Genomic DNA, 70,998 nt, shown 5'->3' on the forward strand with positions numbered 1-70,998 from the left:
GAGTTGATAATTCAGTGCTTTACAGCGTAGTTTTCTTGCCTGTGTTTTGGACTCCGGTAGTGTACCTGCCGCAAGGTATTTTATTATTGGTGTCATCCACGTTTCCGTGCCTGTTTGGATGACACAAATTTCCTTGTGCGGGACCGAGGGTGTCTCGAGGAGTTCAATGCGGATATCCTTTCCAGGTGGGTGAAGGCTAATGATGCAAGCTTGCTTAACGCATCCGCAGATTTGTTTTCACTTCGCTTGACGTGTATGACTTTGCAGTCATTGAAATCGCGCATAAGGGATTTTGCTTGTGCGAGGTACAGGGCCATTGTGTCGTTCACGGCCGTGTACGTCCCGTTGATTTGATTGGCTACCAACATGGAATCCACGTGGGCTTCCAAGTTTTTCACCCCCATCTTACGCGCAATTCTCAGCCCAGCCAAGAATGCCTCATATTCGGCTTCGTTATTCGTACTTGGAAAATCCAGTCGAATAGCGTAAGTGTATTCTTGGCCTGCTGGGTTGGTTAGCTTTAGCCCTGCGCCTGAACCCTCGTTACTGGCTGCTCCATCAGTGTAGAGTCGCCAGACATCATTGATGTCTTGTGCTGGAGAGGGTTGAGCCTCTTCCTGGCACTCTTTTTCCCGCGATGCGGGCACTTCTGCAATAAAGTCGGCCAGAACCTGGCCTTTTATGGCTGGTCTTGGCTTATACTTTATCGCGTATTCCCCCAACTCAATTGCCCATTTGGCTAGGCGTCCCGATAACTCGGGTTTGCCTAGAACGTTTGCAAGTTTGAAGTTGGAGAGAATGGTGATTGGGTGACCCTGGAAATATCGTCTTAGCCTGCGTGAAGCGTGTATCAGTGCTAAGACTAATTTTTCTAGGGTAGAGTACCGGGTTTCTACGTCTGTTAGGACACGGCTAACATAGTAGATTGGCATTTGGATGCCTTTTCGTTCTACTAGCAGGACTGCCCCGGTTGCTCTATCAGTTGCGGAAAGGTATAGGATTAATTCCTCTCCCGCTTTTGGTGCTGTCAGCGTTGGGAGTTCGATCAAGCGTGACCGAATCTCCTGAAAAGCTGCTTCCGCTTCTGGTGTCCAGCGGAAGTGCGTTTTCTTTAAACAGTTTCTCAATGTTGACACGAATGGAAACGACTTATCCGCGTGGTTTGCCAGAAAGCGATTAAGTGCCACTAGTCGTCCATTCAGTGTCTGAGCCTGTTTGATGGTAGTAGGTGATTCCATTTTGATAATGGCTTCGACCTTTTCAGGGTTCGCTCTGAAGCCATCTTTAGTGACGATGACCCCCAAGAACTTCCCTTCTTCCATTCCAAAGGCACACTTGCTCGGGTTGAGCTTCATGTTTATCTTCCTGAGCGTGTTGAAAGTTTCTTCGATGTCTTTCAACATCGCTTCTGGGTCAGGGCTTTTGATGACCAAGTCATCCATGTAGACTTCCAAGTTCCTCCCAATTTGGGAATGAAACTCTTTGTCCATCAGGCGTTGGTATGTGGACCCGGCATTCTTAAGTCCGAATGGCATCATTTGATAACAAAATGTGCCGTCGGGCGTCCGAAAAGCGGTTTTGTCCTGATCATCAACGGCCATGTGGATTTGATGGTACCCCTTATACGCGTCCAGGAAGCATTTAAGGCGGAATGGTGCCAACGAATCCACCTTAAGATCAATTTCAGGTAACGGATAACAATCTTTGGGGCATGCTTTGTTCAAATCCTTGAAATCTATGCACATGCGCCATTGTTTGTCATTCTTCGGTACCATAACGGGATTTGCAACCCAAGTTTGATATCTACTAACGCGTACGATGCCTGCGTCAAGGAGTTCCTTGACTTGGGTTCTACACGCGTTAGTTTGTTCTGGCCCCATTACTCTGCGCTTTTGTACGATCGGCGTGACAGCCGGATCGCATTTGAGCTTATGCTCTGCCTTACTCCGGGGTACACCAGTCATGTCAGCTGGTGTCCACGCGAAGATGTCGGCGTTCCTCTGTAATAAGCGCTTAAGTAAGGTGCGTGTGGGATCAACAATTGTTGGGCCAATGGTGACGGCCTGGTCCGGGTACTTGCCGTTGAAGGCCCATCTTTCTGGTTCGGTGATGGTTGGTTTAGCCATCTTTGGTTTGGGTTTAGATGAGACAGATGCGATGCATACCTGGGGAATGCCGGTGATCATCGCTACACCCTCAGCTGTTGGCCATCCCATCATGCCGTGGACTGAGGATACCACGGCGTTGAATCTTGCCATCCCGTCTCTCCCGAAGAGAATGTCGTATGTGTGGTGTGGCTTCCTCATCACGACAAAGTCCACATCTTCTGTGCGGGAGTGTTTCCCATCCGTAAGAGTGACGGGGAAAGATAGGATGCCCAGGGGGGTGTTTGTGCTGCCATCAAACCCTTCCATCGATGCGCAGATCGTTTCCAGGCGCTCATTGTCTTCGTCATCTAGCTTGTCGAAGAACTGCCTGTACATCACCGTTGACGAGGCGCCGTTGTCAGCAAGAGTGCGGGAGGTGATGTAGTGCCCCAGCTGGCTTTTGATGATGATAGGGCCTTCTTTGCTGGGTCCTCCTGGCACTCGCGGGAAGCGCACCTCAGCTTCCTTCCACGCACATGGTTCTATCGTTCGCCTTTTTCTTCCTCTAATATTACCATGAACCATGTTGATGCTGATGTCAACGGGCTTTCGTCCGTTGCCTCGGTACCGGTTGTCGTTCCGTCCTCCTTTCTTGATTGATGCCACCAGGTGTGCCAGTCTTCCATCCTTGACGAATGCTTCAACAATATCCTTCAAGGATGTACACTCTTCCGTACCATGACCTTTTGTCCCGTGGAAGTCACATGATTTGCTCTGATCCGCATTAGGTCTTTGCCGGATCATTGGAGCTTTTGGCCATGGTAGCTTTTCAGTAGCAAATATCTCCGTGACGCTTTTAGTGAGTGGCGTCCATCGGTGCTTTTGGCTTGAAGGGTGTGTGTGATTTCTTCCGCCAACAAGAGGGTGAGAGCTGGATGAGGTGTCAAAGTTTACCCTTGACTGCCAGATACCTAGCTTCCTCTTTTTGTTTTGCCGGGCGATCCGAACATTGTTCTCTCTTGTCCTCTACGTGTAGAGGTGTGTACTCTGGGGAAGATCCCTTCCCAGTTGCTTTTCCGTCTCCGCAAAGCGCTTTGCCGCCGTCATGATGGCATCCCATGTTGATGGCATGCCATCCTTACCCGTCAATGTGCGGATAAGCTCTGGGTATTCGGCGCCTTGGATGAAAGCGGCGCGAACCAGATCTTCACTTATGTTGCCGAGACTTAGCTTTTTGGAGTTGAAGCGGGTGATGAAGTCTAGTAAAGATTCATCCTCCTCTCTAACGCAGTTGAGGATCGTCCACTGTTCTTCAGTGTATTTCCTCTGTTGGCTGAAGTGCTGGCTGAACTTATTCTGAAAGTCCGCCCAGTCATATATGTGGTGGACCGGTAAACGATCGAACCATGCCCTGGCCGCTCCGACCAGAGTCATCTGGAACATGTAACACCACGTGGGTTCCGTCCAGTTGCTGACGGTAGCCCCCGCAATGAACCTGTTCAAATGGTCGTCTGGGTCGGATAGACCATCGTAAGTGCCAATGTTTGACATTTGTTTGGCACTTCTCGGGGCGATTGCTTCCGCAATGTCCCTTGCGAATTTTGACTTTCCTGCATTTGTAGCAGTTGGTCTAAAGGTTTTGGAGAAGTCACGCGGGTTTCTCTCCGCATTTGTTAGTTTAAAAGCTTCCCCAAAATTCCTTTTTGGTTGGAAGTCCGTTTCCTTACGCTTCCCTTTCGCCTTATGGCGAGGGTTTGCGTCGGTATCGGATTCCTCCCTCTCGTCGTCTGAGTACTCGCACTCACTGTTCATATTGAGGTGTTGGCGAGTACTGCCGAATTCGTCAGCCTGTTGAACTGAACGCAAGCGTTCATCCAATTCAGCTTGGAACTCTCTTTGACGTGCTTCGGCCCACGCCTTCACTTGATCTAGTGTTTGGCGAGGGACCCTTGTTCGTCTTTCCAACTGGGCATCAGTGAACCCCAGTGGAATATTTACTGCACTTGCCCCGGCTTGGGTAGTCGGGGTAGTGTTCGTAAGATTTGTATAACCGCCGGTGTTCCCCCCAGTTGCTGGGGTTGTAGTTACCGGGGTTTCTTGGTCGGTTACTGGCCTTGGGACCGGAGTAACGTTAACCATTTCTTCAGAAATTTTGAAAAACTAAATTAGTTCTAGCTTTTATGCACGGATGGCGCCAATGAAGAAACACTAAGTGAACCCTGGACAGATTATAGATAATCTGGGGGTTAAGTAATGTTTCCCACGGGGATGAGGTCCAGCTGAGAAGGTTGTTCTTCTAGAGACCTGCAAAACAGACACCGTAAGCTCGTCACTGAGAAGGGGGGGTTCCTCCTTGTGACCACCCTCCGGCGTGAGAATCAGACTATATTGCTCTGAATATAAGTGTATATTAAGAGATTGCTAGATAAGATTGAGATATCGGATGATGTCCTTACCATTCCAAGGTGTTGAGTATTTATAGCCGAAGGTAGGTTTCCAAGCAGGTACAGCCGGCTGAATAGTATTCCTGTTCTACCAACAGTGGACTATGCACAGGCCGTGCTGGTTGGTGGATAGGTTACGGCCAACAGTAATAAGGTCGGCTGTATACTGTTCCTTTACTGCCGGCTACGCACTGTTCCACCAACTGTAGGCTGCGCACGTTCCATCGTAAGGGTTGGTGAGTAGGCAGCGGCTAATAGTGACAAACAGTACTAGAGGGTGCTCCTCCTCGTATTGTTGTCGGTGAGCTGTCACCCTGTGATTAGTTCATGGGCTGCTCTGGTCAAACTGTCTGTTCCGCCCATACCTTAGTAGGTATAGTACGAAAGACCTTCCAGAAGCATACGGACTGGCTCATTTAGGCGGGAGTGTTCCCGCCTTGCTCATTCCTTCATGTGACTACTGAAGTAACGAATACCTTGTGCGTGTAGCCTTGCTGTTAGTGCGGGTAGCCTTCCCTGATGGCTTGTATCCGCAGCTGCGGGAACAGGCGGGGTACTTCACCATTGGGAGGCTTTCCCTGCGGGTACAGCTGGCGTACTGCGTGTAAGGTTCTTTGAGCATGGTGGGTCCTGCTGGAGCAGTTGGTCATTGCGCAGACGTCCCTGTTCAAGGTTAGTCTTGCGGGTCCAACTGGGCTCTGCTGGGACCTACCTCTTCATAGTGAATGAAAGAAGATCTCCATCATTAAGTATGCTCAGGTAAGAGTAGTTATAGAATAAGTGAGCCAGTTAAAACCATTGAGAAACAGAAATTTTAGTGATGGTAAGAGACGTCAAATGTTAGGCTCAGTTTTATAATATACACTTTTGACAAATATTAAATATTTAAACTATACATAGAGTTAGTTTGATATAATAATTGCCTGTATATTTGTGAATAACGCATAGATGTTGAGGAAGTATAAATTACGCTCAAAGTTAAGCTATAGGAGTAGTGAACATTTCTAGAGACAAGGGTTCAATTAGTCTCTATGAAGGGTATATGGATGTCTCTATAAGACTAAATACCTTCACTATAATTACAATGGGGCAAAAGATGATGATGACGATATACAAATCACGCTCGAAGGCCAAGTGATTTCGCGCTCAACCAGGTTCAAGTATTTAGAATCGTTTGTACAAAGTGATAGCGTAATACATCGCGTCCAGGCATGATGGTGTAGGTAGAGAGCAGTCATAGGGGTATTGTGCTAAAAAAAGGTTTCATTCTACATTAACAGGGAAAATTTATAGGGTTACAGTTTGACCAACTATGTTATCTTAACAGATTGTTGGGTCATTAAGCAGATACAAACATGTAAGCTAGAGATAACAAAGATTAGGATGATTATATGGATGTAGGCATACATGATTGGATCAGATAAGAAATCAGAGTACGAGATATATTATGGGTCACTGGTATTGCAGATAAAATTAGAGATGAGAAATTGAGATGGTTTAGACATATGAAGAGGAGACAGATGACAACACCGTTTAGATGCATGGAGCCCCTCATTGTGGAGGGGAAGATGGATAGAGGCCGACCCAACCTAACTTGGGACGAACATATTAGCCATGATTTGCTAGTCTTTAACTTTTTTCAGGACATGGTAAGGGATAGGGCTTCGTTAAGATGTAAGATTAGAGTTAAGAATCTCTAGGAGGGTGAGTATAAAGTTATTTTAGTTTTCTGACTTAACTTTTCTCAAAGTGCTGGTGATTGTTACATGTTAGCTTTTTGGTGTCGTCATCTTCCTTTGATGTTTTGTCTATTACTATTATTCTTTATTACCTTGTTTAGATTATTGGTAGTTTGCTAATGGTATATTGTTATACATTAATAATGGTATGACAATGCTTCTACAGTTTGAAACTATCACTAGCAAATCAGCAGTATATATTTTCATGCCATACCTTTTATGCATGTCTTTTAGAGCTGGGGTTTTTTTTTAAAGCAATCTCTTTATAGCGGTGGATAAAACCTATACACCATCCCAAGGACATTTTAGGGCGCTCTATGGGTAAACGTACTTTTACAAGAAGACGGATAATAATTTGACGAAAAATATCATTTACAGTGCATTAACCGTTGCTTTGAAAGCTGTTGTGAAATCTAACAAGCATTTTTCAAAGACAACACCATTTCTATAAAGAGAGACTGGAATACAAGAAGTAGAAAGATTCAAAACAGTATTGTATACGTATGCGTGACCATATGTATTTTTTTATTTTATATATAATGTTTTGTCAGGCAAGTGCTGCCAGCATAGTAGCAACAGACTCTCTCTGTCATATATACACAGTTACTGCTGCTGCTGCTGCTGCTGCATCTGCATAAAATCAATCTGAAACATTAACCATTAGTTTCCCTTCCCTTCACTTACTTTATTATTATTATTATTATTCATCCATTTCTCCATATCTTCAATGGAAATCATGAGTTCATCTTCTCGGTTTCCATTCACATCAACCCAATGGCAAGAGCTGGAACACCAAGCTCTTGTCTACAAGTACATGATCTCAGGCATGCCCATTCCCCCTGATCTCCTCTTCTCCATCCAGAGAAGCTTGGACTCTTCCACTAGACTCATCATGCACCACCACTCTCCTCATCTCCCAAGTAAGCTGCTCTATTATCCTTCAATCTTAACACGCACACCAAGTGTTTGATGCAACTCCTCTGAGAAAAAAAAAATCAAATCTTTTCAGCTAAATTCAAACCATTTTGCAGAAAAACTAAAAGGGTGTGTTTAAGTTTTAATTTTTAATAGTTACATGAAATCTGCAGTTGGAAGAGACTATTTCCAGATGGGATTTGGCAGAAAGATAGACCCAGAACCAGGAAGGTGCAGAAGAACAGATGGTAAAAAATGGAGGTGTTCAAAAGAAGTGTACCCTGATTCAAAATACTGTGAAAGGCACATGCACAGAGGCAGGAATCGTTCAAGAAAGCCTGTGGAAGCTAACAGCTTGTCTACAGCTTCAACACCACCATTATCATCAATAAAATCTCAAACTTATCCTTCACCTTTTGGTTATCCTCAGCTATCTTCTTCATCTAGATCTCCTGGTATTAATGTTTTGTCTTCTCAAGATCGGTTTCTGTTGGAATCTAGCCCCTACTCTCATTCAGAAAAAGATCACAGGTTTGTTCGTGTTAATAATAATAATAATAATAATAATAATAATAATAAGAATAATAAGAATAATATTTTAGCTTTAATCTTTTGTCATGATTGTACACATGCAGATGCAGACACCACATGCTAATGTCTAGTGTCGTATAAATGATTCTTTCTCTGAGCATATATCAACTTAGACTGTAGAATATTTTAAAACCTGTAACACATTGTGTGGTATTATTAACTATTTATAGTAGGATAGATAAGAATAATTACAAAAAGAAATTAAAAAACAATAAAATCATATCTTTTAACTATGAATATTGTTTGAATAAACCTTAACTAAGTTATGTAGTTTAATACTGACAACTTGTACTTTTCCATGCTAACTAGTTACTTAATATATCAAGATGCAAAAATTAACCTTGACTCTTGACATTATATATTAGGATGGTTTTGCACCATTTTTTAGTGAGAATATCATGAAAGTAGTATTTTTTTTTCTTTTATGTTATATGCCTGAGTTACACAACACCATTTTTACATATCTATTCGTGACTCATGTATCATATTTTCACGCGAGTTGACTCTCGCGGTGGATATTTAAGACGGGGAGACGTTTTGTTGCGAGAACACAAAGAAAAAAATAAATCATTTTTTCAATTTTGAAAGATTAAATACAAGAAAATGGTTGAAATGCTATATATCTCTTTTAACATTCTAAAAAATATATAAACAAAATTCGTTTATATATAGAACCTACATATGTGTAAGTCATGCATAGTTTTATTTTCCAAAGTATAACCTACACACGCGTAGGTAAACATTTGAAAATGAAATAAATATATGAACAAATAAATTTAATGGCTTTTTACGTACGCATTTGTATGTAAAAAGTAAAAGTTACAAAAAATATGAACTGCTGATAGAAAAATTTTAACGATTTAGTTTTGTTTTTTGTTCTCGCAATATTTTAGCCTTCTATAATGAACAATATCCCTATAATTTAAGTAAGATGTACCTCATTGCATAAATTCAAATAATAATTTAATATAAAACTCATTGGTACATATTTTATTTAAAGTTGATTTTCCTCAATTTTTGGTAGCTTTGTGATGAAAGAGGATGTAGATGAACATCGATATTTGTCAGAAAGTGGCACCATCTCTGCTTCAATGAGTGATTCTTGGCACTTGGAACCACTGGCTATGAAAAGCTCTCCACTGGCCCAATCACAGTCCAAGCAGCTGTCTTTCTCAGATTATCAAAATGAAAGTTACTCATATCAGAACACCTCAGCACTAAAACAGGATCAGGGAGGCTGTTATGACCAGTTAGCCCTCAAAGTTGAAATTAAAGATGAACCCCAAAAGGTAATGCACCATTTCTTTGATGAAGCACCACATGATGGAGATAAAGATTCTTCCACAACTCAACTATCAATCTCCGTCCCTGACTGTGCTCGTGACTTCTTTCTTGCCCGTAACGGTAATTTCACTATTTTGGTTTTATCTATCTTTATTTTGATTTTGAAGAAATAGTTTCTTAGTTGCTTGTATTCGTTCTTGTTGTTGCAGATAATTGAGGTTTTGATTTACTGGTGTAGTGATGATTGTGTGACCGTGGAGGGCTGGTATGTTTTTATGGACTTAGGTTATATATGTGTTTATTCTGTAGCGGTATGTTTTCACGAGGTTTCTCGTATCTTTGTCTTGGAACTTATGTTGATTAAGTAGCTTCAAATGTTACTTTTCAGTCCGTTTTGTTTTCATAATGCAATCGTATAAATGTTTGAAAATGATTAGATGTTACGCCATATGTTCTGTAATCGAACCTTGGAAAGCCCACAACATAATATTATCATAGAAACTAAAGCTAATGTGGTACAACTCAAATGCTTGGTTGAGGATGGTTCGGTGCGGTTATGGGTTAGTGCCGACCTATAATTGACGTTTTGGTTTTTAGAGTTGTAAATGGTTGGTTAATTTGTTTATTGAAAAACATGGCTTGGTATGCTCGGTTAACCGTGACTTTGAATGTAGACGAATTTAAGCTCATTTTAATTAGTAAATCTAGTTCTCTCTTGGATCAGATAAAGTTTTAGCAGTTCTTTTAATTTATAAACGCAAATTAAGCGACAACAAAATGTGTTTTTTTATAAAATTATTACCAGTTTTAACCTATTTAGATAAAAGTTGGTTTCAGTGTCAGATCGATTCAGTTAATTCCGTTATTTATACACAAATCTAACCACATATAAAGTCTCTTATAAAAAAAATCCTGACTGAACATGTGTTTTAAATAATTTAATAATTTAAGTGAAAACACTTTACTTCAAAAACAGAGTGATATTATATTTATCCACCTCGTGCTTGGGCTCGTATATAACTTGGATCGTGGGCCTATAAACAAAAGCCCATTAGAGGCTAGAGTTGACTAAACAGTCCAAAATCTAAATTTCCCCTAGCCCAACTCGCTGAGTCATCTTTTGAGAATTCTAGTATCATGTTTGGGATTGACTTTGAAAAATATTTATTGGCTTATTGATATTTTTAAAAAGTCAATAAGTTAAAACGTGTTTGACAATCACAAAATTTTTTTTTATTTTAGCTTTTTGAAAGGGTTAAAAAATAGTTTTCCAAAGCCCCAAATCCTGGCTTTTCAAAATATCTTTTCGAAAAAAGCCAATAAGCCAATAAGCATTTTTCAAACTCAATCCCAAACCTCTACTATGATGTTCCAATTTCGAATAAGCCAAAAACACACTCCTCTAGAACTTATGTTTGGTTTTGGGTAACTTAAAACAGTCTCTGTCGCATTGACAGAAGTCAACAATAGATTAGCATTCGGGTAAGCAAAACAAATTCATGAAATTCTGGTGACAAAACTGACAATATTGGTTGGTACGAGAGTCTTATAGTATCTAAATTGGTCGCGCTGGAATTTGAATATGGATTGAGCTGATAACTGGTAATCAAATATGTGAGTTGAAGATAGTTTAATAAAACAAGATGAAAGTTCATAACCAATATACCAACCAACTCTCCACTTGAACACAACATTTTCTCATCCTCCTTCCACCATAAATAGAAATGTTTTGTTCCTACATTAATTTCTATCAAAAATATTTAGACTAAAAAATATCAAATTACAGCAGAAAGACAAGTAAATGAGCTAAAAGCTGCACCAGCAACAACATTTCCTCATCCTCCTTCCACAATAAATAGAAATATTTGTCGCTCAAAAAAATTGCTTATGAATCCTTGCTCGGTTTTCTTCCCACCATAGTCTCGCATGCACCTCCCCGAATTTCTCTTTGCTGCACGCCAATTAAAAACATCAGTTAGCCACTACATAAACATGTAACGAATACTTTTATTATTGAATCCGAATGATTTATGTGAACCTGAATCTAACACGTTTAAGTTCCCTTGACCCGCCCGGAAGTGCTTTGATAGTAATGTAGACTCCTGGCTCAACTTGTTCCACCCACTCATTCTCCACATCACTTACATAGCTCATTGATAGCTCTCCTGATCGCTCAGCCTCGCGTGATGAGCTGGTCCTTCTAGTAGCATCCATGGATGATGTTTCTGTTTTTGCTACATTAATACTTGACACTTTTGGAGTAACAGTGAGACCTGACATGTCCCAGTTGGACCGAACCATTGTCGAGCTTTGGTGGTCAAGTGAATCTGTTGGGCGGCTTATGGTTTGCGGTAGTCTTTCTTTACTCAAAGCTGGTGTTATTGGACTGTCCTCAATACATTCAAATTTAGAATTACTCTGTTACACAATTACCTTAATTAACCTCAAATGAATGTAACTAATAATAAGATTTCCATTAAAACACATAATAATATTTTCCCACCTCATCTTCGGATCTTGGAGGCGTTGGAAGGGGAAATGCATGTCGGTTTAATCTTTCGACATTGTAAAGTTCTGTCAGCTTGTCGTAGTTCTCTTGCCACCATTTTTGAGCTTGCCACTTATTAAACGTCTCTCGGCTAACGAAGTTACGAAAAACAAAAATTGTAAGTCTAGCTATTTTCTGGGATAACAAAATAATGGTTTTTATTTTTGAGTAAAATATGGGTAAAAGTGAGTTGTAAAGTTGTGTGTGTGTTGGTACAAAAGGACTAAGTGGTCTGCATGACTACACTACCATAAAGGGTACCTTCAAGAGTAAGGCTAAATTAGGCCACAGGTCACTATCTTTATGGATTGTATTAAAATCCAAAGCATAATAGGGTTGTTGTTTAGGCCATATTATATGTGGAATTGTGGATCATGTATTCCACTTAAATAGAAAAATAAGATCCTAACCACTATTGTTTATCTAGAGGGATATGGCTTCTTTTTCTTTTTGCAGTGCAGAATTGAATATGTATAGATTTGGATCTAGGAGATCTGATATCTTTACTCTTCACACACACATGGGAAGGTTTTTACACATAACACAGTTTTTGTGAGAAAAGAAAGAACAAAATAAATTGTTCATTTTTCAATTTTAAAAATACAAGAAAGTGGTTAAAATGAAATGTGTATTCATGTTTTTTGACATTCTATGCAAATTAGTTAAAATTAAGCATGTCAATGCAAACTTTTAAAATTAAACAAAAACAATGAATAAATTAGTGCGATAGTTTTTTTTTAGTGCATAAAACATAGACATTTGTATGTAAAAAGTAATTTAAGAAAGAATGAATCATTGATAAAAAAAAATAAAGATATAGGTTTGTTTTTTTTGTTCTCATATAATGGTTTAAAACAGCAACAAAAAAGAGTAAGGTTGGTGAGAAAAATGATACTAGTAAAGTAATGCAAATCTATTGAGTGTGTTAAGAAAAGCAAGAAAAAATCCATCATCTAATGATGAAAAAGGAAATTGTTGGTCAAAGTTTTACCCATGACCCAAGTGAATTCTAAGACAAAAGCACAAGTGAATATGTAGTTTTTAAACCATCAATCATGCCCATTAAAAAAAGTTCATATCCACCCTTAACACACACACACTACAAACTGCAGTTTACAGTATAAAACTAAACTGCAGTTTATCTTTGTATGAACGTAAAACAAACTCTATTAAATATATAAATTAGTAAACTGCAATTACTAAATGAGTAAACTACCGTTTACAAAGGAAATATTTTGTCAACTGCAATATGCCATTTTATTGTAAACTGCAGCTTGCAGTTTGCCAGGAAGTATAATGGCTAGCTAGTTATATGTGCATGAAACTTAGACCCCTTAAATAATGATCAACCCAGTCCGGGCAAGCAAGTTCGACATCCAAATTGCATAACATAAAGTGATCTCTTGATAGATTATTTCATATTTGTGTACGTTCCCGGCAAAACTTATGAAACCATGTGTATGGTTAAGCAGGACCATGTTTGGTTTGCTGTTATGAGAATGGTACTATGTTATTAAACTTAAAATCAAAGAGAGGTTTTTTTCCATATATCTCGTTAAACTTAAAATTAGATCACTATTTCTGGTTTAAAAGTGGCAAAGCATGTTGTTCATTCTTGTCAACCTGTCCATCACTAAAAAACAAACTAGATACACGTAGCTAGCTTTAGAACAGACCATTTCTCCGACAAGGTGACAGCAATTTGAAGAAAAGAGCATACCTAAAGAAAACATAAATTTTAACAGCCTCCCCTAAAGTACTGCAATAAATAACAACTTTTTTCAAACTTTTTGACATTTTATCTAGGGGGGCTTCCTCATCACGATGCTTGCCGTACGATCACAACAATTTTTAAGGATATAATCCTACTTTGTGTAGAAATCATAATCAAAGAGAGGTTATTTTCCATACATAAGAGGCCCGGCCTTGTATCTTTATGTGCTAGACTAAACAAGTTTTCATAATTTAAATATTCTATGAAACAATATATTCTACTATGCTTTTATGTCTTGGATATGGTTAATTTGGAGCCGGAGATTCTTTGGAAGTAGCATTCATATCAATAACTTTGCTATGGGTGAGATTTTAATGACATAATTCTCATTGTTGTATAAAATAAAATAGTATAATCAGTGCCATACCAGTGAAATAAGGAATTTTAGTTGGTACTTACAAAATCTATTACGCTAATGGGTATCCACACATAATATATTTTGCAACGCCAACTTGAGTTTAGAAGTTTTTCTTTGAATAGAATAGAGAAAAATACTTTGATGACTTTCTCAGACAATTCAATATATAACCAACTTTACGTAATAAACAACACCACACATATTCATGTGTACGCAGTGTATGGAAAATAATAATTAAGTAGAGAGATTAACACATAATCGTTTTCTGTATCACATTTTATAGCTTTTGTGATTGTCATGTTTCTATAGCAAGTTATCCGATTTTAGAATTTGCCGATCAATCAATATTCAATATGTTAGTTGGTCATTAAACTATTTCACTAACGTTGTTTAAGTTTGCAATTTTTTTTTAATAATTGTGTTCAAAATTAACACGTGTAGAAACTTGTATGTGTAAAAAGTTAGTGAGGGATTTTTGTGAGAAAACACATAAAGTATATTAGTTTTTTTTTAATGTATTTACACTATAAAATAGTGATATTGATGATTGTGTCACCTACCAAAGAAACGTTCACTTGTGCATGTAGAATAACAATTCCAAAAGAAAAGAAACAAATAGCGACTGACATTAAGAATTTGGAATTCAAGGCTCTTGAATCTCAAGTCTTTTCATAACAGAAAGTAACAAAACCATGGTAATGCCAACGAACGGCATCTCCTTAAAGACCGACCGTGACAAACTAAATAGTTTATAGGAGTTAAAAACTATATGCTGGTAATTTATACGTATGCATGCATGTGTATATGCATAAAACTTATTGTTGTTTTATTCAATACAAATTGTTCAATATAAGTTTCGTAATATATTTCTTCTAACAAACCCTTTCCGGTTAACAAACTAGTCAATCCATTTAATTTTACTTATATGGCATTGCATATCTTAATCTTAACCTAAATCTTATTAAATATATATAAACGAAACATTTAAAAGTTCTCTGGTTGCTTCCTATATTCTCTTAAGCTACTAGATTGTTTTATTGTAAATGAGAATTTATCATACATTTGACCTGAATTCACGGGTATGGGTCTTTCCAAATCCAGATAACCCTTAAACGGGTTATAACATCTCATTATATTATAAATTAATCTCACCAAATATTTGATATGGTAATCCTATAAAATAGGGATGTACTAAAAATTAATATCCAAATTTTATAAAAAAAATATTATTTATAATTAAGAAACAATTTTATAGTAAAAAAAATGGGTCATGGGTCTCACCAAACCCAGATAGCTTTTAAACGGGTTATTACATCTTATTTATTTGTAAAACCTTTTCATCATCAAACTCAAATATACTGTTATTAAATCTCTTACAATATATAAAATTAAAAGAATATATATATATATATATATAAATATACGAAGCGAAAAATGAAACAACCCCCATAATACGGGAGATAAAACCTAGTTTTTATATATATTTTTATGTTTGTTGAGGGAACATCTAAACATAACTTTGAAGCCAGCATGGCCTGGTTAAGACAACATAGTATGGCTAGAGTGAGCGGTTCTCTACATTTGGGGAGTGTGGTGGCCTTACACACAAGAAATTCATTGTAAAAAAAATCCTAGTTGGTTATGACAATAAACATAAGAACTATATATGCTTCATTCGGGAGGCCGCCAGTTCGAATCCGAGCCAAAACGGCGGGTTTTTATCCTACCTGCGTGACGCCAGAGGGTTTCGACTCTTGTGGCGCCATAATTGATGTCAAGTGGCATCAGGGGAGAAGGTTCATACGGGTAGGTCTGTAAACGAACCGAACGTTCGATGAATTGTTTTGCAGGAAGTTCGTTTTTTAATAAACAAACGAACATAAACAAAAAATTTGTGTTTGTTTAATTAAACGAATGAACATGAACATATGTTTCATTCGTTTATTTATGTCTGTTTATTTATGTTCGCTTATGTATTAATAGAAAATAATGAAATATTATTTGGATGGGTCATCTACTTAAATGCTTTATTATTGTTAATTTGTGTTCATTTAAGTATTTTCATTTATGTTTGTTTGTGTTAATTTACATTTGTTCATATATGTTCATTTACCTTTGTTCAATTATGTTCGTTTATATTTTAATAAACAAACATAAATGAAAGCAATTGTTAATTCTTAAATAAACGAACATGAACATAAATATTTGTTCGATTAAGTGTTTGTGTTCGTTTAAAGTTAAATGAACAAGCACGAACATGCCTTTGTTCATGTTCGTTTGATTCGTTTACAGATTTTCATTATTCACATTGATGAATGTATCGGTCTCAATCTTTAGGCTCTACCGATTTTATTTGTGTTCGTTTGTGTTCGTGAATACATTCATTTCCTTAATGAACGAGCACGAACATAAAATCTTGTTCGTGAACACATTATTCCTTAACAAAAGAACATGAACAAGGCCTTGTTCATGTTCGTTTACAGCCTACCTCTAAGGATGCGAGGAGGACGCGAGAACCAGGGGTTTTGTCCTTGGGGAGAAACTCTCAGGAGGTTCTTACCAGGGGTCAGCAGCGGCCTTGTTCATGTTCGTTTACAGCCTACCTCTAAGGATGCGAGGAGGACGCGAGAACCAGGGTTTTGTCCTTCGGGAGAAACTCTCAGGAGGTTCCTACCAGGGGTCAGCAGCAAGCCGATTTACAACCACTCAATCATATCATAGATTGTCATCGTTTAAAAAAATACAAATTAGTTGGGCAGGAAATGAAATAGTCTTGACAAGGAAGACTCAAGACTCATTGAAGCCTACAATATCTCCCTTATATATATTCTAATAACTAGCTTTTATCACTCATATTACGGGGTTGCTTTACATTTATTCGTTTATAATATTTATATATTTTTGTGGGTTTTAATTTTATTTATTGTAATGAAGTTAATAATATACTTAGAATTTGATGATTAAAGGGTTTCACAAATAAATGAGATGTTATAACATGGTTTAAAAGCTATCTGAGTTTCGTGAGACCAATGATCCGATCATTGTTTTACTATAAATTTGTTTCTCAATTATAAATAATATTTTTTTAATATAAAAATCAGATATTAATTTTTTGTAAATCTCTATTTTATAGGATTTTCATATCAGATATTTGGTGAAATTGATTTTTATTTTAATGAGATGTTATAACCCGTTTAAGAGCTATCTATGAGATCCATACATGTGAATTCAGATCAAATGCATGGGAAGCATCCATTTACAAATAAAACAATCTGGTAATTTAAGAAAATATAAGAAGCAACCCGAGAGCTTTTAAAAGTTTCGCTTATATATATTTAAGATAAAATTCTAAAGATACTTAATTTATCATAAGGTAGCTTAACCTCACAAGCAACCATAAAAAAAGTATTTAGTTAAACTAAACAGTTATATAATAATTATTATATGCATACCAAAGGGACCCCATGAAGAAACCTATAACTAATAACTAAAACAATATATATAAAAAAAAACGAAGAGTATGAGTATGACAAATTACCTGAACCGGATTCGTTTAAGATCGTTACCGCCACGTGGCAAGGATACAAAAGTAATAAGCACGCCCGGTTCCACCTGAGCAACCCACTCTTTCGGTTCCTTCTCCTCCTCCAACGCCACCACCACCGGCTCAGTCCTCCGGCTACTGCCTACGTCACCACTCTGACTCCCCACCGATATTCCTTTCAGCCTCGCCTCCATCTCCTTCCCCCACACCCTACCACTACCTGACCTCGATCCTTTGCTCCCGTTCCGCCGGTACGACCACCGGAATCTCTCCGACTGAAACTGCTGCTGCGGAGACACCGATCGTGAACACGGATTGCAATTCACCGCCATATCCTTGATCTGTAACGGATTCAGTTAGCATCTAACCGATTGGACACGTCACACGTAAAATGCTGTTACAATTTGGAAACCTAGCTCGATCGCTACGTACCTGAGAAGTCAGCGTTTTGACCGAGTGTTTATTATTGCCGCTTGATTCGTCTGGTTGCTTTGAACGAGTGATGCATGGTAGCATTTTGGATTGATCAATTGATTCACAGAATTCGGGTGTTCATGAAGATGAAGATGAAGATGAAGATGAAGGACGGGTTTGATAATGATAATTATGAGAATGAGAATGAAAATGATAATCATGTGTTTTGTTGATGGACTTTTATTACGCCTCTTATTTTAGAGATTCCTTGTCTATTTAAGTTTGATTTAGTGATTAAAGGATATTTAATACAAAATATATTATGACTATTATTATTTGCTTTGCTTATTTGGGTTTTGTAATTAACTTCAACTTTCTAAGAATACAACTAATTTACAACTAAAGCTAGTTGTGACTTACTATAGGGTTAATGACTTACTATGTGAATTTGTTTTCTTACCTTCATTAAATACACTCCAATGTATGTTTGGTTTACATTTTTATAATTCAAACGATCGACCATCGACAACATTCCGACATTGACATGGTCTTATGTATCATCGCTTTGGACAAGGTTGTTAATCATTTGTTTTTCGATTGCTCGTTCTCGGCTTATCAGCAATTCGGCATTCTCTATTGTCAATTACGGACGAAGACATGAAACAAGTTATACATGTCACTAATTTACTCTAGGGTTTCACATATTTGGAAACAGCTGATGAAATCACGCTTATTTCGTTAATCAAATTCGTTATAGAGCTAAATTATACAACAATTATTGAAATAAAGCAATCGTATATTTTATATCGTTCTAAATCTATCAACACAAGGACTTACTTCTCTTAAAACACAGAAACTTATTTTTTCTGATTTTACAAATTTTAGCGATTAGATTATCACCAACTAGTTAGAGTGTCAGCTATAAAATAGCTGACCTTTTATACTCATAACCATCGCAATCAAATTCTTATAGGACACTCCATGTATCTGCTTTAAGTAAAGTCATAATAGACTTTGGATGTAGTCGGTATCAATCGATACCAATAGCTACACCACTCCACTGATAATATATATGCCAAAAACTCATCTTTAGCTGGTTGGTAAACCTGAGCTCCTGAAGGCAATTTAACCCCATTTGTTATATTATTACTGTTACTTCTATTATTATTATATATTATAGTATTGTTATTATTAAATAATTTACTATATTTCTATACTATTACTATTATATATTATTATTATTATTATTTGACGCTATATTATTTTGTTTAATTTGATTTTTCTTTGATAAAGTTGTGCTCGTTAACTTAAAAAAGAATATCTAAATGCACCATTTTGTTTATCTTTTTCTTTTTTTTGTCAATATTTCGTTATAAAGCCTTAGAGCATTCTCAATCCGTTCCCCATCTCTATCCCTATAATTACACTAAAAAACACTACATTTCTCTCTCATGCTTAATTAAATAGTATTTTTTATACATTTATCATTACAGTTTTCTCTCTCCTCTACTCACAACCAATCCAACAAATATTAAAAAATAAATAGGGAAAACAATGTTTCCCTAAATGTTTCCCCAAATTTACAAAAAATCACTACATTTCTCTCTCCACCCTATAATTTACACTCACAACCACTCATCACCCCACCCTATAATTTACAAACTTCCCTCACATATTTATAGAGAATAGGATGAGAATGCTCTTAATGAAAACCAAAGCGTATTCAAAATAAAGTATTTTTAATTGGAATGTAAGCGACTTTCGCTCGAATTTAATTAGTGAAATGTTATTTTTATTTGCAATTACGTTAATAAAACATCATCTTATTTTTAAAAAGGATTTTAATTTAATTTTCACTTATTTGAATTAATTACCTCACAGCCTTTGGGTAGTGGTAAAGGTACGTGTTGGAGTTAAAATGTGAAAATGGAGGTAAGAGGTTAGAATCACTTTTGAGTTATATGCAACTAGTTAATTTATCCGGTGCGTTGCGCCGGGCAAGTCGAGTAACGCATTAAGTATGTCGAATATGTTTATGTCGCGTTGCAGTTGTGCATTACCGTGGGTCCGGTTGATTAACATGTAAAAAAATTAAAATATAAAAAAAGACATTAGTTCGATCGGTAAAACCTGAGCATTGTCGATATCAGGGGCCGCAACAATGAGTCGGTAAAACTCGGGTGTTGATAAACCTAAGTGTTCTCGGACATTGTGACGGTGAGTTGGCTCAAATTCGGTTTGTTTCGGTTACGTTTGTTATGATACAGGAAGTAAACAAAAAGGTCGGTAAAACTCCGACGTCAGTAAAAACCTAAAGTGGTCCATCCTGGGCGTTTCATCAGTGAGTTGGAGACGAATAACCGTCTAATTATCAAACTTAAAAAAAAACAAAATTATGTGGACCACTTTGGTGCCGCTACTCGTTTGATACCAAGTACCTTAAAAAAACAAAAGATTTAGCAGTACCAAAGTTACAAATTATATATATGTATAATATTTGGCTGTTAAAAAAAATCATTTGAATTAATTAATTAATTAGAAAATGTTTTAGTGATGAAAAAAGATGAACACCAGCATAAAAAAAATACAAACTGGTTAGGAATGAAACGTGAAAACTGATGTTGCACTGAGTCTTAAATGATTGTCTAAATTCGAGCACATCAATAAATTTCTTGTCTTCATTCATTAAATACTATAATTGATCTTTAAACTTCTAAATGTTTATTAAACATTTAAACTTCAATACATACATAAACCCAACATACCTTTTAAAATTTCTCGTATAAAAATTCATTTTTTATGTCTAACCTAAAACTTAGAATTTCCTAAAATATACATATTTTTAATCAAATAGTTATTTACGTATAATAAAAGTTAAAACTTAAAATTTCATAAAATATACATATTTTTAATCAAATAGTTATTTACGTATAATAAAAGTTGCAATTTGATGAAATAAAACAATTCTTATTCAAATTTATGTGTAGAACCTTAAAACATAATAAAATTGTATTTCTCTTCAAAATAACATTTCTAAAACTCATGGTTTAATATTTATATATATGATTACTTAAATTCCTATTTCTTTTAAACTAATTACAGGTAAATGGTTTGGGTTTAGTATAAAAAGTTCACCTTAGTTCCAGGCTTAACCCGCATATATGCTACATGGATTAAAGACCGGCCTTCTTTTTTTAATATACTAAGGGGCATTTTATCTTTATGTCAAAACTTTAAAATGATCGGGCGTTTTACACAAAAGTTCAGAAGTTTAAAGTGTGGGGTTTTTTTTTTGTTTAATACTTTAATCCTAATTGTTTTATAGAAATTTGTGTATTAGGTGTAAATTTGTAAGTTAAAAGTAACCAACCAACCGAGCCCAAATGAAGAATAACCGACCATGCACGGGTCCAATTTTGCTTACGAGTTTTTTCATATTATATAGTGGAGATACGAAATTTGTCATGGTTTTTGGGACGGCGAGTGGAAGTTGCATTGTTTTTGGTGATCCCGTCATCTGAAATAACGGAATAGGCTGTGACTTGGCATGCTGATCCTACTTAACAAAAGTAAAGCTAAATGATGTACCCGGTTCCACCATCTCAAAAGCAGATCTCACCTAAGCTTGTCACGTGTCCACGCAGGTCCGGTTTAACTATTTAAGCCCATGCACAGCCCCCACTAGGCTATGGGTTCAAGTCTAAATATTATTTATTAATCGAGCAACAAATGATATGAAAATGGTTAACGAAGTGTACGGATGTAATAAAGTTGGTTATGCAACCAAGCTTAGAATACACCACGAGCCATACAACTTGAGGATTAACATTCATGTACAAATTTTAATATTACAGATTTTTAGATCCCTATTGTCTGCATATTTGTAAATTATTTTATATAATCTCCCATCGATTTCCTTTTGTTTTGTGCATCTAATCTATCACCAAATACAAAATCAGGCTGCATGCGTTACAAATTTGTGAATGTGTTAGGACGGACGAGAACATGTCGATCACGGAAGAGGCTGAAGAAAATTCAGATGACGGACGTCGGTTTTCAAGGGTGAAGCAGAGGCTAAAAGATCGATCTAAGGTTTGGATTCATTTATTTTATATAAGCACGTTGCATTGATTTAACACGTTCTTTTTACATAGAAAGTGGCTCAGACGAAAGAAAAAACAAAGGAAATATTGTCCAAACAAGCGGTATTGATCGCCAAACATGCTGAAGAACATGAAAGCTTCCTCACCAAGGTATTTAAAGGCACACTCATTACAAAACCAATTGTAGGTGATCATGTGAAACAAAAACTTAATGGTGGTATTGGTATGTTTTATATATTGGTGACTCATTTCTTAGGTGTCTTCGCGTACGGGGCATTTTGTTTTATCTTGGGTGCAAGTGAGCATATCAATATTATTTCATGTTAAGAATGATTTTTAATCACACCGCTAACCTCTTGCCTTGTCGGTTTCAGGGCCGCAAGATGTCCGATACATATATGTTTTGTTCTATATCACCTTCGTACCACTTCGATGGATTTATTATCGATATAAGAAGTGGCATTATTACCTTTTTGTATGCTCATCTGATCATCTCTATATTCATCTTATTTATTATATATATACATAAACATATATGTAATTATTAACTTGTTGTATGCTGCATGCAGGATTTCTGCTACTATGCCAATACCATCTTCTTGATCATGCTTTTGTTTTTCCCTAGAAATCAGAAGCTTTTCATGGTTACCTTCTCATTTGCAGAGGCAAGCAACTATGCATCAACACATCTTCTTCACAGAAGCAGTAAACTTATAAGCTACTTTTGCAGGGACCGTTAGCATGGGCATTGATCGTTTGGCGTTGTAGCTTAGTGTTCAGTTCAGTTGACAAACTAGTAAGTGTCCTTATACATGTTTTACCAGGTGACTCAGATTCTTACTCTCCATTTCACCATATTATATGTAGAGAACTGATAAACAAAGATGTGAAAATGGTTTCTTTCAGGTGTTGTCTTCTTCACAATTTGCTGGCGGGACCCAGCCTTCTTTGAAGCCATGCATCCAGAAGGAGCACCGAGAGGCTTTTCATGGCGGGACATAGAAAACCGATCGTTCCTGTGCACGTGGCTGTTCACGGTTCCTTTGATCGCGTATGTCCTTTGGCAGGTTCTTTATTTTCTCATAGTGAACGTCCTTCGTGGACAAAGACTGTTAAAGGATCCCGAAGTCATGACCTCGTACAGGTTAATACTTATACACACAACACAAATTTTAGCTTCAAAGTTTGTGTTATTATGTCTGATACATTAATGGTGGTTATATACAGAGGATTGTCAAAAAAGGCGCAAAAGGCTAATAATGTATGGTGGCGATTAAGTGGCTGTCTTGGAGATCAAAACCGGATGTTGATGTATATTCTGCTACAAGCAGTTTTCACAGTTGCAACAATGGCATTAATGGTCCCGATATTTATGTCGTATGAGTTGCACCTTGTTTTCCAGATATTGAAAGTGTCTGCTGCTGTGTGGAATGGAGGACAGTTTTTGGTTGAAGTGATGCCGCGCCAAGTGGTTCTCAAGCAGAAGAAGAAACTGGAGTTGCCACCTGCAGTTATTAGTGTAGACAGCGGTCCTTGTCTTCTTAGTTGAGTGTTTTGTCTGTTTGAAGCTAGAACACATAATAAAAGTTACAACATCATCATTCTTTTAACAATTTCTTAAATATATGCAAGTATCAATTTTTCTTTATATATGTTGGAATGTATGATATTATTCTATTTTGTATATTCAAGCTTATGAAAGATGGTCAACATACCATGTCAAATTACAGGCTGCAAATATACATTAATGAAGGTATGAATCATGATGACTTACCTGCAATTACAGCAACACTGAATCCACGGTTCTCTTTCCCAGAAGTCTTCCATATCTGATGATGGATATAAACTCGAGGGCGTAGAAAATAAACATACTCATGAATATATATATAGACGTGCACACACATACAAACACACTCGGTAGACATATGAATGAACTGATTTTATTGAGAACATAATTCGTATGTACAAGGGGTATTGTCCCCTGATCTTTAAATGCTACAACGATAAATCTTGTTTCCTAAAATATAGTAAGTAGGACAAACTAGCTTATAAGTAGAAAACAGAAAAAGATTTTTACAAACTAAGTCACTATATATTAAATATCACCAAAATCCATACCATTGAAAACCGTCCACACACGTATCGATCTGTAGGCCAATCACAGGCTGGGATTATTCTTGACACCAGCAGTTATGTTTGATCTGTAAGTGGTATAACAAGCGTGCCTATACAACATAACATGACCAACTTCCAAGTTTAAACCATCATGTTCAAATCTGATAAATCATCCATTGGAATCTCAAGTCCCATAAAGTCATCGTCTTGCAATACGTCATCATCAATGTTCAACCATGAGCCGATATCCTCACCTTGCACATCAAGAACATCCATTTCAGGTAGTTGCAGGTGGGAAAAGTCAAGCGGTTCCTCGCTGTTCTCCAGTTGCATGTAGTCAATGTTCTCGTTGACCGTATTGACTGAAGAAAATGTTCTATTTTGATCTTCAATGTTTTCCACCGGGCCATTGAATGAAGCGGACAACTGAGTCGTTTTCTGTTTCGGTTTCGTTTTATTCTTTCTTTCACCTTTAACGTTAACGGAAGCGGGTCGCCCAACTTTCGGGCCTCCGTTTTTGGATAAACTGTTTACTTTACCGTCCCGGTCCCGGTCCCGCTCACTTCTCTTTCCTTTTGCACTGTTTATAATTTTTGTTCCAATCCCGGAAGAAGTACCAGCAACAACATCATCAAGATATAATTCTCTGTTTTTGGCCCGGCTTGACCATACACTATCGTTTTTGCTAATAGTTTGCTCAGAGAAGTTGAATGAACCTGACGGATATATTTCATGGTTATTCAACGAAGGACTTGGTTGTGTACCTACTTTATTATAAAACAGAATCAAAATCATCGTTCGCATGAATAAAAAAATGCATGTTGCAAATATTGTGTATAACATTTTACCAAATTCATTATCAGTTGTGGCTTCGAGTTGTGTGTCCGTTAAGTGAGATGAACCAGAACAAAGCATTTCTTTGTATAAAGGCTCGTTAAAGCAGCTTTTGCCTGTTGCTTCAAATTCATGGTAGCGGTCTAGAACTCGTCTCACAAAACCTAAAGCGGCTTGTTTGGCTACTTTGCTACCGACACTTTTAGGTGCATGAGGACCCCAACAACTCTGATGAACATATAAAAAAATAATATCATTATCATGATATGCACATTTTTATAGAATTTTTAGTACAAAGATAGATGACCTTACCATGTACTTCTGATAAGCCATTGCAGTGAGCTTGTCAATACAAAGTTGTTCAAATTCCCTACAAACACACAATCGATCATATGAGAAAGATCAAAGTCACTTGGTGATATTAAAAAAAATCCTTACTTCTCTTGCAGTTCTCTTGCTTCATTAGTGGACTCCAAAAGATTCTCAAGCAGATTTTTCCTCCTGGAAACCTGTTAATCAAGATCATGAGATGCGGCTTTTATATTTTATGTGTAAAACCAGTACTATTCTAATTACTAAACTGTGCATTAAGTATTTGAAATGTAGCCATTGATCAAGCAATCAGAAAATAAGTTAACAAAATTTCCAGATTTTAAGTTGCAGTAGATTGCTACCTGTTCATGGTGTTTTCGTTCAAGTCGTTGTATTTCTCCATCAATGCTATCATTCTCATTACGTGGTGAACCAGGCTGGCCAAATAGAAACTTGAATTAAAAATTAATTTTTTAGAGGTAAAAAAACACATGAGAGTGAGGACATACCACAAGTTCTGGACAGAGTCCAATGCTCTGAATCTCTACAAGAAGTCTTTCATTTATTGACATGCTATTATACTGATAATCTGAAAAGGCCGTTAATTCTGACATGGGCATCATATGACGATCTGGCGGGCTATGGATGGACTCACTACTAGATCTTAGTAAAGTACCACGCCCGCCAAGTTCATAGTTATGCAAGGACTGAGGATTGACTGCGTTTGACTCCGCATGTGTTTCAAACTCAAATGAAGATCCATAAGCGTTGATATTGCGGTCATTATTCCCACTAGAAAGAAGCTCTTCGTTTCCTTCTTCTGAAATCAGGGCAGCAAGTAGTCTCTGACAAAGGGGAATACCCTCCAGACTCGCAGCTCCTGTTGCAAAACTTTTGAGATTTGACTCAATGCTTCTGTTTTCTGTTCCATTAGGAAGTGTACCAGAACTATCATTGTCTTGTTGACCAGGGTTTAACGTCTTCATAATGGACTGAGTGCTACCCTGTATAAGAGTAAAATAAGCAAATTAAAAGTTTCAACTTACAACATCTAGTGTTGTCTTTTCAAACCAAAGAAGAATGATCACCTGTTGCTTTAAATAGGACAAGTCCACGTCAGATACGAAACCAAAAAGCGGTTCCATCTGCCTCCAAAACGGATTGGACAAAGCATGAGCTGAAACGACCAACCCAGTAATCAGATTTACCAAAGTATTCACACAAGAAAATATAAAAGATGGTGATTTAGAATAGTACTTAGATTAAGAACCGCTTTAGCCACAGCCCTAAGCTCTTCTTGTCCATCATCAGAACCAACTAACATAATTAAAGAGCATATTTCAGAATTCTATGATTCTTTTAATAAAGAACAAATTTGAAAAGTCAACATTTCATATACCGGGAAAATCCGCAGCAGCATTAAATGGGGTTTGTTTTTGACGCGTGTAAGCTTTGCGGTCCGAGAGTTTCCTAGTGGGAGGCCTACCTGGTTTGCTGTCAAATTACCAAACCATACAAATTTCAATAACAAACAGAAGATAGCTACTTAAAACGATTGATTTTATAATAAAATAGATATTCTATAACCTTTCAGACTTATCATTACTAAGTCTAGCAGTTCTAAGTTGCTTAGCAGTCCCCACACCGCTAATCTTCTCTACTGCGGGTGCATAACCACGCGCAGAACCAAAACCTAGCCCCGTTCTCCCCGCTCTGTGGACTCCATCACCAACAGCTTCCCCGTTCACCGCCTTATTCTTTCTTACTGGCGGGAATAAAGTTGACATCTTTTGACCATTCTGTTGACTTTTCTCTTCCACTTCATCAGATTTCTTTCCCTTATCTCTGAATCTGATTTCAGCAGCCCCCGATTCCTCACTTTCAGATAAAGTAGATGATGGAAAATGATCACCTTTTGACTTAAACCGCTGAGGAGAATTTGCAAACCTTTTGGTCAACCCGGGCCCACTTTCACTGCCTGTGACATCACTGGTGTTATCAAAACCAGGGACTTCATCACTGGTAGATAAAATAGGGGCAAGGTTGGTTCTCCTTGCGGTGCGTGAGATCTTCTGGGGCCTACGGTCGGCCCATTGGGCTACCGGTGGAGATGGGGACCGCGTTGACGGTGTGCGTTTACGGTTAGTGGACCCAAACGATCCAGGGTTCTTATTTGTACCATGAACCACATCCCAATCACTTGAAACAGTTGCCCGTTGACCCACTGTTGATAGCTTAGGCACCGCATTTGACCCTGATCTTGGACCTCGAACGGGCCCGGTCCCATTCAGTTTTGTGCTGGATGTCGGACTACCAGATATGAACTCTTCTCGTGCATTCGACCTGGTTGCGATGATAAGAATACTATTAAGTAAATGATAACAAAAATGAGTATTTAAACAAGAATATAAACAACATGATTTTATACTTGTTAACTGATCTGAGATTTGTCCTTTCCTTTTCAGAACTAATACTTCTATCTCTCTCCTGCTCAGGCCTCGGGATGGAAGACCGCATGCCCGGACCTGCCTGCTGAGCTGGACCATTTAACCGTGGCATGGCATCAGGAGCATGCCTTGGATGCACTCCTTGCTTGGATTCTCTATATCCATCATTAGCTTTTGTTGACATTAAGCTAGGGCTTGAAGCAGTATCGGGTTTTATAACAGTACGTTTCTTTTTCATTTTCGCCTTTTCCCAACCTTCCGCTACAATCGGTAACGATCGGTCCTCACTTTGAGAAGCACTATTATTTGGAAGTCTTAACGTTTCTTTTTCCCTATCTATATTCCCAGATGATCTAGCAGGAGTGTTTGGGCGTGCATCAACCATTGAAGTTCTGGTTCGTTTATTAGGAATGACATTTTTACCCCTTTCTTCAACCTTCTGCTGGTCAAAGTCAAAAGCATTTGTAAAGGAATGACTTTGAGTACCCATCTTACCAACACCTGTCCCCATATGCACATGATTCACGAGTAAACCACTAGCACGATCACTAGGTACAACATCCAGTCTTGATCTCTTCCTTGAAGGAATACTTGGAAAACACTTGTTTACCACTGATAAAGTCTCACTGAAAACCTTGACCCGTTCCCTGCATACATTATTAATATATATTACATCACATGGACATATTTGACACCACAAAGAGAGAGAAATAAAAATAAACCTGGCTTTAATGGTGGATTCACGCAGACCAGCTTTAAACCGCTTGAGATCATCCGGGGAGAAATTATGCAACTTTCCTTTAAGCGAACCAGATGGTGACTCATCCGGTGAACCAAGAACCGCAGTCGCAAGTCGTTTAAAATCCCCATGTCGGTTAAACTTATGTTCAGCCGCCATCGACTTTGGGTCAAACCGCAAGCACTGAAAAAAGTTGGTCACATCTACTTGTGTAACAGCTGATGTACTTCTTGACATACTTGGAAGAGATGATAAGATTGGATTCTCCATGTTGTCATGGAAACTGGACGATCTGTCCAACGAAGCAGCTGCGTAGGATCCACGTACAGAGCTGTACAACGGCCTATCCGAGCTAACAGACGACAGATCGAATTTACCAGACGATGCCATTGCATCAGTTCACAAACAGTCTCTGTGTTACAAAACTCGTAAACACTGTTGCGCATGACAAGATCGTCGTCTCACAGTACATGGAAGAACAAAACCTAACAAAATTGATAAATTTGCCAGTGCGATCAGTTAGAAAATTATATCGGTGTAAATGACACGGCGACCACTATTGAACATAACTAATATAAATCCAAAAGGTAAGCTTTATATAAGGATACATTTCCTATATCTATAATCTCATTTATGTAAAACGATGAATTCATTTCCAGTATATAATTATATAAACACACTGATAAAAGAATTAATTGCATAATTGGATACAAACAAAAAGAGGTAGTCGGTACATGCACATCCAATCAGATTACAACACAAAGTTACAAACTTTAAATCTTGAATTAACTCACAATTTAAACACATGCATAATAATAATAAATTAACAGTTGGGTAACCCTAATTACTCGCAATTGAAACCCTAGAAGTCCAATTAAGCAGAATCTAAGAACACCCAGAAGCTAAATCGTAAAAACAAACATACTGAAACAAAATCCAGATCGAATTCGAAAAAATAAATACCTTGAGGTGTACGTGCGAATCGCGTGTGAAATTGGGGGTTTATAGGAAGCTGATCGAGTATTGGGGAATTGAAGGTTAGGTTATTTATATGCAAAATTGGGATTAAACTTCGTGTATATGAAAGATTTTATTATTAATAATAATTATAATGATGATGATGATGATAATAATAATTAGAATAATAAGATGGGTTTGGGTGTTAAGGTAATTGAAGGTTGAACCGAAGCCATGGCAGCGCCTCCTCCCCCAGTGTTATGATGATCGGAGATGCGTTGGCTTATCACGAAATGACCCTTTTACCCCTGGGTTGTGTCGCACGAGGGGGGTGCAACATGGCTTTACATCATGGGTCTTCTTGGAATAACCACATTTTCAAGTCGGCTTCAACAGCTCAAGCCTGTTGTTAATATTTTTTTTTTCTTTTAAGTTATTTTCTTATTTAGGTCTTTAAACATGACGTTAGAGCGAAAGTGAAGATTTGGACGGAAGGTTGCAGGATTTTAAGTTAGAATCCGACTCTAACGGGAGATGGTTGGCTTGGACTACTCAGTGATTTCTACGGTTACGAGCATATGAGGTCGTCTTATTGTTATTGCTCATTGGATTACCCTGGATAGTCGAGCTTTCTATGATCACGAGCGTATGGGGTCGTCTTTTGTCATTGCCATTGGGTTACCCTGGATAGTTGGGTTTTATTCTTGGTCATTCATGGGGAAAAAAATATAGACTTCTTGGTACAATGTAACAGAGAATAAGTTTTTAGAAGTTTAAAAGTTATAAAATGACAAAAATTGTATTAATCTGGTTAAAGATTAGTTTTAGATAGATTTTTAGAACATATTTAAGTAGACTCGATAAAAAAGATTTGATAACAAAAATAACACTTAAGAATTGATATATACCAAATCAATTTGATATTAAGGGATTGTGATTTTTTCAATATTTATATAGTTTAGTATAAATTTTTAAATACTTTGTGGCATGTAAATATATTTTCCTATGTAAAATATTTATGGTTTATGGAAATGAGTAAATGACTATATCGCGAACCGCCTTAGGTTGCATCTTCGCATATCGCGAAGATGTACAACTTCGGCTATAAATAGGGCAGCTACGAATTCAGTCGTTTTCATCTCATTTTCACCCTAGTTTTCACATAGTTAACATCGGGAAACGTGCTAGGAAGTTCCGGGGTTCCGAGGGCTGTTCTCGCGAAGGAACGAGGTGTTGTTACGTTGTTAAACGAGCTGCTAATCTTATAAACGAAGCACAAGCCGAAGTGCAGCTGTTTTCTTAGTCTTTGACTCCGACTAGCCGATTAAGGTAGGATTAACGTTACGTTAATTTACTAGTTACTTTAAATACATAGTTATGACTTAGTTAAGGATATAGTCGTTAAACTGTTAATGTTTTCCAAGTAATGTTTTATAAAGTAAAGATGTTACTTCCATGTGAAGTAATGTTATCAAAACTATTATTTTGACGGGCACGTAGTAACTGGAAGGGGGCATCATTAGTTGACTCTTTTTGTCTAAGGAAAGCAATTCGTATACATCCCAATCTACCGCGGGACCCGTTTGCTTACCTGGAGAAGTTTGCCAACGTGATATCCTTTATTAGCCCAAAGCGTGCTATTCCAAGCGTCATATATAAATTCAAAGTATTTTCATAAAACGACTATAACTATACTAAGGTTAGGACAGACCTAAGAGTCTGCTGATCAGACCTCAAGTCTGTTGAACTGAAACAGAATTAAAGTCTGCTGAATATTACCAACTAGGTACTTATGCTAACCTATTATGATATATAAGTTAATAGCATACTGAAGCCAAGGAGTTTGATATTTCCAATTGATAATATAAGGTGAACACGTTAACCTTTTACTTTCTAAACTGATTTTACTCTTGTAATAGATTGGTTGTTTATTATAAAGAGTCTGTTAAATGTTTGTATGAGATTATTGTCTCTAAAATCGTTATAATACAAAATAGATAATAAAAAGCAACTCAGACCGAATACACGTGTCTGGATCCAAACATAACTGATAATTGGCAGACAAAACCAAGTCAGTCATAACCGGTTCTCCAACAGGGTTACATAGCCTAGGGGAAAGTTGTCTCCGAACAGGGGCTATGTACTCAGAGAAACTTTAAATTGTGTGTGTAGGGCAGTGGTACAAATCCCGGGAACGACAGTCGTTCCTGCTGAGATTGTGAACAGAAAACTATATTTGTATTCAACGACTGTTATAAACTGTTTTATCGAGTCAACGTTTCACCAGCACATAGCTCACGTGTTTTTCCCACCCTTGCAGGTAATTAGATAACAATAGATGGTATACAAGGATGGAAGTCATAGAAGATCGCTCGAGATGGCTCGTTTTTGAATACTAGCAAAAGTGCCCACGCGATGCTACGGGTTTGCACAAGTCATCTTCTCTTATTGGTTTGTAGTGTTTTGTGAGGTGTGTAATGGGTTATCAGTGCGAGCGCACTACCGCATGTGCGTATGGTTTGTTTTTTGTGCCAATATTCGTATTCGATTAAAAATTGAACTATTCGATTCGTATTTGTATTATATGCCAAATTCGAAATTCGCTTCAAATTCATATTTGAAACTCGAATTCGAATAAGTTCGATTTTAATTCGAATGATACTATGTAATTCAAGTTTACCTATGCCAAAAATTCGAAAACTACAATCTTAATTACAAGACAGGCGTATAAATTTAAAGTAACCACAATACCACATGATAATAAATTCAAAACTAAAGTACAAATAGTCTAATTAAGGAGAAGTAAATAACACCCATATTAGTATGCGCTAAGAAACAATAACATAGCCTATTCGGTTTAATTAATTTGTAATGGACATTTATTGTTTATGAATTTGACACAAATAAAAAAATAGTTATATATATACATATAAGTAATATAATTTAATTCGAATTTCGAATCGAATTGAATAATAAATCATAATTTTGTATTCAATTAATATACTCAAATACGAATCGAATTCGAATTTTTTAAAACCGAATTCGAATCTTAATAATCGAATTCAAATCAAATTTCGAATGTTTCGAATGCGAATCGAAATATAAACACCCCTAACTTTGTTGGATGTTGTTTTATCTGGTGTTGGGGGAATGGGATGCATACTAAAATATTAACCTATGCATATATATTGTATACATCATGGTTTGTGAAATATTTATTAATAAAGTATGTTTATAGGTTTTGTTAATTTTAATTAACATAAAGGATTGAAAGTGTGTTAATTGGTGAGTAATTAAAGTTGAAATTTCAGAAGATGAAAAGAAATGCTCAAATTAAAGCCAGTAAGTTGTCGGTCAATGAATTGTAAAAAGGGTAAAGGGGTGGGCATTTGTGATTTGATTGTGCACATGTATACTGGCGTATGCATATATATTAGATCAATGGTGTTATAAAGTAACCGGTACTTAACTTACAGAAACAAGAAGTTTTTATTTGGAACGCAATGGGGATGGTATGCGTTCAATTTGTGGTGCGGGGCTGATGGATTCAGTTAGCGCGTTGTGGCAAGAGGGTGAAGGGCATTTGATCGGGCTTGATTAAACTCATGGGCCATGTAAATGAATAAATGATTAATATAGTTGAATAACAAAACGAAACTATTGTGATTAGAATTTTTGATCGAGTGTCGCATCTGATGTTAGATTAAATTTGGTTGTATATTATCAGCCAAGCCATTGTTGGTTTTAAACATTATCCAAAATAGACATAGAAGTTTAATTATATGGCGCACATAGGTGTATGTGAAATACGTTAATTCCATCCATTATTGCCCCTTATGTTGACTCTATATGATTTAGTCGGTAGCATAACTGAACAAAAAAATGCACACGGCAAGTAATAATAGAACGCTATCATAAAGACATGTTTTTTTTGCATTGTGAAATTCACCTGAGCAGAGATGTAATGGTTGACTCGTACCAACAACATGAAAGATGAATGTCAACTATAGTGATAGCAACAAGTATCGCGCGAGGACATTTTAGTTCCAGTATTGTCCGCTTTAGGCATGCTAGGATCAAATGAGACCGTGGTAAATTGTGTAGACCTCAAAATGTTTACTGCATAATAAGACATATTAAATTATAAAATTAAATATTTTTGGAGAATTTATTTTCAATTGAAGTGACATGTAAATACGTAAGATGTAGATATGCATAGGAATATAGGCCTACTTTGTTTAAGCTGAACCAACTTCAAGTGAGATGTGTAAATGACTCGTTTTTGTAGCATTGTCGTAAATGTGTTGGCCCTTATGTTATTAAATTCTTAGTGTGAGTATCAAAAGCTAACAACAAAACACATCGGTGTGGATATGTGCGTTTGACAATCAAATGCATGACTCCTTTATTGAACGTTCCGCTTGCCCATGCATGGTCCTTCATTCCCAGTGGATATTCATTTAGGGTTCCAACTATTTTCCATACCCTCGGTTTTGGTGAGCACTTGTATATTTTTGTTTTCCCATGGTCGTGCTTTACAGGTAGGAGGGTCTATTCATTTGAATGTTGTAAGTATAATCCAACAGCTTCAGATGATATGCTGAAAATGCCTCTAGTTGTCACACCCCAACCAAAGGCGGAAATGTCGGGCCATGATCCGATTGCTCACAGCTCGAAGATACTATCAAAGTTAAAGGTGTCAATATCTAATTAATTATTTTATTACAATTATACACACAACAACCAAATACAATAAACAATTTAAACATACAAATCTAAACTCAAATAAATGTTAACTTGATTATATCCTAAAGTCTCGTCTACGGGTCCAAACTTCGATCTTCAATACAATCAACTTGCATATGCGTATAAAATGGAGTTTTTGTCAACATAAAGTTGAGTGAGAATATCACCAGTTTTGACACAATACAATAAATAAGCATAACGTGATAAGTGCAGTAAATATAATCAAAACACAAATAAGTATGTAGACCGTTGCCAAGCGAATTGGGCATTGGTCACCAGCAGGAACACCCGCTATATGATTGATTGAATAGTAATCCCAATATACGATTGATTGAATGGTAACACAAGTAAGCAAGTAGCACGTATGTTAGATTAAATCACTCACAATAACACGTATGCATTTGTTTGAATATATATATATAGTATGAAATACGGATACATACGCATATGTCCCCAAAATATTTAGAAAATTGAGTAAAATAGGGGAATGATAAACTCACCTGATCGATTAAGCCAAACGGGAAATGTTTACGACAAGAATGATAATCACACTCCTCGATAAGAATCCTAATTAAATAATATAATATTATGAACGAATGATGTAATACGTTTAACGAATTTAAGATTTTGATTTGATTTGAGTTACAATTATGATTGAGATATTATGGATTGAACGATTGATCTCTACTAATTATTGTTATCATTTAATTATAAAAGTCGTTGTTTGTTATAAAAATCGGGTTTGCGAATAATTAGTTTAAATAAGTATGAGTTGTGACCTACTATAATAATAAACGTTTAAATATATAATTATCATAAAATTTATATTTTTAGAATCCTTAACGAAATTCGATGGTAAAAATATAATTAACACTTTTAATACATTAATATATTTATTATAGTTTGGTTTTAAAAATATACATACACACACACACATTTTTATATGTTCATAATAAACATGAGCAAATTAATAAAAACATTTAAACAACGATAAGTCCCAAATATTAGTGTCGGTTTTTAATAAAATAATAATAATTTATTATTAATAATAAGATATAAATATATATGTATATATAACTTTAGGATGTCGGTTAAATAAAATATTGTTTATTTAGTATTTAATATTATTTATAATATATTATAAATCATGAAAATAATTGAAAAACAATGAAAACAAAAATATACTAAAAATATGGACTGGGTGAGGTTTGAACCCGGGTGGACGGTCTGACCAGATGATTAACACACACACCCTAGCTAACTGGGCTAGGGTGGCGGTTAGTTAAAGTCTGAAAACAGTTTAATATATACAGAAGTTAAGCAAACCAAATTTTAATTAAGAACCCTAATTATGCAATCGATCAATCTGTTAATCATTGGTTTAAATTGATATATGGCTTATGATTATTGATGATAAATGACCAGAATGCATGTTTTAATTACCGTTAATGACGACGAAACCAAGGAGAACAACGAACCGGTTGCCGACGGCGAGAATAGGATCAGACAGAAGGGTAGCGGCTAAAACTAATGCAATTAAACTTAGGAGTTTTGATGTTTGAGTTATATAGAGGGTGCAGATGTAAGCAATTGAATTATAATTCATCCTAGGTTATATAATTGATTTAAGTTAAGACGGTTATTAGATTATATCAATTACGTATCATGTTTGATCGTGTTTCCTAATTAATGATGATGGTTCGGTCGTTTATGGCAAAAGAAATCAAAACCATGATTCAATTTCAAGATTAGGACGACAATTGTGGCTCAAGTAAGCTATACGAGTCACGGATTTGGGTATACGGGTCATGGATTACGGGTTACGGGTTTGGGTGATGGTTTATAAAAGAAATATGTGAAAATTGCACTTTAGTCCCTGAAGTATTTAGATGGAAACAAGTAAGGATTAAAGTATACTTTTGGGTTAAAAATGAACATTTTTCCAAAGTTATTTATATATTAAGTAAATATGATAAATAAATATAAATTGTATATAAATTCCTTGATAAGCGTGATACTTTTTATTGTTAAAATTTCCCAAATCATAAAACGAGTCGGGTAAACGATATAAATTCGTTCGTTGGAAAATCCGAGTTGTTACACTAGTGGATGTGGTTGGTAGAGTTGTGTATGCACTTGTTAGGGGTTCTAAATGACCAAGATTCTAGTATTGCGAAAGCCTAAACATACGAGGCCATTAAGAGTTGTGAGAATGGTGACTTCACAAGGATCTGCCTCGTATGGTAGTGGAACGACAGTATTTGATGTAGGATTTGGGTATGCTGAAGTAAGCAGATAGACTGTAGTGTGTCACGGTCTTAGCACTGTGATTTTTTGGTTGTAAATTCTTTGAAAGTAGCGACAATGTGTTGCAGGAATTTTTTTGTTGAAAGTAATGAGAGCCATTATTTGCGTATTCTTTTATATCAGCCTACACACTTAGGTGGGGCCTTACTAATATGTGGGACATAAGTATAACCGTATGGACATCTTGAATCGAAGTGGTACAGGGTTCATACGTAGCTTTAGTATATTTTTTTGGCATTTTTAGACATGCCTTCCACGTATAATTTGTATCTACATCACAAGGTGTTATACGCGAGTCATATAGATAAATATTAGTTTAAAAAAAGAGTGTGAAAGCATCATTTGATCGATGTTTTTTGTACGATGCGATCATATTATTAGGCAAATGCTACTTATAAAATATGATAGAAGTGGCGTGTGTTAAGGAGGGTCTTGGACGACATACAAAAATATATAGTTATTATTCTGACTATTAGTGTATGTGTTTGATGTAATCGACACCTTTTTATACGAGATTATTAAAAGAAACAACATGCGACGTAAGAGTAACTACGTTTGTTTTTATTTGTGTAATTGTCATGTGAACGTAAAGTTGACACGTTGTGAAGATCGTGATTAGTAGGGGATAGGGTTGGTGTTGGTGTTTATTAAAAAGGGAAGCAGACTGCATAAGATTAAAAACTATTTGTTGGTTTAACGGCGAACTCTAACCAAAAAAAATATAGAAAATAAAATTAAATTTTAATTTTTAAGGTAACGATATAGTAACATTCCAAGAATCAACCACTTAAGCAAACATATAAATAATCAACAAATTAGTTTAAGCTTTACTAAAAATGAGGTAGAAAGGGTGAAACGTAAAAAATGGTACTTTACATAATTGCGTATATTAAACATGAAAAGCAAGTGACATCATATAGCTGGTGCGACAACGGAGTCCAAGTAGATAACACCTACACTGCAGTAAAAAGAGTTTACGTTGTGGAAATATCGAAGGGGACTCATATCGGTAGCGATTTCATGAAGCGTATGTGAGTTACTCATGACAAACCATTTCCCATCTGTCATGTAGTGTGTAATAGAGCACCATTACATATGTTATTGGGCTCCTACGTCACCTGTATATGATTTAGTCGGTATGAATGTGGTCGTTTCATTATAAATGCACATGAATTACATATATGAAAAGAAATAAAATATCTATAAATGACAAAAAGCGTAATTGTAATAAGATGTTAATCATGCCTAACTGCTAAAAAAATGTGTAATATAACTGATTATCTTATCGTAAAGACATGTTTTGCATTGTATAATAAAAAAAACAAATAGAAAACAAAAATGGCACAAGTTTTTACACACACATGAATGCTGACAAATTTATTTAACATACATTATCAGTTATATTACACATTTTTTATATATTATAAAATTGGTATAATATATAAAAATGGTCACACGTAAATGCTGACAAATTTATTTTAACATGTATTATATATAAACCCACAAAATAGCAACTCAATAGATTCAATCAAATATTGCCGGAGAGTATTTCCCATAAGTAGTCAACTTTGTTATGTTTCCACAATCCAGGTTGGCGTTTGCTTTCAACACCAACACCAGTTTTTGTAGAGAAAGAATCTTGTAAATCAAAGATAAACTGAAAATCCCAAAGTACCTCAACCAACCCAATAAAAAATCTCTCATTTTTCTCATAGAGAATAAAAATGAGATGTAAGTAACATGTATGCATTATACACTAATATAATATTAATCCAAATACATAATTTATCATGCATACAAAGTTACTTAGGGAAAATTTTCAATTTGCACCTATGACTTGAGAAACAAACGTTGCAATTTCTTGAATAACACATTGTTTTGAGTGATTCCCGCGAACAAAGTTACGTCTTCTTATTAATCGAGTGATCACTAATTTCAACAATATGCAATTGACTCAAAACTTTCATTTTCTTTCTAAAGAATTCTAAGGACTTCAATGAACACAACACATCTTTTGCACCCTTCATTAACCAAAACAAGAATAGCCCCAGTTAGCCGAAGATCGGTTTTATGTTTATACTACTTGAGGTGAATAATAAGAAGTGTCCGTCCTTGTTACCTGAACAAACATGGTACGAACTGTAAGTTGTAAATGGGATTCATCTCTAATGGTTCCTTTTGATCCCTGAAAATGACGTAAATATTCATGATATCCAATCTCCAAACATTAGTTAGTCACGAGAATAGTGCAACTAATCACACATTATGAGGAACCTTTGGTTATAAGGCTTATATGAAAGTAAACAAAAAAATAAAGTGAGATGGAGCTAATACAAAAGTTGGCCTGTTCATATTTGGAGTAACCGGATGCAGACATATTTAAAGTAGGCTAGCGAATACATACGAGCCAGTTACTTATATAATATTTATTTAATATTTTTAATATATATGTACATAATAATAATTATTGTTATTACTAAAACTATGATAAAAAAAATAAGTTAATCATATCATATATGATATATAAATTTATACGTGTGAATATACGTAGCAAATAATTACAGATGCATGAAATCAAATAAATATAGATTATAAATTAGCCAAGAACGAGCTTTAAAAATTACTCGCGAGCCAACCTTGAGCTGAGCTCGCTTATGTTAACAAGCTGAGATCTCGCTCTCGTAAGTTAAAGGAATCACAAACTTGGGCTCGACTCGGCTTTCTTTGACCTCAACTAAAGCCCGGATTTTGGCATAGACAATTTTCACCAAATTTTGCAATTGTATTCCGTTTTTATTGTAAAAATGCATGAATCTTTTAATTTGAAAGTCACACGTTTTAATTATGCAATAAAATTTCAATCATAGGATGTAAAATTTGAATTCACAAGATTTTATCAAATTTTCATAAATTTTGTCAAATCTTTTCTGATTCCACTTTGTATCACAAAGTTCAAACAGTAACATGTATGATATCACGTTCAACAAACCTTTAGAGGGCACCCGAAGCAAACAACAGCAGACGCCCGGATACCCTTCTCAACAACTACAATATAAGAGTAAAAAAAACATTTGTACCATTAGTTAAAGATTTATGTAATGAGAAAGTCACTAATTTAGTTATCTTAATCTTGAACCCATAACTTTCCAGCCAAATTAGAGGCTGGTTTGTGTACTTTGCATGAAAAAATTTAACTCTTAAGCTTTGCAAAAAAAAAAAGCCTACAAACTTTATGAGAGAAATAACTAATATAGTTAATAATTTTGTAAAAATATTATGTATTGAAGCAAAAAGGCCAACAACTTTAAGAGAGTAAGAAAGATAATATAACTTTACAAAAGAGTTCCCCATATGTTGAAAAGACAAGATTGTGTGTCCTAACTAATTCTTCTTTCTAACCTGATTAAGCAAAACATACAAAATGGTAAAAAATAGTAATCAATTGATGCAAAGTACACATCATTGAGTAATTTTACAATGGTGACCCAAATAACTCCTTTACTTCTTCAGTTATACTTGTCAAAAGACAAACCAGCATCACATACTAAACAAAAAATTCTCAACTCTAGCTCTGATAAAAGAAATCAAAGAAATAATATCAAGCAAACAAAGCATATGGAGATAGGGGGAGTAGGGCTTGTTTAATACAAATGACAACGTTCTAAAATCTTTTTACACAAAGCAACATCGATGCAAATACCAAACACTCACATTATAGGATTCTTCGTCTTGTAATATACAAACATTAATAATATTTTTGAAAGTAGAAATTATATTGTAAATCTCATCCAAAATAATGACTTCTTTTGGACCTCTCGATTCGCTTTCACTTCCATCGCCTTTGTCTTTGGAGAAAAAAGGGAGTTTAAACTTGAGTAAAGCAGAAAAGCGAAATTTCCATGTTTGATTAAATTTTATTGGATCTAGAAAAAAAATATTGAAAGATAATTTACCAGACTATTTTTACTTTTGTGACTTCCTCTGTCTCTTCTCTTGATAACCTCTATTATTATTAATAAACATCTCTACAAACCAGGAAGAGAAATGTAAGTAATCTGCACTTTTCAGTCCGTTTATGTACTATTTTTTTTTCAAACCAATAAATGGTAAAACTAAAAGTAAATTATAACAATAAACACACCAAGTGAGCATCCTTATATGCTTGTGCATCTTCCCAAGTCTCATATGACTGCTCTAGCTATAAAAAAGCAAAAACGTTCGTATATCACATGCATTGTCAGCATAAAAAAGGTAAAAAAAAAAAAAAGACAAATTTGGCTATCAAATGATTACGATTTCTACTTTATATTGGTCAACTATTAAGTCAACGGGTAATTGGCTAACTATAATAGTACTGACTTGGTTTTTTTCTAAATAGCACCCAATGTCTATAATTTTATGTGAAACAAGAATTATAATAAATCATCTTATTATCAAAGTGAATAGAGATACCATATTGTAGAAGTGCAACAACAGAAGGTTAAACTCTTCACATAACCTCAAAATCCAAATAAGAAAGGGCCAAACACAATAAATTATAGGCAAAATAAAAATAGAAACACCATAAAAAGCTAAACAGGTATTCACAAACCCTTTGTGCAAATAAAATATCTGCTAATATTCTTATGCCCAATACCAATTCGACAAAGGCAAAAACATTTTCATTAATGAAAAAAAAAATATAGTTCATACATCAAACACAACTCTTCTTAATCCTACCATTTACAAACAAATCAACAACAAAAAAGATAAAATTGCGTTACGCAGCCTCGTTAAGGATCGACTTCTCCGCTATCTTAAACCTGCAATAACAAAAAAATCAACCAACACACAAATTTAACGTACAAATACAAAGCAAATATGTTAGATGAAAGTCTACCTCGGTAACCAAAAGGAAACAGGACATAATGGAGCATTCAATCAAACTATAGCGAAAGTGTAGGTAGCCGGATGAAGGCTTGAGGAAAATTTGTCGGTTTCAAATTCAAAAATTTCAAATCATTCCGAAACTTAATGTGAAGACATTATATTATACCTACACCTAATATCACTAAAAAAGCTATTGTGAATTTGTGAACTTAGCAAACCCATGGCAGGGGTGACAACTGGTATCTTAAAGATTACCCAAACACAATACGGTTTCAACAAAACCAGCTACTGTTTAATTCCATATTCACTATAAAAATTACCCAAACAAACAGGATTCGACAAAATTAACCAAGAAGAAGATTCAACAAAGTATAAACACATACTGATAAAAATTGTCAAACCGTGAAAATTAAAGAGAATGAAGAGAATGGAAAGAAGATTGGGTATTTATAATGAATGTAGGAGAAGATGAGAGAAAAACCAGAGAACCAATGGAGCAAATGTTGATCCGTTTCAATTGATTAACTGTCCAATTTAATTGATGCATATTCATTGTAATTAAGGCCTGAAGAACTGGAAGGTCGCCTTATTTGCAATAAGTTGTAGCCCGAGATACTTGGAAAGTCGCAACGCAACCAATTATGTATTGAATTTAACGGGTACATGATTTGTGAATTAAATGAATGAATTATGTAATTATAATGTTAACCAAGATTTTGTATCCCAAAGGATAAAAGAGTAATTACACTAAACGTAAGGCTTCATAAACTTGTACAATACGCTTGAAGAACGGAATGGTGTAATGGCAAATTACCTTTTCTGCCCAATTGTGAAATGTCGTTTCTGTCTTCGTTCTCTAATTGTCAAATTACATGCTTGTCCTTCACTCCTTCTTAATAATATAATATAGATTATAAATCCTTGTATTATTTATATCAATGTTTTGTGAAACTGAAATTCGGGTGTTTAATTCCTGAGAAATTTTGATAATGTAAATTGTTATTTTAATACTTAAAGACTTCCGTTAAAATGAACCCGCTACTCTGATATATTTACAAAACAGTTGCCAACTGTTGGTCACACTCTTAGACCCTGGATCGAGGTGTGACGAGATAGTTTAGTATAAATTTTTAAATACTTTGTACATGTAAATATATTTTCCTATGTAAAATATTTATGGTCTATGGAAATGAGTAAATGACTATATTCGAGTTGATACGTAATTTATAGTGTTCGGTGGGCGTTTTAAAACTTTCCTTGAGATATTAAAAAAATCATTTCCTAACATTGAATGACCAAAACCAAATACATCTAAAAACAACAAAAGTTGATGCTCAAGCAACTGAAGTTCCAAACCAATGTAGTTTATTTGTTTGTAATTGATAGAATCCTATAATCCAATAGCGGTTGATTTTGAGTCAACGCACATGCTAGTTATGATTTAAATTTTAAATAATGTATAAAATAAATCATTTTTCAAATCATTGGAGTTATTTAAGCTAACAAGATTAGAGTCAAATATCTATGATTATAGTAGCCTTGCTTTGAATATCCAGCTCGTATAACAGATTAAAAATAATTGTTATAAGTAAGAAAGTGCATAAATATCAGCTTGAAAGACAAATCAAACTTATTTGAAGAATGCATAGTGGATAATAAAAACCCTAATATTTATGTAGTGTTTATAGACAAGATAAACTGATAAAGTATGGTGTTTTTCTTTATTTAATTTAGAGATTAGAAATTTTCAAGTCATGGATTAGATGGGTCTATGTCCATAATTTAACACTTAAAACGTTGATAGGTCCATAATTATTTTGGGTAGTTGAAGGCATGCATCACATAGAGATATAGATGAATCGGCAAAATTTATGAGAAGATAGAGCATTGTTGATATAATCAGTGGCGGACCCAGGATTTTTTTTCAATGGGGTCCCAATTTTTTCGGTTTACAAAATTTTTCGGGTGGGTCGTTATTCGGGTCGGGTCGAGGCGAGGAACATAATAAAACACGGAACTATGGTGTCATTGGAAACGAGTAAGTAGAAGAATCTAAATTAGAAACTAGATAAAACATACACTTTTAATTCATACCCGAAAAACATGAACGTAATCTATATATATGGTCTTACATAATTGACCAAACCATGAAAAAATAACTCTTACACAAATAAATGATTAATTATAATATACATACACAAGGTAAATAATAAAAGAATATGCAAAATCCATGTTAACATTATATATGTTGCATGGTGATAATGACTATATGAGAGAAACTAACAAAAAGCACAAATACCCTAACTGAATAACTAAGACTAGGATATTAAAAAAACAACAAAAAAGGAGTATGATGGGGCTTGAACCTACAACCTCTCACAAGTAAAACAAAGGACTTTCCACTGTACCAGTTCAATCTTAATGGTATGGGTTCCAAGTATTAATTTTTATGGGGTCCTTACAAAATTTAATATACCGTCTCTAAGTAATTTTTAAAAAACATCGGTGTCCCGGGACCCCGATCGGACCTATGTGGGTCCGCCCCTGGATATAATCGATCATATACACGTGTTATGGCCATTGTCTTAAAGAAACATTGGCATTAGCAAATCAAGACATCCCGATGCTTTACAAGAAGTTGCACCCATAAACTTTGGGAAAGAGATAGTCAAGAGGAACAAACGAACAACACATATACTTAGGTAAAAACAGTAGCAAACCCATAAAATTTTCTCATAAGGATCGGAATTTTTTTGAGTTAGTAATTTGACTATTGGTATTTAATTTTTTTTTCCAGTTTGATTCAGTCATTCAGGTCGAGTTAAATCAGTATATAAATTGTTTCCTGGTGTGATTCGGTCTTTCTAGTCAGGTGGGTCAAATCGGGTGGGGTCAAATAAAAGAAAATTATAATCAAACAAAATATCATATAATAAAAAAAATTACGTGAAAAATCATTAAAAATACATAAATAAAATACAATATATATAAAGTTGTTCATTATGGATTTTTATCTTACTCTAACCATAACATCTAGTTTGGCATTCATAAACAAATCTTTCTCAATAAAACAAATACAACATTAATTAACTTCCCATCACCCATCTGATTGCACAAATCGGATATCATGTACTTCATCGCCAAAATTTTTAGAGCTAGATGTCTACAGCTAAATATTAAACAAATACAATTATCGTTTCTCCTTCATTTTCTTAATTTTCTTAAATTTCATGGCCCGAATTCTTTTTCAATTGGGGTCGGAAGTTTACCGCTATATTGATGCACAATAAAAATTTCGGTTCAGGCTGGGTCACATAAACATCTATTCATCTAGCTTTTTTTCTATAGAAAAAACACTACATTAAAAGGAATTCTTAAAATATAATAAATCATCTAAATAGATATATAATAAAAAAAGTAAATTAAACTCATCAAAGAAAAAATGAAAAGCTTTGAGTACTAATTATCTAATAGATATAAATGACAAGTTTGGTGTCGCTAAGCCATCATTGGGTCACTTGACGGCACCTAACTTGTCCATGGTATTTTGTTTGTTGTTTTTTGGTTTTTTTTTCCGTTTTGTACCGTAACGAACATAACGGAAGTTAACCGAATGATAATTTTGTTTTTTCTTTTGTTTGTTTTAATTCCGATATCATAATGAGCGTGACGAAAACCGATCGAATTCGTATAGACTTAACGTCTCAACGCTCGGTTTTACCAATGCCCGAGTTTACCAACCGACACCACCTCATTGGTCCACCCAATTTTTTTATATCCCCCCCCCTTTTAGCTCTGGTACCGTAACAAACGTAGTCGAAACCGACTGAATTCGTGTCCAGTTACCACCTCAATGCCCGGGACCGACACCGCTTTAGTTTTATCGTCGTCCGGGTTTACCGACCAAACAAGATGGTGATGAATTTTTATATATTAATTTGACGAATATATTTTTTTGGACGATAAGGTTCTACCAATAGTGTCTATACCGTAAAGAACGTAAACAATACTAACTGAATTCGCGTCAACTCATGGACGTAATGCTCTAGCTATACCAATGCTCAAGTTTTACCAACATCCAGGTTTCAACGTTGAGGTTTTATCAATTGTCCCGTCGCAACATGCCGGAAGAAAATCTAGTTTATATCAAACTAGCTTTTATCCCCCAAATATGGGGATTGTTTTACATTTTTTGTTTCAAATATTTATATATTTTTTTAGATTTTAATTTTATTTTTTGTAAGAAAGCTAATAATATACTTAGAGTTTGATGATGAAAATGTTTGACAAATAAATGAGATGTATAACCAGTTTAAAAGTTATCTGGGTTTGATGAGACCCATGACCCGCTTATTTTTTTTTACCATAAAATTATTTCTTAATTATAAACAATATCTTAAAAAAACGGATATTAATTTTTAGTATATCAAATATCAAATATTTGGTGAGATTAATTTTTAATATAATAAGATGTTATAACACGTTTAAGGGCTACGTGGGTTTAACGAGACCCATACTCGTGAATTCGGCTCAAATGTATGAGAAGCCTCCATTTATAAATAAAGCGATTTGTTGGCTTGAGATGAGGTGAGGAACAACCAGAGAACATTTAAAGGTTTCGTTTATATATATTTAAGATTAAGATAACATAGAAATAAATAAATTACTAATGGGAAAATTATATAAATAATCAAGTTTGACTATATTTTTTCAAAAATAGACATCAAAATTTAGCCTCCAATCCTAGTAGACTTTCAAATTGAGCCATTTAGGTTTCGCTATGTACCCCAAGACGACTAAAAATATGAAAGCTTAGCCGCCACTCTTTTAACGCTGAAAATCATGAAAAGCGACCTCGAACCAACCAGAAACTGTCATATGTCCAAAGCCAGCTAAATTTAGCCTACAAGTCTTAGCCGCCTCGATGCAGGCTTAAAAAAAGGACGCCGACTAAGCCGCCTTCTCTTTTTTTAACAGCCTTCTCATTTTTAGCGGCTAAAAGAGGAGACGCCGGCTAAGCCAACGTTCGTTTTTTAGCCTACAACGATGTAGCTAAGATTTTTAGGCTAAGGGGTTGTTTGGTAGAATTAAGAAGCTACCTCTTAATGGCTCATAACATCTTAATGGTAAATAGTTAGACTTAAGTCTGAATGGTTAAGAGGTAGTCTCTTAACAATTCAGATTTAAGGCTACCTCTTAACCATTAAGAGGTTCTGAGCCATTAAGAGGTAGCCTCTTACACTGTATTCTCTGGTTAAAATAAAAGGAAAAGAAATGATAAGATTGGATAGGGGAAGAAGGGAAAAGAAACTATATATTTAAAAGACATTCTCCAGTTAAAATAAAATAATAGTAAAGAAAGTGTTAATTACATTCTTGAGTTAAATAGGAAGTGAAAGATAGGAAAAAAAATTTGTAACTTTACAATCATGTCCTTATTGAGTTAAATAGGAAGGAAAAAATAGAGTAAATTAGTAATATTGTACATCACTATAAACTTTCCTTCTGAATCAAGCCATATTTGGCTGGAAAATTTTGAAGAAAAAAAACCCTAACTTTTCTGTTCATTCTCTTTCTTTTCTTTTAATGAAAAAACTCAAGAATAAAAAAAGAAAACTTTTCTTATCTTTTCTTTTCCAAACCCTTGAATAAAAAACTCAAGAATGCAGATGACTGTTAAGAGGCTATTAAACAGCTTCTAAATTTAGCCAACTTTAGACACGTGGCAGTTTATAATTGGTCTGGAGTCACTTTTTATGATCTTTATAGTCCAAAGAGGGGATAAGGCTAAGCCGCCTTCCATATTTTTAGTCGCCTTGGGGCATGTGGCGAATCCTGAGTGGCTCAATTTGAATGTCTATTGAGGTTGGAGGCTAAATTTCAGTATCTATTGAATTATGCTGTTATTACTTTATTTAGTTAGATGTCCTAGACTTGTAATAGGCGGGACAAGTTGTAAGGTGGTTTCTACCATTCTTAGTGAGACACTGCATACCATTGATCTCTACAACAACCAGTGAGACGTTTTTACTCGAGCACCCCTTGATTCTATATTGGTATGCATACACAAAGTAGTTAACAGTTAAGTATATGGATGAACTCGGTACTATACCGACAAAGACTGGTACTGATCCCGAATTTCTTAAAAAATTGGTATCGGAACACTCGTTTTTGGTATCACCGTTGCTCAAAAAAAAATAATAAAAATAAGAAAGGGTAATTGGGATGTAAGGGTAAAATAGCCAGAGAAGAAAAAAAAGGGGAGAAATAGGGTAAGGTTGGGTTGGATCTCCCATCTTGCAAAAAGAAACATAATAATAATAATAATAATAATAATAATAATAATAATAATAATAATAATAATAATAATAATAATAATAATAATAATCTTTTCCTCAACTCCACGGCGTCGATCCGAGGAGTTTGAGAAAACCCTAATCAATCAATCACTTACACACTCTCTCTGCTCTTCAGGTATTATTAACTCTCATTCTTTCTAATCTTCAATATCCATTAATCAATTTCATCTTTCCTTTTATCGGTTCACATCTTCATTGATAAATATAAACTTCGTTATTCCGATTTTACAGTTTAAGTTTAGGTTTTGATTTAGATCGAAATATACAGTCGTTGTGCTAGGGTTTATAAATTAACAAACAAATTAATTAAGTTATCTGGTCTTTCTCTACTACTACTACTACTATTATTATTATTATTATTATTATTATTATTATATGTACAAAAATCACACAAAAAAACTTTTTTACAAAGACCTCTATTTATACAACTCTTAAAAGTCCTAACCTTGATAAAGTTAAGCAAGCAATTTTTATTTAACTCAAGTACTAACTCATAGAATAACTCAACCTGCCCTTATATGATTCAGTTAGTAACGTACTATTATTTTTTTGGAAAATTTGAAGCTTTAAGTTCAAATTGGCACAAAATAGCTTTTACTTCTTCTCCAAGGCACCATAACTTGACTTGCACGCCAAGTTTTCTTGCTTACCAAGTTTCAAATTGTTTTACATGTGAAACAGTTTGGACTAACACCTATAAATTATGCTTATTGGTATGCAGAAATTATTAAATTGTAATATCTAAGACAGCGAAAAGATAGACGAAAAAGTAAGTATGATAGGTAGTAAGCTTGTGTGTTGTGTCACATACATTGTTACTAATCATGTATAGTTACAAGTTCTATCCATCTAATACCAACTTGTTTGTGAATGAATAAGAAGATATTTTTGTGACAATTAACTAAATTATAAAATCTTGAAACTAATTGAATCACTAGTTTTAGAAATTTTGTAGCCTTAATGTTGAATATAGAAAAACATCTCACGTTGTCATGCTGACTTGCTCAAGATAATTATTGTCGTCTATTTGCAGTCATGGCAGGCGTAGCACCAGAAGGATCCCAATTCGATGCGCGACACTTTGATACCAAAATGAACGAGTTGTAAGCTCCTAGTTTTTGTTTTAAAGATTAATTTTAGTGGCTACTTTTTCTTTTTATAGATAAAGATGACTCATTTTTGCCAATGATGCAGGCTTTCAACTGATGGACAAGATTTCTTCACATCATATGATGAGGTTTATGACAGCTTTGATGCAATGGGCTTACAAGAGAATCTTTTGAGAGGCATATATGCATACGGTTGGCCTATTGAACCGATACCAACAATGCATAAATTACCCACAAATATTAGTTAATAATAATAAGTTAACTTTTAATATTTCAATGCAGGTTTTGAGAAGCCATCAGCAATTCAACAAAGGGGAATTGTCCCATTCACCAAGGGCCTTGACGTAATCCAACAGGCACAATCCGGAACCGGAAAAACCGCCACTTTCTGCTCTGGAATCCTCCAACAACTCGATTATAACACAGTTGAGAGTCAGGCCTTGGTTTTAGCACCGACCCGTGAACTTGCACAACAAATTGAGAAAGTCATGCGGGCCCTCGGTGACTACCTTGGTGTTAAGGTTCACGCGTGTGTAGGTGGGACCAGTGTCCGTGAGGACCAGCGCATTCTCTCAGCTGGGGTCCACGTGGTTGTTGGTACACCCGGGCGTGTTTTTGACATGTTGCGCCGACAGTCGCTCCGTTCTGATTACATCAAAATGTTTGTTCTTGACGAGGCTGATGAAATGCTTTCAAGAGGGTTTAAAGATCAAATCTATGATATCTTTCAACTGTTGCCATCAAAGGTTCAAGTTGGGGTGTTCTCTGCAACAATGCCACCAGAAGCTCTGGAAATTACTAGAAAGTTCATGAACAAACCAGTTAGGATTCTCGTGAAGCGTGATGAACTCACATTAGAAGGTATCAAACAGTTCTATGTGAATGTTGAGAAAGAAGACTGGAAGTTAGAAACATTATGTGACCTTTATGAGACTTTGGCAATCACACAAAGTGTGATTTTCGTGAACACCCGTAGGAAGGTTGACTGGTTGACCGACAAGATGAGGAGCCGGGACCACACAGTGTCAGCCACACACGGTGACATGGACCAGAACACACGTGACATCATCATGCGGGAGTTTCGTTCCGGTTCTTCTCGTGTTCTGATCACCACTGATTTGCTGGCGCGTGGTATTGATGTTCAGCAAGTGTCACTTGTGATTAACTATGATCTTCCTACTCAACCGGAGAATTATCTTCACCGTATCGGGCGTAGTGGGCGGTTTGGGAGAAAAGGTGTGGCGATTAACTTTGTGACATTGGATGATGAGAAGATGCTTGGGGATGTTCAGAAGTTTTACAATGTTGTCGTGGAGGAGTTGCCGTCCAACGTTGCTGATTTGATCTGATTTTGGAGGTTCTTGAATTTGATTATCTTGTTTCGTTTAAGTTATTGAAAGATCGGATGTTTTGGTAGTAGGATTTGGAATCATGTTTGTACCCGTAGATTTAATTTCTTGGACTAGTTTGTTTCTTTGAATTCTATCTTTCAGTATGCTTGCAGTTTTGATCGAAATTTGGATTTGGTTTAATATGAGTATGTGCATCATGCCATCATGTTAGTCTATGTGGGCTTTTAAGTCTTTACTTTTAAACATTTACATGGATGGTTAAGCAATATATTGTGTTACTCTCATTAGTCTGATTCAGTGGTTTCGTCCTGACTAATTGTTTCAAGATGTGAGTTTAATAGTTTTGGTTGCAAAACAATTATGTTATCTGTTAATAACATAATTATAAGTGTACATAATGGTTTGTCTTCTCATGAGGTGGAGCGTCCGATTTTTTATAGTGGACAGTGATATGGGTTTAGAAATAGAATTATAAGTGTGTTAGCAGTTATAAAAAGACTACACGAACACTAACATTATTGATACCAAGTTGTGTTTTAAATTTGAGAGAGTGAAACAATTATGTCTCAGGCATTGCAGTTTCTTTACAACTATATTTATACGATAATTCTTTACCGCATCTGTATTGAAAGCATTTGCCATTTGAATTATCAACCAAAAAGGCGTTAAGCTAAAAAATCGACGTAACAAAAACTAGAAAAGTTTTGAGGCCGGAAAAAAGAGCTGCGTTACCTAAACAAAGAATGATCAAACTGTACTACCAAACATACGCAACAAGAAATGATTGTTTAAGTAGCCAAAAACAGATAGGTATTCATTTACAAATGGTATAAAAGTACCAAACAAACTCATGTAAACATTATTACTATGAAAATCATGTCAAAGAGAAAGAGATGTAAGTTGAAAGCCACAAAAGCTACAAATTTACATATTTTGTGTCACCAACTATCACAATTACTATCAAGAACAGTTTGTTTGTTTGCTTTATGGAAAAAGATTTGCACAATTTACAGAGATTATCGAACCCTATCTTCATCATCAAAATTTAAGCTTTCTATTCCCTTAAGAGTCGTTTCATACTTGTTTGAAGCTGCAGCTGCATTCCTGCTGGAGGGCCCGTCTTGTGATGTACTTCTCTGTCTTGTCTCAGGCGTGAGGGACCGACCAGCGGAGCCCACATGCCTCATCGATCCGCTTGCTCTCTACACAATTCCATATTTGCATATTAGGTCACAAATACAAAGAGCATATTGCATTGTGCGAATAAAGAAAACACGATTATGCATTTAAGTTACCAAATTTATAATCTTACTTACCATGGCATCTGTGCTGATCGCCGCATCATTAGTAACTGGACTTTTTTCCCGAGATAATAAATTGCCAGAATTTCTTCTACGAGAAGGATCCATTGAAGACACAGCTGCCAGCCTCCCACTTTCCTCGCCTACAACAGACTAACAGTTAACGACCATCATCCCAGAATCTATTAACTTATTAAAGTCAATGTTAAAAAGTGAAACCGATGTAGAACTTTTACCATTTGGATTAGCAGCGCTTGGCCCAGCACCCGTACCCTACAGTTAGAATAATAAGATTTTATTTGTAATTCTAATTTCCACAACCAAGTGCGTGAGTACTGAGTATTAAACTTACAACACCACGGGTTGGAGGAAGAGCAATCTGTGACTGCTGATACTTCAAAATCGTCCAATCAAAAACATAATCAAACTGAAACCCTTCGCGGATAAAGAGGTCACGAAATATTCTCTTCAAATACGCATAGTCAGGTTTATCCTCAAACCGCAACGAACGACAATAATGAAAGTACGATGCAAACTCTGTTGGATAACCACGACATAACGCCTGAAAAAGTGGGGAAACTCATCACCCAAGCTTCTTCTTACTAAGTATTAATTTAGTAATTAACACGAAATTAATAAAAATACAATTAATACCTCAATTGATGTAGAAACTTTTTTCTCGCTTATTTTCTCATACTTCTGTTTCTTATTTCCTGCTTTTAGCCCTTGCCAAGGAAGACTGGTATAACACAACATCATTAGACTAATAAAAATATGACGGTTTGAGAACAAATAATATAGAAACGTGTTAACGCGCATTACCTCCCTCTTAAGAAATACATAAGAACGAATCCAAGGGATTCCAAATCATCCCTCCTGCTTTGTTCTACATGATCACACGAGTCAACGTTCACAAGACCACATAAAAAGATTTTACATGCATGTGTAGCAAGGCTTACCAATTCCAAGATGAGTATTCATGCTGGCGTATCTAGCAGTCCCGGTCAAGTTTTTGTTGTCCCTGCAGAACCAAGAAGTGACCATGTATTATTATTATCATTATTAGTTGAAAATATGAAAGCCATAATTGAGATGTTAACACTTAAAACAATCTTACCTGTAAGGAATGTGCTGGTGAGTTGTAGTATCCCTGTATTTCTTCACCAGACCAAAATCAATGATGTAAACCTGCACAACAGGAAAATTATTAAGTTGCCTTAACCAATCCTCCAAATCGGCAGACGCATAAAACGACAAAAATACGTTACTTGATTTGCACGTCGTCCTAGGCCCATAAGAAAATTGTCGGGCTTGATATCGCGATGCAGAAATGATTTTGAATGAACAAACTCTATGCGATTGATCTGAAAGGAACAACAGAAACAGTCTAACATTGATGACAAAAGCTAAAGCCGTGAATTTGTAAACAAAAAAGTAAAACCGACTAACCATTTGATCTGCGAGCATGAGAACTGTTTTCAACGAGAGTTTCCTACTACAGAAATTGAATAAATCCTCAAGGCTCGGCCCGAGCAAATCCATCACAAGCACATTATAATCTCCCTCCACCCCAAACCATCTCACATTCGGAACACCAGCTACATTACTAGTAACAATAAGATAAACAGTTCTTAAATAAAAAGACACATAAATGTATAGCATATTTATTATTAATCCTTACTTCCTCCTTGTAAAATTCTGTACAACTTGGACTCATACAGCAGCTGAGGATGCTTAGTCTTAACATTTTCCTAATAATAAAAATTAAAAATGAACCCTAGAAATACAAATTGAGCTTGTGATTACAAAATGAAAAGAAGACTGACAAGCTTAATTGCATTGGTCTGAACATTAGTACCTGAAACAAAAAGCAATCAAAAGTTGATAATTTTTAGGCAATTTATTTAACAAAATGAAAAGAGGTGAATTGACCTAAATAGATCTCTCCGAAGGATCCGCTGCCAATCTTACGACCGAGACGGAACTTATTGCCGACGCGAGGCTCCATCAAGATCTAGGGATTATTATTATTATTAGAATTAGGTTGAAGATTATTATATATAGAGAGAGAAAGGAAAGGAGATGATGGATGTTAAACCGAAAGCCGTATCTTTTTATTATCTTGTTCTTGAACCGGATAGCTTCTCGTTAAAAGGCCGGTGTGTGTGTATGTATGTATGTGTCAGGAGAAGTCAACTGCCCCTTTGAAAAAATAATAATTGACTAATTTACAAAAATAGTCCCTTAGCTATTTGTCTAATACCAACTGATTATAAAACCTTAATTTCGTGTTTCGGGTCGTGTTAGTAATTTTGGTATGCTAGTGTAAAGAAATATAACTTGGTGAGTAAGGTACAAGTTATACGGGATGTGATTACTTTGTAAACACGTTAATGGTTTAGGTTGTTAGGATAAGTTTAAATATTTGAATTATTTTTGTTGATTACCTTTTTAAATTAGAGTCAAACTGAAACATGTCTAGGTTAACGGTGTAGGTATAAGCTGTAATAAAGTTAGAAACCTTTTCTTTTTTTGAAAGACAAATTCTTTTACCTTCAGAGATTCAAACTCTAGACTTTTAGGTGTTTAAAAGACTGTCTCTGTCACCGAGTCACCAGTCCTAAGGCTAGCAAAATGTTTTTGTTGTTAGCCAAATCTTGTGCATATCAATTCTTATCTTGACTTTTGCGTTGTTGTATTTTAACTTTGTATGTCTAGTTTTCTACTAAATGTTTCTTCTACATAAACTGGTGTTAAATGAGCCGAACTTGCACACCCAAGTTCCACGTGCAAGGAACCCAACTACTCCAACAAAACAAATAGTTATTACTATAATTCGCCTCAAAATTATATTTATATAAATAGTTGATGTGATAACACAAACTCACAAAATCACTATTTATATAGTTATTTTTGATACATTGTATAAAATGCACTAGACTAAAATAATTGAAAATTTTATTCAATAGAAAGAATCAAGAATGACAGCCACATTGCATTTTCAACAGGGTTGTCAAATTGTTTGCGTTTGCCGGTCCAACTGAGTCTTGACTCTTGATTGGGTCAAACCGGATCTTTTTTTTTTTTTTTTTTCTTTTTCTGTTTATTAATCACTTTAATGAAAACGCTATGATTCCGAGCTGACCACTTTTGTCATGGTCCGACAGCCATATGACATATCATCCAAGTCCAGAGACCCAAATGGACAGTTGGTCTTGGTCCAAGGACACCGCCACTTGTTGGGCTTCAATGGATCCACATGCCACCTTTTGTGGCTTCTGTGCCCATAACTTCAAGTTTACTCGGCCCTTGCATACTAGTTATTTAGAATCCGAATAAAGTCACGCACTATAACATTTGTTGCCTATCTAGCCAACGATTGACTTTATGTTATCGGTATATCTTTAAAAATCTTGTTCCGATAACATGTCTGGATTAGTTTGTATATTCTTAAACTTTAATTTTCTTTTATTTATAATGCATTATGTTTTTTTTAATTTTCTTTTATTTATAATGCATTATGTTTTTTTTAATTTTCTTTTATTTATTATGCATTATGTTTATTAAAAAAATGTACAATTAAAATGTATATTTTCTATCCCGGCGAAATGTCGTCGAGTTTCATTTATTCAGTTTTCTTTTGGCGTATTAACGGTAGACACGTGGAATATGCAGTCAACGTTTTTTAAGTTTACCTACCAACGACATGTCGTCGGTATAGGGTTAGCTATACCGAGGACATAATGTTGTCGGGATAGGTGTTGTTGCCTTGTTGGTATAGCTACAAATCCTTGTAGTGACATCCGTGGTTATATTAAGCTATTGCCATTGTTAGTTCTAAAAAAAATCATAAATTTATACCCCATATATCAATCATGTATTGATAAATTTATACACCTTCTATCGTCTTGTTACTACTTAGCTTCTTTTCAATAGAATAAATCAACTATTGGCTGCATCAAAATCATCGTTAGAATGTTTGTTAAGCAGCGATCTAGGTAACTTACAAAATAACTCGCTTCATAAAGGTAAAATGTGATATGTGAACTTGTAGTACCACTGAACTCTTGTAGATTAGATATTTTATATATGATATGTGTAGGAAATGATTATATGCATATCATAGTCGTTATGTCGTGTATGATGACATGTGGTGGTGTAACACATTTTTCTTGATATAGCGCGCGAGACATAAGGTATACCATATACTATCCACTTAGCATTTATTTCAGGTGTATTTTTCTATGCCGCCGGGGTGAAAGATGATACATTAGTAAAATTAGTTGATAGACGATCGTAAGTCATATAACTATATATATGTTGAGTTACTACTTTTGTGACTTCCCACTAGTTTTTTAACATCATTTTCTTGTAGCGGTCGTAGATGATCATAAACTTATAGTCTTATACATATGAAATTTGCACCTAAAATAAACCAAGAAGTTTTGTTTCTTCATTAGATATGTATCAACTTTCTTTACAAAGAGATGAAATAATCAAATTAATAAAAACTGCCAAAAAAAGCAGCTCTCAAAACTGGTTATAACTTGTAACACATAATTCATGTTAAAACATAATAAAAAAAATGAACCAATAAGTCACGTTAATTTCCGAGTCATAATTTTAACTAAGAGAATCAACATCCTTAACTTGATCAGCTTAGCTAGTCGTAGCCATGACAGTCCTAGGGCTCGGGAGTCCCATGTACGAAAGCCTTGGCGAGAGCCGAACCTTTGGGCTCGGTCTTGGTGACGGGACAGGCCCATAAGCCGCAAAGTTTGTAGGACCAACCCGAGGAGACAAGTTGACCTGTTCAAGAGCCCGGGATTGCAAATCGGCTGGATAGTCACGAACACACCCGATACGTGGCCCAATTCCTGATGTCCACTTGCATGACAAACGGCTAGCCAAAGTAGGCGTACGAAGAATGTCAACTCGTCTAGGAGGAATTACAATTGGTTTAGGTTTCGATTCGGGTTCAGGCACCTTAAACGAAAAGCCAACGCTCACGTTATCATCATCAATCGAACATCTCTGCATTAAAAATTGTAATAAGGAATAAGAATCAAACTAGTACAAAATGTACAAATTTTTAATCCATACGCAAATGAATATATTTGTACCTTCACGTTTGTAAGATCAATATGGTTTTGTTCCAAGAAACAAATGAATTCCCTAAAGTTTTCTTCTGTTGGGAGGTAATGACCACTATACGGCCATATGGCCTCGAGAACACCGCCGTGCGCGACTAACCGTCCAGCGGCGGTGGTGGCCCCACCGGCTAGAAAACTTGAATGTTGAAAAAGTCCTTTCTTTTTTTGGCCAACATACAAGTTTCTTGTAGTGCTTAAAACAAATATCCATTTTGAACCCTCAATGGTCTCTAATGGCAAACCGCTTTGACGGAAAACGAGCCTCCCATTCTCGACTATCACTTCGTATTGTTCTCTTTCGTTCTGTTGAATATGAAGAATAGAAAATGATTAAGGTTATGGTCCTTATGGAGTTTTAAGGTTGTGTTTAGGAAAATGAGCGTGGAATGCGACTTACGGGTCCTAAATATTTGATGCATTGACGTTGTAGATGTGACCTCGGACACTTTTCGAGGTTTACTTCTTTGCCATCTCCGACATCCAACCTTCATAATTAAAGAATATAAAAATGTTAGTCAGAGTCTGCTATCGGTTATAGTTATTATTATTTCATTTATCGTCTGCTTTTAAGTTTGTTTCTTAGTCATTATTCTATATCTGGCTTGAATATTTTGATAGTTATTAATGTTTTATCATTATCTTTTTCATGATTATTATTGATGACAAGTTCTTACCAGTAGAAAAATGGTTGGCTGCTTTCGCTTTCGAACCATATATCGTAATACATGTGCAAGTTGTGACCATAACGATGCCGTGGGTCAATCTGCAAGAACAATTAAAAGAAATTATTAGACAAAATCCTAAAAAAAGCATTTCAAAATTAGCATAAAATCAAGCCTAAAAGGTTTTCGGTTCTTACAGCTTCAAGCCAATGTTGTAAGGCCAGTTTTTGAGCCTTTTCATTCTTTGACAACCCCTTTCCAACCTTAGCAGCCCGGGTCCGAGCCCTGGCCCACCGTGAAACTGCAGTCTCATGCTTCTCTACGTTGAAAAAGGAAACCGAGCTTCGATCCAAAGCCGCAAAATCCAAAGCCTTCCACCTACGAAACATCAAAAAGTTTAGAAAAAATATTTTGATAATGCTAAAACTGAACAAAATAAGTAAATAATATGAGGATTAATCAACTAACCATAACTCTTCAACAACGACAGCACAATCGGCTAAATTCCTTCGTGTCCGATAACTCTTGTAAATTTTCTGAACCGTAGTGGCTGCAGCATTGAGTTCACTAACGGGCCGAGGCGAAAAGAACACAACGGGCTCAGGAGCAAGATTTGTCGACCCCACATGGCCCGTTTCAAGATTCGGGTTTTCAGGTTCGGGCTTTCTAAAATCCTGAACCAAATTCTTAAAAGACAGAGAGGTTTCAAGCATTATCTTTAACGGTTCACAAGTGTTTAAACTGATTGAGTTCCTTCTGGTTCTAGGACTAGGATCCTGCGAATCACCGGATATTTTTATGATACTCTCGGGTTCTGAATCGGGCTTCTTGAAACTATCAGATCTTAACCGATTCTCAAGGTTATTAGCATCATATGGTAGATCTAAAAACCCATGTCTCAAGATTACTTCCCAAGCTGATGATAAAAATGACAAGGATAAGCCCATACCAGTTTAATATACCCTGCACAATCATAATCAAACTTAATTAAATTATTGATGATTAAGCCATAAATTATTATTTTAAATTGATGCCAACAAAAAACAAAAACATCAAATTGCTTTTTGTGAGGTCACAAGGGACGACTTTTTTTCATTTTTTTGTCTAAGCATGCAATAACTGTACAAAATTGCCAATAATTGAACATAAATTAATCATGTAAAACACACATAACCTTTAATAAAGATCAATTTTTTTTTCAGCAAATCATGACACCCAATTGAAAAAAAAACACCCAATTAAGCTATCATCATTATGAATCAAACCCAGAAACAGAATTCAAAAACACTCACCTCGAATCAAGATTCCAGAATCTTGAAACAGTTGCTCTGTTTTTGGTATAAACTGGTACAATAATGGAGTTGAAGGTCTGTCTGTGTGTTTGGTGCTTGTATGTTGATGATGATGATGAATATGATGACAAATCTCAGGCTCAGCTATTTATACAAAGATCTCTGTGGAAAAATATTTAACACACGCACACACGTCTTTGAATTGTTTTTACTGGTGTAAAAGATTGACTGTATAAAAATAAAAGAATGGTTTTGACTTATGGAAATGAGATTTCAAACTCCGGGTGCACGTTTCTGATGATTCAAAGCTTGAGAATGTGGAATGCACTTTATTAATTTCGTATAAAGTTTGCTTCTTTATCTATCTGTGTATGGATTTTGAAGATACATATACATATATATAATAATAATAATATAAATAATGGAGTAGATAGATAGATTGAAAATGGTCAAAGAAAGGAAGCTGGATCCGGGTTCCATGAAAACTCGTACTCGTACAATTATGAATGAAATGCATGTGGGGTATTGAGTTCACTATTTACGTGTTTATTAGTGATTTGAGATTTTTTTTTCATTAATACGGCGCATACCGTACCCGTATTGGTACTGAACAGGCGCACACCGTACCCGTATTGGTACTGAACAGATAAATATGGTACGTTAGTGTTAGGATTAGTGAAGGCCTTTGGGCCGGGTTCGTTGGTTGACGATTAGAAGACAAAAGGGGCGGCCCATTTAATTATGGAGGAAAGCCCATTTGACATTTTCTTGGTCCCTAAATCACTTAACCAAATTGTTCTCTATATATATGTCATAGTCATGTATTGTAATCTTTGTACTGTGTTTAATAAAATACCCTAGTTGCAGCCCGTAGACGTAGGTCGTCTTGACTGAACGACGTAAAATCCCGTGTTTCTTATTTATTGTTTTCGTTTGGGCGTGTGTGTTTGTGTTTCCGCTGCGTACCGACTCTGTTCAATACCTAACAAGTGGCATCAGAGCCGAAGATTCGTTAACATCCACGGGTGCACTGAGACGAAAGAAGAATTATTTCCGATTTGTAAATCCTATTCGTAATCCTTTGCATTTTTTTTCTTGGTGTCGCACGTATCCCGAGGAGTTCAGGATAATTAATTCACTATGTCAAAAGGTTTGGTTTTTTGTGATTTTGTCGTGATTTGCAAGAAAGAAAAGCAAGTCATATAAAACAAAATAGGGTTTGTATTTTGTTTTTGGGTTTGTGGCTGTGATATCCGACGTAAACAAAAGAAAAAAGAACAGAAGCCGTATTTTTTCTTGTATAGCGATTAGGGTTTAACAACCCTTGAAGTCACTGTCTCTTCTTAGCCGATCGGAACGCTGCCACCGGTTTTGCGCCACTGCCGAAAAATACTATTAACCACCACCGTCGCTCAGCCATTGCCGTTTGTTGCTGTCGCGCGACTGTTAATCGAATTAAGAAGTAGTTTCGGCTGCTTCTTGTCGCCGGACTAGAATCGAAGGTTGGGTGTTCAGATTCGGTTTGTTATCCGGGTTTGCTTTGATTGCGTGGTTTGGGGTATTTGTTGACAGGAGTTTCGGGTTACAAGAAAGGTTTCGGGTTAGAGTTTTGTTTATTGGTTTTTTCTCTGTTTTCTCGTTTGTGATGTATGAAGACGGGAAGGTTCGAATCGACAAGTTTGACGGGACTGATTTTGCATGGTGGAAAATGCAAATAGAGGCGTTACTTGGGGAACATGATTTAGATATGGTATTGGAGGAAAAGCTGGATAATATGGATAAAGCCGATGAAGCAATTTCGAACTCAAAGGAAAAGAAGGCTAGAGGTAAAATTACATTGGCTTTGACGAGGGGCGTTGCTTTTAATATCATGAAAGAAACCACGGCTCGTGGTATGATGACAGCTCTGTCAAATATGTATGAAAAACCGTCTGCGGCCAATAAGGTGTTCTTTATGAGGGAATTGTTTATGACAAGGGGATGCACGAGGGAAGTTCAGTCACGGGTCACATTAATAATTTCAACTCAATTATGTCCAGGTTAGCTTCTGTGGGTATGAAGTTGGATAATGAGACTCAAGCTATTATATTGTTATATTCTCTGCCTGAGAGTTGGTCTGGAACTGTAACGGCCATTACTAGTTCTGCGGGGGCCGATGGTTTGACATTTGAGGGGGTCCGAGACATTGTGTTAGGTGAAGACGTTCGCCGGAAAAGCACGAGTGGCGGATCATCTTCTGATATGTTTTATGCAGGCAGGGGAAGGGAAAATAACAGGAGCAGTGGGAGTCGAGGGAGGAGTTCATCTAGAACTCGGAAGAATGTGAAGTGCTGGAGGTGTAATGAAGTTGGACATGTTAAGAGTGATTGTCCAAATAGATTACAGGGAAAGGCTGCTGAGGTGAACACTGCTGAACAGGTTAATGAAGGCGTCAGTGATGACGAGGCATTATTTTGTAGTGTTGATAGCATGGTGGACTCTTGGGTCATAGATTCCGGATCTTCGTTTCACGCTACGCACAACAGGGAAACAATGGTGAATCTAAAGGTTGGTAACTTTGGGAAGGTATGTATTGCTAATGGTGATGTTCTTAATGTTACGGGCATGGGGGACGTTAATTTGGTAACTCCATTGGGAACCGTTTGGAACTTGAAGAATGTTAGGGTTATTCCATCGTTGAAGAGAAGGCTTATTTCTGTTAGTCAACTGGATAAACTAGACATGGAAGTAAAGTTAGGTGGAGGTAAATGGAGGGTAACTAAAGGTAGTCTGGTTATTGCTTGTGGAAACAGGTGTGGTTCATTATACATGGTGGAAGTGCCTACTGAGGGAAGTATGACCGTCCCTCAAAACAAAGTCGGGTTCGCTGAGTCGAAGGGGCAAAATAAGGTTCAATTTGCAAGAGTGGAGCCTTGTGCCAAGGTGATTCAAGCTGAGCGGGGTCGGAGGTCTAAAACAGGTAAGGGGTTTGGTGACAGTGGGAGCGCGGTTTGTGTTCCGGGAACAGTTACAAAACAACGTTGGGTTTTGAAGACCGTTATTCCGATTGATAAAATCTCCCCTGGGGAACTCTTGCTAAAAAAGGAGAGTGGTAGTGGTTCTCGGATTATCTCTGGAACTGGTGGATCGTGCGTATCAGTTGAGATAAAGGACATATCAGTTTTGGCTGATGAGTTGGAGCTTGGTGGAGCTTTAACTGGCCCTTCTGGTACTTGATGTTGAAGGGGGTTGCTGCAACTAGAGGTAAGTCTTTACTTGTTTAAGGGAACTGGAAGCTTGGAAGACTTGGTAACAAAGATTACTGATATTACTGACGACTGGGTTGCTTTGTACTTGAATGGCGGGCTAGAATTTATCGTAAGACCTTCAAGTGGGAGTTTGTTAGGATTAGTGAAGGCCTTTGGGCCGGGTTCGTTGGTTGACGATTAGAAGACAAAAGGGGCGGCCCATTTAATTATGGAGGAAAGCCCATTTGACGTTTTCTTGGTCCCTAAGTCACTTAACCTAATTGTTCTCTATATATATGTCATAGTCATGTATTGTAATCTTTGTACTGTGCTTAATAAAATACCCTAGTTGCAGCCCGTGGACGTAGGTCGCCTTGACCGAACCACGTAAAATCCCGTGTTTCTTATTTATTGCTTTCGTTTGTGCGTGTGTATTTGTGTTTCCGCTGCGTACCGACTCTGTTCATTACCTAACAGTTAGTTGATACTTATTGTTTTTATATTCAGTATTTTTATATCAGCACCAGTATTTTTTCATTATTTTAGTATACGGTACTGATTCTCATCCCTACTAAAAAATAGCCGAAACCATGGTATATGGTTCTGATTTAGCCTATTTGGCATTCATTTGGTACTGGTTACCGTACCGATTAGCCTCGGAGGAAAAAGGATCCAAAGTGGGTACCAAACCGAGATACGCTACCCATTTGTCCATGGTACTAAGAAAAAAAAATCCTAAAATGATGCCTTATATCGCTGCAAAACATGGAATTCCTGTTACAAATTTTACTATAACTGTTTGGTTTTTTTATCAAAAGCTTGTGATAAATTTGGTAAGTCTATATTCGGTATCGGTATAGGTATTTTCCCTGCACAGTTTACGTATTTAGTTATTTATTGTTTATTTGTTTTAAGTGGCATTATTTAAATTTTGGTAATTTATCTATCTAGAAAATTATATTAATTGACTTGAAATAAGAATAATACATGAATAATAATAATAATGGTATTAAAGCGTGTGAGTTGAAATAAGGATTTGACAAAAGAATAAAATAAAAAAGTGGATGGATGATATAAAAATAAAAAAAAGAGTTGAATATAGATATTATAATCGGCTTTGTTTTGTTGATGTTGGGTTTGAATAATATGGAGGCTGTTGAAAGCTTGAGGTTCTTCGTCAATGGCGGAAACAGAGGAGACGCATCCGGCATCCTGTTGGCAATACCGGAGACAGATGGCTCTGTTTTCCATTTTGACTATTATTATAAGATTCCCATAATAAAATGAATATTGAATCTTCAACTTTCAAAAATTAAACTTATGCTTTCACAACAGGATTGCACACTATGTGCTCTACTTTGTGCCGATACCGACAGTACTGAACGGTTTGGTTACGGTTTATACAGAAAACCGGCCGTAAAGAACCGGATCGAACCGTAAGTTTTTAAAATATATATTTTAGCTTCTCTATTTATGTATTTTCAATCATCTACATTATATTAAAGTTAATTAAAATATGTTTTGAATCTAGTTGTTTAGTTAAAATCTCACCAAGTTTTTTTCAATGAATCAATTACATTCATCTACAATTTCTTTAGTTAAAAATCATGATATGAAGATTACTATTGTCTTTTGTTTATTACTTGGATTCAAATGATTATATTATATACTCACAACAACCATTAATCTGCTTATATAATAACAAGTTGTTTTGGCATAACAAACAAATAGAACTTCGTTGTTTTTCATCTATACAGATAGTCGTTTATTTTGGAAAGTTTGCTTAATGAATCATGGAGACATTATGTTTCATATTTTATTAAACTTTTTCATCTATATATATGTGTGTGTGTGTGTGAGAGAGAGAGAGAGAGAGAAGGAGAGGGAGAGGGAGAGAGAGAAGGCGTCGGTCGTTGTGAAGCCGGGCACCCCCTTGAGCGCCCCTGGACTGCGCCCCTCGGCGGTGTTCCGCGCCCCTTCGCCACCCCCTTCCGCGCCCATAGCAAAGGGTCTTAGGAGTCATTATAGTTTGTATCATAGGTCTCCGGTTTTTTAAAGTTGAATTCATAATCATGCTTTTCATCTCTTTGTGGTAACGAGTTTTTATTTCTCTCACTCTGTAAACACATAAGTAAAATAGTTTCTTGAACAAGGTTCAACCCGACCCATCTTGCAATACTAATATGACCTAACCCATCCCATAAAATCCGGTTATACTTGGATCATTGGTTCATCGCTTCAGCTAACAAATAAAAAAGCGTGTAGCTCATCCATATTGGTCTAATTCATGCAAACCAAACAACAGGGCATCCAATTCTCATCGGCTCCTGACCACGTATATTCCAAATGACGACTCCCATACACAAATATGCATGAACGTAATAACATGTCGCCCCTTCCTATACAACTATTTATTTTTAATTCCTTAATGGTTAGACGCCGATAACGATAATAAAGAAAGATAATAGATTGATACACGAGAGAAGATTCAAAACCATGGATTTCTCGTATGGGGGCATTGGACATGACCAGTAAAGCCTCAACTAATTTTATTAAATTATTAGTCAATAGATGTAGTTGTTGTAAGCGGGATCGTTTTGGATGCGGCCCTCGTTGACCATGTTTACGCACTTTTGTTAAAGACGGTACATATAACATCCTAGAAAATCCCATATTTATTTTGGGCTAAAGTTGTCAACTTTGAAAGTTGAAGGACTAAAAATATTCTCAAGATAAGTCATGAGAAAAATGAAAATAAGAAAAATAAGCATCTTATGTAAGAAAGTAAGAAAAATCCATCCCACATGGAAAGATGGAAGAAAATGAAAGTAATGTGCTAAAAGTAGATATATAAAAACACGATAATCTAGACACTAAGTAATAAATTCTAGACTTTTAACTTAACTAAAACTACTAACCGGCAAGTGAACCGGTCGACTCTAGTACAGCTAAGTAAGTCCGGATATGGAACCCACGAGACTATTTATATTACGTAAACTAGCTAAATTAGACTCAACTACAGACACAACTATTTATTTATTATTTGTTTAAGGGGGGTTTTACTAATAAGCTAATTTTAAACTAATTTAAACTAATTAAGAAAACTAAAGACGACTAAACTTAGAACTTGGACTTAATTCAGATGATGATGAACAACCACCGAGGCTAGAATCCCCTAAGTTTCAGTTATCAATTAACTGGAAGACTATTTAGTTATGGAATTGGGATCGTAAAATAGACGCTTAAGAGAAAACCTGAACAGGACCCCTGACCCTTCTCAAGAGACACCTATGGGTTTCTAATAAGTTTTAACGCACACCAGTATTAAAAATCAAGTTTCCTTACGGTCACCTAATTAATTACAAACTAGTTCCTTTATACGAAATCCTACCTTACAGCACGGAAATCAAAGGCAGTCTAATATATTCAATTGACTAGATAGACAAAGTTAATCTATCAAAACTAGACGGACTCCTTACGAAGAACTAAATCTAGCAATCCTGATCAACAAAGACCACCAATAACCTAGCACCTTACAGCTATTTAGGTTAGCAGCACACTTAGGTTTATTTAATAAAATAATATTATTCCTATGATCTTATTCGAAATCAATCATAAAATAGTCAAAAACACAAAGTAGTTGACCTAATAGCGACATATCATAATGACAAACAATAATCAAGGCAACTATGGAATAATAAAACTCAACAAACAATCCTAAGCACACATATGCATCAATTTAATATACTTAAACTTTTTACTAGTTCATAAAACCATAACGATAAATTAATCCCAAATCAAAATCAAACATCAACAAAGGTTCATCATAAGCCTAGAAAGTCAATAAAGTTTAGCCTAGCATGTTAAAGTAAAATAAAACAATAAAAAACGAAATCATGGTGGAAAACAAAAGAAACGAAAGATTAAAGGTGTAAAACCCGGGGTCTTCGTTCTTGATCGATAAGCACGCCACCGAATGATTCCAAGCCTCCAAAACCTCCAAAAGATGCACTCCTAGGCCTTGGAACTCCCCAAAATCGGATGTGGCTTTCAGGTTATTCAAGTTATGACTAGGGTTAAGTTTATGGGTGTTTATATAGACTTTCAAGGCCCATAAACTTAAAATTGGTAGAAGATTCTGGAAATCTGAGCCCATAAATTTAATACTTGTAGAAGATTCTAGAATTTTTAGCCTATAGACTTAATATTTATAGAAGATTCTAGAAAACTGAGCCCAAAGTGCGGCGCGACGGGCCTTCTCCCATTTTGCTCATTTTCGCCCTCTTTTCGACATGATTGTAACCTGGAACCTAAAATATTCAAATGAATTAGTAATCTACAAATTCTAATAAAAACCGAATGAAAACTAATAAAATATTTTATTAAATATACAAGGGATTTATATATATTTAGCCTTATTTCAGGAAGCGTTCCACATGGGTATAAATAAGTAAGATAGCTTTCATCCTACATGGAAACAAGGAAAGAAATGGAAGCTCTTTATAAGGAAGCAAGTTTCCATAGAAATGTTTTAATGTGACTAATCACTCTCCATAGTCCTAGCGGAGGCTGCGAAGCACCCGACTCGCACCGCGCACGAGTACTGACACGGACTCAGGCGATGGGCGTAATGTGGCGTTTTGATGGCGCACTTCGCACGCTCGCATCTCCGCGAGCCACATAAGGGCCGCTTTAGTATTTTTGGAAAATGGAAGTCTGATCAAGAAGTGGCAAGTTATCAAAGACGAGGGATTAAAAATAAAAATCTGAATTCTGGAACCCATCGCGCTACGCGATGAGACCAAGCATAAGGCCATCGCTTTACGCGATGTTGTATGATGACGCAACAGACATGTGTCGCAACGGGGGGACACTAGACGCTAGGGCTGAGTCAGCATGCCACGCGTCAAACCCTGACATCGCGCTACGCGATACCCTAATAGAAGGGACCATCGCGCCACGCGATGGTTCCCAAAATCAGCTATAAAAGGGGAGGGATACGACATTTCATTCTCACACCAAACACCATCATTTTCACACACTTAGTCTCGATTTGCATGCCGGTCTCGTGGAACATGCCAAGCTCCGAAGCTCTGACGGTTTAAGCGCTAGAACACAAAATAGAGTAGAAGTGATGCCCAACCAATCATAGGCCACTAACACCAAATACGCGCGTAAGGTAGGGGTTCTGCCTAAATATTATTTTATTATTATATTATTGTATGGCTTAGACCATAGTCAGGGATATAGCCCAAACCTTGACCATAATTATGTTTACAATAGTTTTATACATGCAAAGGTTATAGTTAAAATAATGTTTCTTCATGATTAAGAAACATAAGCTTTTATATAAACAAGATATAGTTTTCTTCACGACTAAGAAATATAAGATTTTACATATCAGGGTTATAGTTATTCAATGTTTCTTCTTGAAGAAAAAACCTATCAATAGAAGTTTCTTCATGAAGAAGAAACTCAACACATGATTTGTAAACAAATGAAAATATTACGGGTCTAAATATTTTATTTAAACAAATGATCAGTCAAGGTTAAAGCTATCAAAACCAGACTAAAGGTCTGTAGCTGGATCAAGAGACGATCCGGGTATTTATACAAACCTATTTTATTATAAATCAATCATCATTCATTCACAAGAGTTTTCAAACGGGATCACCACATCATTCAGAAAAGACAATCACAATCACAGGTGAATACATTAAACCTTTTTCAGTCAGTCATTAAGATAAACGGGTTGTTTATCTTAAACAGTCAGTCAAATATAAGATTACGTGATCTCTAATTTTAAAGGGATTATGTGATCCTTAAGTCACAAGGTAGATAATAAAATCAACTCAGGCCGACTACATGTGTCTGGATCCAAACATACCTGTCTAGTCTTACAATCAAGGCTATGTGGCCGCAGGCTAAATAGTCATAACGAAAGTTCTCTAATGGGCATTAGTTCTTGGAAAACCATAATTGTGTGTGTGTGGCAGTGGTACAAATTCCCATAAATAAGAAACGTTTTTGCTGAGTTTGTTCCAAAACTATCTTGTCAGTCAAATATGTATAAATGTTTTATCGAGTCAATGACTCACCAGTATATCGTTGACGTATTTTTCCCCACATTACAAGAAAGCAAGTATAGCATAGATAGCAAGGAATTAGAGTCATTTCTGGAGTTAGATGCTCGCGGATAGAGATGACTCAGTTTTAAATAAATAAAATATTGTAAACAAGAATAAACAAGGTTTGTAAACCAATTACTTAGATATTTATTATCCAAGAGATTTTTAAATTAAAATTATATTCAAAGACTTCCGCTAATAACCCGCAACTCTGATATATTTTCAAAACAGGTACTAACTACGGGTGTCACACCTAGACCCTAAGTCGGGGCGTGACAGTAAAAATCACCCCTCATAGCTAGCGCATGCCATTTTCTCAGGCCTTAACTGGTGCATTTGTGCGAGGTGGTGTTTATGCCGGAGTTTGTTGAGGCGTGGGCTAGACTTTTGATTTTGTTGTGTTGCACATTACAAGTTTTCAGGCCTTCTAACCGACAGAGCGTAGTTCGCGAAATATGAAGTTGTTGCAGTGCCTTTCTATACAACGGGTCTTGGCAACTTGGGGTGATGGAAGCGGGTGCATTGATTTTATCTCGTCGCTCTTTAATCAACCGGTGGATTTGGGCTCAAGACCCGATGAAGCCTCCCTTGGGGGTGATCATTCTAGGGAGGGTCTCAATGCTAAGCAGTGTATTTAGAAAGTTGCAGATGGCCACTTCATAACTGCAGTTAAAGTTTTATGCTCTTCGGTGTTGCTCCTCTTTGTGACACTACTATGAAAGTGTTGCTTGATAAGCATCCCATCTTGCCTCCGCCTGCCTTGCCTGGGGCCTTACTCTTGGAGCCCTCTTTTTGGTTGTGGACGTTGAAAGTGTTCTAGGGTGTATTAAAATCTTTTCCTAAAGGGACTTCTTGTGTGAGAGGTATGCTGAGGGCCTAACATATTTTTTCGAACGGCAATACGATCTACTTCTAATAACACCATACCAACGCATACCACTGGACTTGAACCCCCAACCTCTAACGGAGAGAGTTTTATAACACATCAAGATACCGCCGTACAATTATGGGAGTTGGCAGGAACATGCCGAAACAAATGGGTAATTTTGACAATTTACAACCTAACATGAAACTCTAGCTTCGGGAAATTATAAAAATATTTTATAATTTGTATAAAGTATTGTATTAGTGACTTGTAAAGGAATTTTAAATATAGAACCAATTTTTCGTATAAAAAAATAAAACCATATAAATGTATGTAAACAAACAACCGTCTCTCTCCCTTTACACTTGATTAACATTACGAAATACGCATACATATTTATTGTAGTTCTCATTATTATGTACTAATTAAAAATTGAAACATTGTATGAAATAAAAAAAAAAAAAAAACCCCTTAGTTTGATGACCCATTCATTGACACTGAAATTTGTTGTCTTTATACAAAAGTCTCGTCACGTGGTATTTGATTATTTCTCATTTCAAATTTCAATTAAAATTAAAGATGTTCTAGCGACAACATTGCAACTACCTCTGATCATACACCCTCAAGAGAAAAATGATTAAAATTTTTTGTCTTTATCGTACACACAAGGGTTTGTCATCCTAAAAAGGATGTAGAAAACCACAACCCCAACGTTAAACATAACAACGTTAATTTTAGTAAAATAGTGGTTACACGATAATATCATGCTTGTAGTTTATATATATATTAAAATTACTTGTTGCACACTTAAACGATAATATAATCATACATTAATATTGTAGCAAGTAAATTGATTCAAGAGTTATCACACTAATATACGAATCCAATAACTCTAGATAAAGAACAAATTGTTCTTTTTGAGTTGGATTATTTAGCTATTCATTTGTCACTTTCTAGTGAGCCTGAGTAATAGTCCGTTAACTATTATATCATCTTTTACCGGCATGTTAGTATAAAAAAATTAGTATAGATAAATCATTTTGTATCATAATTGTATTATGTATTAAGTAATTTTGTTAAATTTTACGATCATGGATAATATTCTATCAACTACTACGCCATGAATGACGTATTTGTAGGATACTAACAAATACTTGTTGGTAAGTGATTTTGATGTTTAAATTATCTTATACATATTAAAGTGAAAGATACCGATTAACCATAAAGTTCATTGTTGGCAATCTATCTTACGAGTAAGTTTTACAAAAGTATTTGCAAAATTGCCAAATTGGTATAGTCTTAAGGAATCGTATTCTCTAAGAGCAAGTGGAGTGGGCGCCATCGATGGATTAAAACGCCCCAAAGCATTGGATACACCCCCCCCCCCCCCCGGAGCTCTTTGTTTTTTTTGCTTGGCCGCTTGGGCGTTTTGTTGAAGGCGTTGGTTAGGCGAAGCTTGGACTGATCATCTTTTGATGGGCACTTTATGGGGGCTTTATCCACTACATCATTTTTTGGTTATGATGTTCCTTGATGAGGTGGCTGTCATGTGTCGCATAATGTCTTTAAAGAAACTTAATGACTATGCATGGTCTAACTACAAACTCACATCCCTACGTTAGAATTTCTAATTATTATAAATTTTATTAAAACATTTGTTAATGATTAAAATAAAAGGTGGTGTCTCATTGTATCAAAATATACTTCATTTTTTATACAACCGTTTTCATATTATATGTCAAATTGTGGAGAAAAAAAAAATAATAAGCAGATTATCAAAAGAATCATTTTGTAATCGATTTTTCCAGTTTCATAAAAAAATCACTTATACTTTCACATCGAATGTTGATGGTTGGGTAAAATTTAGTTTATTTTATATATTAATTAGTTAATTTTAGTTAAAAAAATCGAATGAACATTGGTACTTCAAGCGTTGTTATGTGTTTTCAGGACATTGGAAACTTTGGAGCTTAACGAGGATATTTACGGGCTTGGAATGAAGATCGAGAAGTGAGAGATTGGACGTGCACGCATCACGAGGCAGTCAAGAAAGGAAAAATATAAAATCTGAAGTTTTACATCTTTGCGATACGCGAAGATGCAAAGAAGGGCAACTTCGAGAGACCCGAAGTTGCAGAAATTCGGTCGCGACCATTTTGTCCTTCGCGATACGCGAAGAAGCATCCCTATCGTCTTCGCGATACGTGAAGATGCTTATGTCGGCCAAAAATTTATGTTTGCCTTATATAAACCCCTTAACCTCCCCATTCGGATTATTACGACTTCCAGAGGCAGAAGAGGTGTTCTAAGGCGACTTTCATCCATCCCGAGGCTTTCGGTTTGTCCTACGATTGTATGTTTATCAAGATAAGTGCTTTAACAATTATGTCGATGTCCGGCTAGTCGTGTGTGTTTGTTCTAGG

The 70,998-nt window shown here is 35.8% G+C and overlaps 7 protein-coding genes across 7 annotated transcripts; 3 read left to right on the forward strand and 4 right to left on the reverse strand.

Moving 5' to 3' along the window:
* The first annotated feature begins 6,997 nt into the window (after positions 1-6,997).
* LOC143565353 (growth-regulating factor 3-like) lies at positions 6,998-9,424 on the forward strand. Its single transcript, XM_077052344.1, has 5 exons — positions 6,998-7,190; positions 7,359-7,716; positions 8,801-9,197; positions 9,270-9,325; positions 9,370-9,424. The coding sequence occupies exons 1-5, from the start codon at positions 6,998-7,000 to the stop codon at positions 9,422-9,424; spliced, it is 1,059 nt and encodes a 352-aa protein (XP_076908459.1).
* A 1,501-nt stretch (positions 9,425-10,925) lies between these two features.
* Positions 10,926-17,800, reverse strand: LOC143565361 (protein Brevis radix-like 4). The gene is made up of 5 exons (XM_077052351.1): positions 17,717-17,800; positions 17,279-17,625; positions 11,564-11,699; positions 11,099-11,478; positions 10,926-11,011 (listed from the first exon to the last, which is right to left on the reverse strand). The coding sequence occupies exons 1-5, from the start codon at positions 17,798-17,800 to the stop codon at positions 10,933-10,935; spliced, it is 1,026 nt and encodes a 341-aa protein (XP_076908466.1). The 3' UTR covers positions 10,926-10,932.
* A 3,782-nt stretch (positions 17,801-21,582) lies between these two features.
* LOC143565368 (glycerophosphocholine acyltransferase 1-like) lies at positions 21,583-28,696 on the forward strand. Its single transcript, XM_077052360.1, has 9 exons — positions 21,583-21,790; positions 21,853-21,950; positions 22,041-22,099; positions 22,176-22,276; positions 22,371-22,466; positions 22,532-22,625; positions 22,708-22,945; positions 23,029-23,308; positions 28,601-28,696. Exons 1-9 carry the CDS (start codon positions 21,704-21,706, stop codon positions 28,694-28,696), a joined length of 1,149 nt encoding a protein of 382 aa, XP_076908475.1. The 5' UTR covers positions 21,583-21,703.
* LOC143563546 (uncharacterized) lies at positions 23,703-28,616 on the reverse strand. The gene is made up of 12 exons (XM_077051066.1): positions 28,232-28,616; positions 27,491-28,156; positions 26,650-27,405; positions 26,462-26,556; positions 26,320-26,379; positions 26,151-26,239; positions 25,572-26,066; positions 25,425-25,499; positions 25,189-25,259; positions 25,063-25,120; positions 24,765-24,978; positions 23,703-24,683 (listed from the first exon to the last, which is right to left on the reverse strand). Exons 1-12 carry the CDS (start codon positions 28,516-28,518, stop codon positions 24,058-24,060), a joined length of 3,492 nt encoding a protein of 1,163 aa, XP_076907181.1. The 5' UTR covers positions 28,519-28,616; the 3' UTR covers positions 23,703-24,057.
* Positions 28,697-48,498: 19,802 nt separating the features above from the next.
* On the forward strand, positions 48,499-50,133 carry LOC143565664 (eukaryotic initiation factor 4A-15-like). Its single transcript, XM_077052568.1, has 3 exons — positions 48,499-48,589; positions 48,681-48,787; positions 48,878-50,133. The coding sequence occupies exons 1-3, from the start codon at positions 48,522-48,524 to the stop codon at positions 49,942-49,944; spliced, it is 1,242 nt and encodes a 413-aa protein (XP_076908683.1). The 5' UTR covers positions 48,499-48,521; the 3' UTR covers positions 49,945-50,133.
* A 644-nt stretch (positions 50,134-50,777) lies between these two features.
* LOC143565682 (casein kinase 1-like protein 1) lies at positions 50,778-53,261 on the reverse strand. The gene is made up of 13 exons (XM_077052584.1): positions 53,181-53,261; positions 53,075-53,106; positions 52,930-52,999; positions 52,698-52,846; positions 52,517-52,612; positions 52,366-52,436; positions 52,208-52,269; positions 52,071-52,134; positions 51,903-51,987; positions 51,601-51,810; positions 51,485-51,521; positions 51,264-51,391; positions 50,778-51,149 (listed from the first exon to the last, which is right to left on the reverse strand). The coding sequence occupies exons 1-13, from the start codon at positions 53,254-53,256 to the stop codon at positions 50,964-50,966; spliced, it is 1,266 nt and encodes a 421-aa protein (XP_076908699.1). The 5' UTR covers positions 53,257-53,261; the 3' UTR covers positions 50,778-50,963.
* Positions 53,262-55,789: 2,528 nt separating this feature from the next.
* LOC143565673 (IQ domain-containing protein IQM1-like) lies at positions 55,790-58,493 on the reverse strand. Its single transcript, XM_077052576.1, has 7 exons — positions 58,356-58,493; positions 57,532-58,026; positions 57,261-57,441; positions 57,076-57,164; positions 56,799-56,886; positions 56,372-56,704; positions 55,790-56,282 (listed from the first exon to the last, which is right to left on the reverse strand). The coding sequence occupies exons 2-7, from the start codon at positions 58,008-58,010 to the stop codon at positions 55,908-55,910; spliced, it is 1,545 nt and encodes a 514-aa protein (XP_076908691.1). The 5' UTR covers positions 58,011-58,026; positions 58,356-58,493; the 3' UTR covers positions 55,790-55,907.
* Between the last annotated feature and the right edge of the window lie 12,505 nt (positions 58,494-70,998).

This window comes from Bidens hawaiensis, unplaced genomic scaffold (genome assembly GCF_021521415.1).
Source record: "Bidens hawaiensis isolate Kalapana, Puna unplaced genomic scaffold, B.hawaiensis_p1.1 tig00001206_1, whole genome shotgun sequence".
Taxonomy (NCBI): Eukaryota; Viridiplantae; Streptophyta; class Magnoliopsida; order Asterales; family Asteraceae; genus Bidens; species Bidens hawaiensis.

Excerpts from the sequence above, each read along its gene's own strand:
- LOC143565368 (XM_077052360.1), top strand. The coding sequence starts at position 21,704 with ATGTCGATCACGGAAGAGGCTGAAGAAAATTCAGATGACGGACGTCGG. Across the intron at positions 21,791-21,852 it reads GGCTAAAAGATCGATCTAAG|AAAGTGGCTCAGACGAAAGA; the intron begins GTTTGGATTCAT and ends CTTTTTACATAG. Across the intron at positions 22,100-22,175 it reads TTGTTTTATCTTGGGTGCAA|GGCCGCAAGATGTCCGATAC; the intron begins GTGAGCATATCA and ends TGTCGGTTTCAG.
- LOC143565361 (XM_077052351.1), bottom strand. The coding sequence starts at position 17,800 with ATGCTACCATGCATCACTCGTTCAAAGCAACCAGACGAATCAAGCGGC. Across the intron at positions 17,626-17,716 it reads TCAAAACGCTGACTTCTCAG|ATCAAGGATATGGCGGTGAA; the intron begins GTACGTAGCGAT and ends AATCCGTTACAG. Across the intron at positions 11,012-11,098 it reads CTTAAACGTGTTAGATTCAG|CAAAGAGAAATTCGGGGAGG; the intron begins GTTCACATAAAT and ends ATTGGCGTGCAG.
- LOC143565673 (XM_077052576.1), bottom strand. The coding sequence starts at position 58,010 with ATGGGCTTATCCTTGTCATTTTTATCATCAGCTTGGGAAGTAATCTTG. Across the intron at positions 56,887-57,075 it reads AGCCAACCATTTTTCTACTG|GTTGGATGTCGGAGATGGCA; the intron begins GTAAGAACTTGT and ends TTAATTATGAAG. Across the intron at positions 56,705-56,798 it reads GCATCAAATATTTAGGACCC|AACGAAAGAGAACAATACGA; the intron begins GTAAGTCGCATT and ends CATATTCAACAG.
- LOC143565664 (XM_077052568.1), top strand. The coding sequence starts at position 48,522 with ATGGCAGGCGTAGCACCAGAAGGATCCCAATTCGATGCGCGACACTTT. Across the intron at positions 48,590-48,680 it reads GATACCAAAATGAACGAGTT|GCTTTCAACTGATGGACAAG; the intron begins GTAAGCTCCTAG and ends CCAATGATGCAG. Across the intron at positions 48,788-48,877 it reads GAGAGGCATATATGCATACG|GTTTTGAGAAGCCATCAGCA; the intron begins GTTGGCCTATTG and ends ATTTCAATGCAG.
- LOC143563546 (XM_077051066.1), bottom strand. The coding sequence starts at position 28,518 with ATGGAGAATCCAATCTTATCATCTCTTCCAAGTATGTCAAGAAGTACA. Across the intron at positions 26,380-26,461 it reads TGCTGCTGCGGATTTTCCCG|TTGGTTCTGATGATGGACAA; the intron begins GTATATGAAATG and ends TAATTATGTTAG. Across the intron at positions 25,500-25,571 it reads GACTCTGTCCAGAACTTGTG|CCTGGTTCACCACGTAATGA; the intron begins GTATGTCCTCAC and ends CTATTTGGCCAG.
- LOC143565353 (XM_077052344.1), top strand. The coding sequence starts at position 6,998 with ATGGAAATCATGAGTTCATCTTCTCGGTTTCCATTCACATCAACCCAA. Across the intron at positions 7,191-7,358 it reads CCACTCTCCTCATCTCCCAA|TTGGAAGAGACTATTTCCAG; the intron begins GTAAGCTGCTCT and ends TGAAATCTGCAG. Across the intron at positions 9,198-9,269 it reads ACGGTAATTTCACTATTTTG|ATAATTGAGGTTTTGATTTA; the intron begins GTTTTATCTATC and ends TTGTTGTTGCAG.
- LOC143565682 (XM_077052584.1), bottom strand. The coding sequence starts at position 53,256 with ATGGAGCCTCGCGTCGGCAATAAGTTCCGTCTCGGTCGTAAGATTGGC. Across the intron at positions 51,988-52,070 it reads ATGTATTTCTTAAGAGGGAG|TCTTCCTTGGCAAGGGCTAA; the intron begins GTAATGCGCGTT and ends GTGTTATACCAG. Across the intron at positions 51,522-51,600 it reads TTCCTCCAACCCGTGGTGTT|GGTACGGGTGCTGGGCCAAG; the intron begins GTAAGTTTAATA and ends TTCTAACTGTAG.